General features: G+C 42.6%; 1 protein-coding gene and 1 pseudogene across 3 annotated transcripts; one reads left to right on the top strand and one right to left on the bottom strand.

The window, feature by feature from the left end:
* Positions 1-12071: 12071 nt before the first annotated feature.
* On the bottom strand, positions 12072-12334 carry LOC143686182 (mitochondrial import inner membrane translocase subunit TIM14 pseudogene; annotated as a pseudogene).
* Positions 12335-19659: 7325 nt separating this feature from the next.
* Positions 19660-48328, top strand: ZNF623 (zinc finger protein 623). Of its 3 annotated transcripts, none has more exons than XR_013178114.1 (2): positions 19660-19770; positions 22201-23963. XR_013178114.1 is itself a non-coding variant. In XM_077166612.1 (2 exons), exon 2 carries the CDS (start codon positions 36142-36144, stop codon positions 37492-37494), a length of 1353 nt encoding a protein of 450 aa, XP_077022727.1. In that variant the 5' UTR covers positions 19666-19770; positions 36069-36141; the 3' UTR covers positions 37495-48328. The 3 variants fall into 3 exon arrangements, 1 of the variants encoding a protein (XP_077022727.1); XM_077166612.1 differs by lacking the exon at positions 22201-23963 and adding an exon at positions 36069-48328 and having other exon boundaries at positions 19666-19770; XR_013178113.1 differs by lacking the exon at positions 19660-19770 and adding an exon at positions 19783-19971.
* The last annotated feature ends 21817 nt before the right edge of the window (positions 48329-70145 follow it).

The raw sequence follows: 70145 nt of genomic DNA, 5'->3' as shown, positions 1-70145 counted from the left end.
ATCCTTCCCTCTCATTGACCGCTAGTATTTCAAACTACTCAATTTATTTTAACCTTTGTCCCCCCTGTTATTTGTCTATTTTTTATCCATATTTTTTCTCATCTCTCCATACCTTGGATAAAAGGAGCATCAGACACAAGGTTTTCACAATCACACAGTCACACTGTAAAAGCTGTATCATTAGACAATCATCTTCAAGAGACATGGCTACTGGAACACAGGTCTGCATTTCAGGTACTTCCCTCCAGCCATGCCAATACACCATAAACTAAAAAGGGATATCTATATAATATGTAAGAATAACCTCCAAGATAACCTTTCGACCCTGTTTGAAATCTCTCAGCCACAGACACTTTATTCTGTCTCATTTCTTTCTTCCCCCTCTTGGTCGAGAAGGTTTTCTCAATCCCCTGATGCTGAGTACTGGCTCATCTCAGGATTTTTGTTCCATGTTGCCAGGGAAATTTACACCCCTGGGAGTTAAGTCCCACTTAGGGGGGAAGGCAGTGAGTTCACTTGCCATGTCGACTTAGACAGAGAGAAGCCACATCTGAGCAACAAAGGATGTTCTCTGGGGGTGACTCTTGGTCCTAATTTTAAGTAGGTTTAGCCTGTCCTTTGCAGAGATAAGTTTCATAGGGGCAAACCCCAAGATCAAGGGCTCGGCCTATTGATATAATTGTCCCCACTGCTTGTGAGAATATCAGAAATTCTTCAAATGAGGAAGTTGAATATTTCCCACTTTCTCCCCATTCTCCTAAGGGGACTTTGCAAATACTTCTTTTTTTCTTTCTTTCTTTTAAAAATTTATTTATTAATTAAAAAAATAAACAAAGTAAAACAACATACATAATCAGTAATTCACAATATCATCACTTAGTTGCATATTCATCATTTCTTAGAACATTTGCATTAATTCAGAAAAAGAAATAAAAAGAAATAAAACGAACATAGGAAAGAAAAAGAAAAGATTATACCTACCATATCCCTTACCCCTTGCTTTCATTGATCACTAGCATTTAAACTAAATTTATTTTAGCATTTGTTCCCCCTATTATTTATTTTTATTCCATATGTTCTACTCCTTTGTTGACAAGGTAGATAAAAGGAGCATCAGACGCAAGGTTTTCACAATCACACAGTCACATTGTGACAGTTGTATCATTATTCAATCATCCGCAAGAAACATGGCTACTGGAACACAGCTCTATATTTTCAGGCAGTTCCCTCCAGCCTCTCCATTACGTCTTGAATAACAAGATGATATCTACTCGATGCATAAGAATAACCTCCAGGATAACCTCTCAACTCTGTTTGGAATCTCTCAGCCATTAACACTGTCTCATTTCCCTCTTCCCCCTTTTGGTCGAGAAGGTTTTCTCAATCCCTTGATGCTAAATCTCAGCTCATTCTAGGGTTTTTCTCAATCCCTTGATGCTGAGTCTCCATTCATTGCAAGATCTCTGTCCCACGTTGCCAGGAAGGTCCACACCCCTGGGAGTCATGTCCCACATAGAGAGGGGTAGGGTGGTGAGACTGCTCATTGTGTTGGCTGGAGAGAGGGGCCACATCTGAGCAACAAAAGAGGCTCTCTTGGGGTACAAATACTTCTTTATTCACTGCCCAAATCACTCTGGGATTTATTGGGGCATCATGCTAACCTGGGCAAACCAGCAAAATCTCATGCCCTATTCAAGAGTCCATGTACTTATCCTGTTCAATTAAACTGACCATACAAATTAAATTAGGAAATGCACTAGCCAACATATAAATTTTGTACCAAATAAACATTTCTCCCTTTAGTCTCGCTCAGGAGTTGAAGTTTTAAAATATGGATGATATCCTTTACCTAGTCTTCTGATATCCCTTGGTCCTGTCCAGATCAGCTTCATTCAAATCTCTGCTCTATATTTGACCACTTTTTTAGCTTTGTAAACAGCTCCTGTATGGGGTACTGCTGACTTTTATAGCTTCAGAGCTCTAACTCTGAGTCTTAAGTGTCACATAAATACCCAAGGTTTCTGGGAAAGACCATGTAATATACAAATATCTGAGTATCTTAAGAATTTAGAAATAACAATTACACCTCCTGAATATATGTGACTGCTGTAAGAGTTTACAATCTGGGACCCTTTACAATATGCCTCAACCTGATATCCCATGCTCTCAACTTTAGTTCACCGAATTTTTATATTATAGTTAGTCCATATGATTGAGGCATGATAATATTTATCTTTTTGTTCCTGACATTTCATTCAACATATAGCTCTTAAGGTTCATTCATCTAGTTGCATGCCTCACAACTTGATTCCTTCTTCCTGAAGCTCTGTAGTCCATTGTATATACCATAGTTCCCCCTTGCATTCCTCATTCATTGTACCCTCAGGCCACCTCCACTCATTGTGGATCAGGAACACTGCTACCAGAGACACCAGTATACAAATGTCCATTCATGTCCCCACACTCAGTTCCTCCAGGTATACACTGAACCGCAGGGTTTCAGGATCATATGGCAACCCACCCCTAGCCTCCTGTGGAACAGCCACACTGCCCTCCAAGGGGCTGCACCTCTCATTTCCCTACTGACAATGAATAGGTACATCTCTTCACATTTTCTCTAGCACTTGTGTTCTAGTTTGCTAGCTGCTGGAATGCAATACACCAGAAACAGAATGGCTTTTAAAAAGGGGAGTTTAATCAGATGCTAGTTAACAGTTTCAAGGCTGAGAAAATGTCCCGATTAAAACAAGTCTATAGAAATGTCCAATCTAAGGCATCCAGGGAAAGATACCTTGGTTCAAGAAGGCTGATGAAGTTCAGGGTTTCTCTCTCAGGTACAAAGGCACATGGTGAACACAATCAGGGTTTCTCTCTCAGCTGGAAGGGCACATGGCGAACATGGCATCATCTGCTAGCTTTCTCTCCTAGCTTCCTGTTTCATGAAGCTCCCTGGGAGGCGTTTTCCTTCTTCATCTCCAAAGGTTACTGACTCGTGGATTGTCTGCTTCGTGGTGCTGCAGCATTCTCTGCTCTCTCCGTATCTCCTTCATTCTCCAGAATGTTTCCTCTTGTATAGAACTCCAGAAACTTATCAAGACCCACCCAAATGGGTGGAGACATGTCATCACCTAATCCAGTTTAACAACCACTCATCTCCAGGGTGATTATCTAATTACAGATTCAAACATACAGTATTGAATAGGGATTATTCTGCCATTACGGAATGGAATTTTGATTAAAACATGGCTTTTCTAGGGTCCATACATCCTTTCAAACCAGCACAACTTGTTTCTCTCTGTTCATTTTTTTGTTTGTTTTTCTTAAAAAATATATTTTCATTGAGACATCTTCACGCATATACAGTCCATCCAAAGTTTGCAATCAGTGGCTCACCATATCATCACATAGTTGTGCATTCATCACCATGATCATTTGTAAACATGTGCATCATTCCCGAAAAAGAAATAAAAAGAAAAAGTAAAATAACACATTCATCTCATACCTCTTACCCCTCCCTCTCATTGACCACTAGTATTTCAATCTACCCAATTTCAAAGACTTTCTTTAAAAGAATTGAACGTGCCTTCTTTTGACCATCTTTCCCACTGAAGGTGGAAGTAGATGAAGAACTCCTCCTGGATTCAGAGATGAAACTGCACAGCCGAAAATGGCAGGACCAACCTGTGGGCCCTGGACTGCCTCCTTCTGGACCATTATGAGAGATAGGAATAAACTTTTATCTTGGTTACGCTACAATTACTTGGGGGACCCTTAGTAACAGCAGTTTAGTTTATGCCCTTACTTAAAACAGGTTCTTTTTATTCACTAGACTGGGGACTAACATAACATAGCTTCTCATGGAAGTACATGGCTCGGTTTCAAGACAGAAGAAAGATCTCTCACTCTTAGTCCAAATCTTGCCACCAACCAGTTTACAGAGACCTACATGAAAAGCATACATGCTCCTGGCAAGTTTTAAATGTTCAAGGAACTAAGAAGGACCAGTGTGCCTAAAGCTTAGAATTCAAGGTGAGAAGTTTACAATTTTGCTGGAGAAGTAGTCATGGGCAGATCTTGTAGGATCTTTGAAAGCCAGATATCCAGGTGTAGGAGTTAGATTCAGTTGTCACCTTGGCCAGGTGAAGGCACCTAGTTCTGTGGCTGTGGACATGAGCCAATGGTATGTTAACCTCATCTGTTGCTCATTACGTCTGCAGTCAGCTAGGAGGCGTGCCTGCTGTAATGAATGGTGTTTGATTTAACTGGCTGGTGCTTAAATGAGAAAGCTCAATGTAGCACAGCCCAAGCAGCTCAGCATACCTCATCTCAGCATTCGCAGCTCAGCCCAAGCCTTTGGAGAATCACCCCAGGGAAAGTTGTTGGAACCCAGAGAGAAGGCCAGCAGAGATCACCCTGTAAGAAAGAACCTCAGTTGAAAGTTAGGTGCCTTTCCTCTGAAGAACTAACGAAATAAATTCCCTTTTATTAAAAGCCAGTCCATCTCTGGTGTGTTGCATTCTAGAAGCTAGCAAACTAGAACACCAAGTATGGACAACTGTCAGAATTGGGAGTAGATTTAGGTAGTTTCATTAGATAATCCAGGATCCACTGCCTCAGATATTCCTCCATTCCATGCTTGACTCTGTCACCCTTGATTTGCTAACCCCAACAAATTCTCACACTACTTAATAGAAGCAAACACTGAGTATTTGAAAAGCAATATATATATATATATATTTTAACATGGGCAGGCACCGGGAATCGAACCCAGGTCCTCTGGCATGGCAGGCAAGCATTCTTGCCTGCTGAGCCACCGTGGCCCACCCAAAAGCAATATTTTTTTGTCTCCCTTCTGCTCTGGGGTGTCTTTTCTGATTTCTGGTTGGAGAAGGCTCAGGTGAGATGAAAGGTTGGGGAATGACAGATACTGCTTTGGAGGATCTTTTCAAATTAAGACATCATACATAGAATCTCAGAGTTAAGGAATATTAATATTGCATTATTCAATGGCTCATGAATGATTCCAAAAGAATACAATTATTTTATGTGTACTGCAGAAATGTTCTCTGCTTACCATGTGTAGTAGTTAGGGTTCTCTAGAGAAACAGAATCAACAGGAAATATCCATAGATATAAAACTTATAAAAGTGTCTCACGTGACTGAGGGAAGGCAGAGTCCAAAATCCGCAGGGCAGGCTGTGAATCCAACGATTCTGATGGATGGTCTGGATGAACTACACAGAAGAGGCTCACCAGCTGAAGCAGGAAGAGAGCCTGTCTCTTCTGAATCCTCCTTAAAAGGCTTCCAGTGATTAGATTGAGCATCACTCATTTCAGAAGACATTCCCCTTGGCTGATTACAAATGGAATCAGCTGTGGATGTAACTGACGTGATCATGATTTAATTCTATGAAATGTCCTCATTGCAAAAGACAGGCCAGCACTTGCCCAACCAAACAGGTACCACCACTTGGCCAAGTTGACACATAAACCTGACCAGGACACCATGGAATCTCCTAAATTGTTTCAGGATTACCATTGGGTTCATTAATGACATTTATACTTATTCCAAGGAGGCACCTGAGGCACCTCAAGGACTTTTGAGGATAATTCTTCAATTGGTCCAACATTTCTACATGATTTATTTGGGAATTTAATTTTAGGATTTTAGTCTCAGTAGATAGAGGCTATATGAGGTTTCAGAAGGAACAGGAGGAGCTGGAAAAGAGAAAAGCAAGGAGCAGGGATTTGGAGGTTTCTTTGACAACGGGGCATCTTCCTCCCTGGGAACTCTGGCCCAGCATGTCCAGATCTCCAATGTCTGGTTTGGGAAAAGTCTTCATCAGACTGCTCTTGGAGGTGTACTGAGGGAGGGAATATGGGAGCCCATCAGTGACCTTCCAAAGTTCTAGGATCACAAGTGCCAGCTCCCTGTTTCTGCACTGGTCAGCAATTTGGGTAAGGTAGGACACCGAACCCAGATGGTAGCCAGCACAGCTTGAGGTCCGGCCCCCAGGCCCCTGGGGACATGTTACAAACTCCAAAGTCCATGCCAGGCTGAGCACAAGCACAAGAAGGAGAACCAGACGGACCCACAGAGCCAGAGGAGGGCGGGCCTGGCACCGGGAGCCATGGAAAACTGCAGAGGGAGGGTGGGGCATGTGCTCCAGTAGAGCTGGCAGCTTCTGGCAGCACCTCTGGGTTCTCTGTTCATTTTTAAATAGTTTTAGTCATACATCATTCAATCCAGCCCAAGTGTATAGGCGTGCCTTTGCCACCATACTCTTTCTGAAGACATTTCTTTTTCTTCCACAAAGAATCCATACCCCTTTCCCAATCTCCCCACCTGTTGACATTTAGTTTTGGCATAATGCCTTTGTTACATTCAGTGGAAGCATTTTACAGTGATACTGTTGACTGTAGACCCTAGCTTGCATTGATTGTACTTTTTCCCATTTACCATCTATTTTCAGCATCCTGACATTCCTTTGTTCTTCCTCATGTAAAAACATTTTTAAATTTCTACATTTAATCACCATCATTGTACACTCTAGGCATTCATAAATTATACCATTTCAGTCTTTATCTTCCATATTTCCTTCTGGTTTCATACGTGCCCCCAGCCCTTCTCCTCTATCATATGCACATTCAGCTTCATTCAGGGTACTGACATTATTGTGCTACAATCAGGTAGTATTGTGCTATCCATGTCTGAATTTTTACAGTCAGTCCTGTTGCACAATATGCATTCCTTCAGCACTGTCATGGTCAGGTTCATGTGTCTACTTGGCCAGGTGTTGGTACCTGTTTGTCTGGTTGGGCAAGTGCTGGCCTGTCTGTTGTGATGAGGACATTTCATAGAATTAGATCATGATCATGTCAGCTGCATCCACAGCTGATTCCATTTGTAATCAGCCAAGGGGAGTGTGTTCTGCAATGAGTGATGCTTAATCTAATCACCAGAAGCCTTTTAAGGAGGATTCAGAAGAGACAGGCTCTCTTCCTGCTTTGGCCAGTGAGTCTCTCCTGTGGTGTTCGTCCAAACTCTCCATCGGAATCGTCGGCTTTACTCTGGGATATATTGGGGCATCACACTAACCTGGACAAACCAACAAAATCTCATGCCCTATTCAAGATTCCATGTACTTAACAGTGTTCAACTAAACTGACCATACAAGTTAACTTAGGAAATGTACTACTCAAAATATAAACTTTGCACCAAAAAAAATCTCTCCCTTTGGCCTCACACAGAAGTTGAAGTTTTAAAATATGGACAGTATCACCTTTACCCTGTATTCTGATTTACCATAGTCCTAGCCACATCAGCTTCAATCATATCTCTACTTGAAGTCTAATCCCTTTTTCAACTTTTTAAATAGTTCTTTTATGAGGTACTGCTGACTTTCATAGCTTCAGAGCTCTGACTCTGAGTCTCAGATTCACATAAATACCCAAAGGTTCTGGGAATGACCAGGTTATAAATAACAGCTCAGTATCTCAGAATTTAGAAATAATAGTTACACCTCCTGAATATATGTGGCTGCTGTAAGAGCTTGCAATCTAGGACCCTTTACAATGGGCCCCAACCTGATAACCCATCTTCTCAACTTCGTTCACCAAGTTTTTGTTGTTGTGGTTATTTGGTTTTTACCTTTGCAGTAGTTCATGAAAGAACTTTTTTTTTCATGCAAGAACTTATTTATATTTGCAGTGTTAGTTGATGGGACACATGAATCTGTACAACCCCTTTCAATCATGTTCACCTTCAATATGGTAATATTACTTATAGACCCACTAATGAACTGCCTTCACTTCTGTCTGTTCACTTACAATTAAGTTCAGCCTCATTAGCAAACTGTTCACCCATCTCAAGCTTCTGTGTATCTCTAGGTCCCCTATATTCTGTATTATAAGCCTCCAATTTTACCTCACCATGATCATAAAAGTGGAATCATACAGTACCTGTCCTTTTGTGTCTGGCTTATTTCACTCAGCATTATGTCCTCAAGGCTTATCCATCTTCTCATGTGTTTGAGAAGGTCATTTTGTTTTACTGCTGCATAATATTCCATTGTATGTATATACCACATTTTGTTAATCCACTTGTCTGCTGATGGGCACTTGGATTGTTTCCATCTTTTAGCTATGAGCATAAAATCCCTGTTTGCATCACTGCTTTCAGCTCTTCTGGGTATATCTGAGTAATGGTATTGTCGGGTCATAGGGCAAGTTGATATTTAATGTTCTGAGGAACTGCCAGACTGCCTTCCATAGCGTCTGCACCATTATTCATTCCCACCAGCAGTGCATAGGTATCCCAGTTTCTTCACATCTTCTCCAACATTTGTAGTTTGTTGTTTGTTTAATAGCAGCCATTCTTAAAGGTGTGAGGTGGTATCTCATTGTAGTATTGATCTGCATTTCCCTTATGGCTAATGAGAATGAGTGTCTCTTCATGTGCTTTTGAGCCATTTCTATTTGCTCTTCAGAAAAAATGTCTATTCATATTTTTAGCCCACTTTCTAATTGGGTTGCTTGTTCTTTTGCTGTTGAGTTGTATGATTTCTTTATGTTTACAGGATATCAAACCTTTATCCAATGTGTGATTTCCAAATATTTTCTCCCATTGAGTTGGCTGCCTCTTCACCTTTTTAACAAAGTCTTTTGAGGCAAAAACACATTTGATTTTGAGGAGTTCCCATTTATCTATTTTTTTTTTTCCTTTCATTGCTTGTGCTTTGGGTGTAAAGTTTAGGAAGCTACCGTCTATTACTAGGTCTTGAAGATGTTTCTCTACATTTTTTTCTAGCTCTATGGTACTGGTTCTTATGTTTAGGTGCTTGATCCAAGTTGAGCTAATTTTTGTATAGGGTGTAAGGTAAGGGTCCGCTTTCATTCTTTTGGCTATTGATATCCAGTTCTCTCATGCCCATTTACTGAAAAGACTGTTTTGTTCCAGTTCAGTGGTGTGGTAGTTAGGTTCATGTGTCAGCTTGACCAGGGGAAGCACCTAGTGCTATTGCTGTGGACATGAGCCAATGGCATGTGAACCTCATCTGTCGCTGATTACATCTACAGTCGGCTAGGAGGTGTGCCTGCTACAATGAATGATGTTTGATTTAATTGGCTGGAAGCTTAAATGAGAGAGCTCAACGCAGTACAGCCCAAGCAGCTCAGCATACCTCATCTCAGCACTCACAGCTCAGCCCAGGCCTTTGGAGATGCAGAAAGGAATCACCCCAGGGAAAGTTGTTGGAACCCAGAGGCCTGGAGAGAAGACCAGCAGAGATCACTCTGTGCCTTCCCGTGTAAGAAAGAACCTCAGTTGAAAGTTAGCTACCTTTCCTCTGAAGAGCTACACGTTTTTAACAAAATAAATCCCCTTTTATTAAAAGCCAGTCCATGTCTGGTGTGTTGCATTCCAGCAGCTAGCAAACTAGAACAAGTGGATTTGGGGGCCTTGTCAAAAATCAGTTGACCATCGATTTGGTGGTCTATTTCTGCACTCTCGATTTGATTCCATTGGTCAATACTTATATCTTTGTGCCAGTACCATGCTGTTTTGACCACTGTGGTTTTATAATAAGTTTTAAAATCAGGAAGTGTTAATCCTCCCACTTCATTCTTCTTCTTCTTCTTTTTAAGGATGCTTTTAGTTATCCGGGGCCTCTTTCACTTCCAGATGAATTTGGTAACTAGCTTTTCCAAGACTTCAAAGTAGGGTTGTTGGAATTTTGATCGGTACTGCATTGAATCTGCAGATCAGTTTGGGTAGAACTGACATCTTAACTGTATTTAAACTTCCTATTCATGGGCAGGAATGTCTTTCCCTCTACTTAGATCTTCTTTGATTTCCTTTCTCTTCAACATTTGACAGTCTGCCTTGGAGTAGGCCTATTTGGATTTATTCTATTTGGGGTTCATTGGGATCTTCTGATTACATATTTATGTCTTTTATAATACTTGGGAAGTTGTCCCCTATTATGTTTTCAACTAACCTTCCCAGTCCTTTAGTCTTCTTTTCTCCTTCTGGGATACCAGTTATTCTTATATTTGTGCTCTTTGTGTTGTCCATGATTTCCCTGAGATCCAGTTCCATTTTTTTCCAGCTTTCTTGCCATTTGTTCTTTTGTGTGTTGTAGTTCAATTATCCTGTCTTCTAGCTCACTTATTCTTTCTTCTGCCTCATCATATCTGCTGTTGTGTGTTTTAGTATATTTTTAATTTGGTCTACAGTATCTTTAATCTCTGTGAGAGCTGCTATTTTTCTATTTATTCTTTTAAATTCTTCTTTATGCACCTCCAATGTCTTCTCGTCATCCTTTATGCCCTCATGAACATCCTTGATTAGTTCCAAATTCCGTTGTACTCTCCCGTGTTTTAATTTGGTCGTTTGGCTGGGCCATATCTGCCTGATTTTCTGTTGTGTTTGGGGAATTTGATTATCTTGTTAAGGTTGTTTGGAAGTTGTTTCCTCCACTGTTCTAAGGTGTTGTCTTTGCTTGGGTTTGCGTTGAAGGTTCCCTTTTGTGCTTGCTTCATCCAGAATTCCCCACTAAACTGGGGCCCAGATCTCGTGGAGGGGCTTGAGGCTGTACTTGAGGCTTCTCAGCAGATGGCGCCCTTGGGCCTCCTCTGGCCGCCTCTCCCCATCTGCGGCAGCTGGATGGAGACCTGGTGCAATTCCAGCCAAGTCCGCGGGTCTCAGTACGCACTGAGTGCCGCCAGCCCCGGGGCTGGGGGGTGAGAAGTATGCATCTCGGCAGAGAATCCACCTGTGGGCCCAATGGGTCTGGTTGTCCCAGGCTTCCATTGGGATAACCTGTAGGACTTGGTAGTCAGCTGCCCTGCTGCTGCCAGCGTGGGAATGCCTGCTGACTAGTCCCAGTGCACAGTGGGACAGCTGGTGGCAGCACCCTGGGGGGCAGCTGGTCCTGGTTGGCAGCTGGGTGCACTTCTGGGTTCCCCACGGGAGCTCCAGGCCGTGGAGCTGAGAGGAAAGGTATCCCTAGCTACCTGTGGGGCAGGCTGGGGTGGAGGGGTGCCCTGTGCCTTCGGGACTCGCACTTCCCCACGCGCGCTGCCACCTGCCCCCAGTGGGGTCACGCCCGAGCTCACTCACTCCACTCCCTGCAACCCAAATCCTCCGTGTTTTTTTTTTTTTTTTTTTTTTTTTTTTATCCAGGCTTTCCCTATATATGTAGAAGACCCTCTCTGGTCACTTGCACACTGGAACGGCTGTCCCGGCTGTTTTTCTGTCCCTTCTATCATTGTTCCCCTGGAGCAGGGGTGAGCTCAGCCTCTCCTGTTCTGCCATCTTCTCGCTCAAGTCTGCCCCCGAGGCTCCCGGGCTCGGCTGCTCCCCACCACCACCATCCGTGCCCCAGGACCAACGTGCTCCAGGGGTCTCGATGCCCATCAAGCTAGGCCTGGGTGTCAAGGCGGCACCACGGACGCCTTTGCTTTTTTTTTTTTTTTTTGCATGGCAGGCACCGGGAATGGAACCCAGGTCTTGGACGTGGCAGGCTAGAACTCTGCCTGCTGAGCCACTGTGGCCCACCCACGCCTTTGCTTTTTCAGTGTGGTTCTCTGTCCCCTGAACAACCTCTTCTCCAAGGAGATATGTGTCCCCACTATGTAACAATTTGTACTAATTCCACCGGAGCATCGCTGTATTTGGTCACCTTTTTATCAGTTGCCCAGTGCACACAGACCTCCTTGAGTGTTGGGACTGTCTTGTTTTCCTTGCTTTGAGAAGTGCCTGGCACTATTATAGGTACCAAACTGCCAGCTAAATGAGTAATGAATAATATTGCTACCATAATGGTGTAAGTACATTTATCCATAATTAATAATTAACCTTAAAAATTAGGAAAAGGAAAGAAATAACTAACCTCCAACTACCCTCAAATAGTCTATAATCTGATTAAAAATTCTTAAATTTAAAATGATAACAAAAGCTTTGTGCTAAGTCATTTCTTAAAATTACAGCTTTGAGCCATTTCATTACAAAAGTTGGTAATCATATACATAAACGAACATGAACTTAGAATTTTCATCATGCATCTACTTCATTTTTTAGCTTGACTGACTGAATCTTTAGCTTCATTTTTTTTGGCGGCCAAGTAAGGCGATCCTCTCTGGTCTTGGTGATTTAAGAGCATAGTTCGTCGGTGAGCATCTCTTATTTTTCCTTGATTGGCAGTTGGGCTTACACCTAGTATCAGTGCTGCTTCCCGCTTTGTCACTTTGGGCTCAAACCCACCACTGTCGTAGCCACCAGTGAAGGCAGATTTTGGAAAGCTTGTTTTACTTGACGCTCCATGTGCTTCATGGCTTGCAAAACATAGCAGCCAGCACGTGCTGCAGCTGCAGTGTTCAGTCCAACTGCAGCCACCGTACTGGCCCTGGCTCCAGCCCAGGCCCCTGCCTGCAGAGGCCCAGAGGCCGCGATCACCACCCCATAGCTGCAGCAGCTATATATCACCCAGGTGTCTTGTGTTTTTAACAGCTTTATCAAGGTAGAATTTAGGCACAAATCCAACCATTTTATGCACACAGTTTGAAGAGTTTTGGCAAATGTATGCAGTCATCTAACACCACTGCAAGCAAGATATAGAACATTTCCATCACCTCCTGAAGCTCCGTGTTGCCAGGCTGCAGTCCTGTCTGCCCCTCGCCAGCCCCAGGCCAACACTGGAGCGCTTCCTGTTCTTACAGATTCGTGTTGCCTGTCCTAGAACTTCACATAAATGGAGCAGTATGGTTTGCACTCTTTAGTGCTTGACTCTTTTCTGCAGCATTCTAATTGTTCTTTTTTTTTCCTTTTGGTGTACAACTTCATGAATTTTAACAAATGTGTAGACTTATGTAACCACCAACACAGAGCTATTTACTTTTGGATGTACTTTTGTAAAGATGAGAAGTGACCTTCTTACAGGCCCCTCCCACCACGACCAGCACCTCTACCCACCCCTCTGCTCCCCTCTCTCACCTGAGCTAAGCACCAGCCCTTATTAGCCACTCACCCAACCCATCCTAGGCCACTGTCCAGCAACATCCCCTTTCCTTCACGCATCATTAATTCATCTCCTCTGCTGAGCCAGTCACATGAGATGCTCACAAACAATTATTTGACCCATCTTTTCTTGGCCCCACATCTGTCTTCAGTTACCACCCACATTTTTATTGAGGTGGTACAGTGGAGGTGCACCATGGAGGGGAATGGTGAATTTCATGTGTCAATGTGGCTGGGCCATCGCACCCACTGTTTGCTCAAACACTAGCCTGAGAAGGTATTTTGCAGATATGATGTCACCCGCAATCAGTGGACTGTGAGTAAAGGAGACAACCCTCCTGACGTGGGTGGGCTTCATTTCATCAGTGGAAGGCTTCAGGAGCAAAACCAGATTTCCCTGAGAAGCAAAAAACTTCTGCCTCAAAGACTGTAGCCTAGAAATCCTGTCTGAATTCTCAGTCTGCCTGTCCACCCCACAGAATGTGGACTTGGCAGCCCTGACAACGCAGGAGCCAGTTCCTTAAAGTCACTCATCGTTCCAGTTTGCTAGCTGCCGGAATGTGATACACCAGAAATGGAATGGCTTTTAAAAAGGGGAATTTACAAGTTGCTGGTTTTCAGTTCTAAGACTGTGAAAATGTCCACATTAAGGCAAGGCTATAGAAATGTCCAATCTAAGGCATCCAGGGAGAGATACCTTGGGACAAAAAGGCCAATGACGCCAAAACCAGGTAAAGATATTACAAAAAAAGAAAACTACAGACCAATCTCTCTAATGAATATAGATGCAAAAATCCTCAACAAAATTCTAGCAAATCGAATTCAACAACACATTAAAAGAATTATACATCATGACCAAGTAGGATTCATCCCAGGTATGCAAGGATGGTTCAACATAAGAAAATCAATTAATGTAATACACCATATCAACAAATCAAAGCAGAAAAATCACATGATCATCTGAATTGATGCAGAGAAGGCATTTGACAAGATTCAACATCCTTTCCTGTTGAAAACACTTCAAAAGATAGGAATACAAGGGAACTTCCTTAAAATGATAGAGGGAATATATGAAAAACCCACAGCTAATATCCTCAATGGAGAAAAATTGAAAACTTTCCCCCTAAGATCAGGAACAAGACAAGGATGTCCATTATCACCACTATTATTCAACATCGTGTTGGAGGTTCTAGCCAGAGCAATTAGACAAGAAAAAGAAATACAAGGCATCAAAATTGGAAAGGAAGAAGTAAAACTATCACTGTTTGCAGACGATATGATATTATACGTCGAAAACCCGGAAAAATCCACAACAAAACTACTAGAGCTAATAAATGAGTACAGCAAAGTAGCAGGTTACAAGATCAACATTCAAAAATCTGTAGCATTTCTGTACACTAGCAATGAATAAGCTGAGGGGGAAATCAAGAAACGAATCCCATTTACAATTGCAACTAAAAGAATAAAATACCTAGGAATAAATTTAACTAAAGAGACAAAAAAACCTATACAAAGAAAACTACAAAAAACTGTTAAAAGAAATCACAGAAGACCTAAATAGATGGAAGGGCATACCGTGTTCATGGATTGGAAGACTAAATATAGTTAAGATGTCAGTCCTACCTAAATTGATTTACAGATTCAATGCAATACCAATAAAAATCCCAACAACTTATTTTTCAGAAATAGAAAAACCAATAAGCAAATTTATCTGGAAGGGCAGGGTGCCCCGAATTGCTAAAAATATCTTGAGGAAAAAAAACGAAGCTGGAGGTCTCACGCTGCCGGACTTTAAGGCATATTATGAAGCCACAGTGGTCAAAACAGCATGGTATTGGCATAAAGATAGATATATCGACCAATGGAATCGAATAGAGTGCTCAGATATAGACCCTCTCATCTATGGACATTTGATCTTTGATAAGGCAGTCAAGCCAACTCACCTGGGACAGAACAGTCTCTTCAATAAATGGTGCCTAGAGAACTGGATATCCATATGCAAAACAATGAAAGAGGACCCGTATCTCACACCCTATACAAAAGTTAACTCAAAATGGATCAAAGATCTAAACATTAGGTCTAAGACCATAAAACAGTTAGAGGAAAATGTTGGGAGATATCTTATGAAACTTACAATTGGAGGCAGTTTTATGGACCTTAAACCTAAAGCAAGAGCACTGAAGAAGGAAATAAATAAATGGGAGCTCCTCAAAATTAAACACTTTTGTGCATCAAAGAACTTCATCAAGAAAGTAGAAAGACAGCCTACACAATGGGAGACAATATTTGGAAACGACATATCAGATAAAGGTCTAGTATCCAGAATTTATAAAGAGATTGTTCAACTCAACAACAAAAAGACAGCCAACCCAATTACAAAATGGGAAAAAGACTTGAACAGACACCTCTCAGAAGAGGAAATACAAATGGCCAAAAGGCTCAATGTCCCTGGCCATTAGAGAAATGCAAATCAAAACCACAATGAGATATCATCTCACACCCACCAGAATGGCCATTATCAACAAAACAGAAAATGACAAGTGCTGGAGAGGATGCGGAGAAAGAGGCACACTTATTCACTGTTGGTGGGAATGTCAAATGGTGCAACCACTGTGGAAGGCAGTTTGGCGATTCCTCAAAAAGCTGAATATAGAATTGCCATACGACCCAGCAATACCATTGCTGGGAATCTACTCAAAGGAATTAAGGGCAAAAACTCAAACGGACATTTGCACACCAATGTTTATAGCAGCGTTATTTACAATTGCAAAGAGATGGAAACAGCCAAAATCTCCATCAACAGACGAGTGGCTAAACAAACTGTGTTATATACATACGATGGAATATTATGCAGCTTTAAGGCAGGATAAACTTATGAAGCATGTAATAACATGGATGGACCTAGAGAACATTATGCTGAGTGAGTCTAGCCAAAAACTAAGGGACAAATACTGTATGGTCCCACTGATGTGAACCGACATTCGAGAATAAACTTGGAATATGTCATTGGTAACAGAGTTCAGCAGGAGTTAGAAACAGGGTAAGATAATGGGTAATTGGAGCTGATGGGATACAGACTGTGCAATAGGACTAGATACAAAAACTAAAAAATGGACAGCACAACAATACCTAATTGTAAAGTAATCATGTTAAAACACTGAATGAAGCTGCATCCGAACTATAGGTTTTTGTTTTGTTTTGTTTTGTTCTTACTATTATTACTTTTATTTTTTTTCTCTATATTAACATTCTATATCTTTTTCGGTTGTATTGCTAGTTCCTCTAAACCGATGCAAATGTACTAAGAAACGATGATCATGCATGTATGTGATGATGTTAAGAATTACTGATTGCATATGTAGAATGGTATGATTTCTAAAAAAAAAAAAAAAAAAAGGACAGCACAATACTACCTAATTGTAATGTAATTATGTTAAAACACTGAATGAAGCTGCATCTGAGCTATAGTTTTTTTTTATATATTTTTGTATTTTTTATTTTTATTTTTTTCTCTATATTATCATTTTATTTCTTTTTCTGTTGTCTTGCTATTTCTTTTTCTAAATCGATGCATATGTACTAAGAAATGATGATCATACATCTATGTGATGATATTAAGAATTACTGATTGCATATGTAGAATGGAATGATTTCTAAATGTTGTGTTAGTTAATTTTTTTTAATTAATAAAAAAATGTAAAAAAAAAAAAAGACAGTATGGTATTGGAGTAAAAATTGATGGAATAAAATAGAGTCCGAAAATGAAAAAATAAATAAATAAATAAAAGACACAAATGGACATTTGCACACCAATGTTTATAGCAGCATTATTTACAATTACAAAGAGATGGAAACAGCCAAAATGTCCATCAACAGACGAGTGGCTAAACAAACTGTGGTATATACATACGATGGAATATTATGCAGCTTTAAGACAGGATAAACTTATGAAGCATGTAATAACATGGATGGACCTAGAGAACATTATGCTGAGTGAGTCTAGCCAAAAACTAAGGGACAAATACTGTATGGTCCCACTGATGTGAACCGACATTCGAGAATAAACTTGGAATATGTCATTGGTAACAGAGACCAGCAGGAGTTAGAAACAGGGTAAGATAATGGGTAATTGGAGTTGAAGGGATACAGACTGTGCAATAGGACTAGATACAAAAACTCAAAAATGGACAGCACAATAATACCTAATTGTAATGTAATATGTTAAAACACTGAATGAAGCTGCATCTGAGCTATAGTTTTTTTTTGTTTGTATGTTTGTTTGTTTGTGCCTTTTTTTATTTTTATCTTTTTCTCTATATTAACATTCTATATCTTTTTCTCTTGTTTTGCTAGTTCTTTTCCTAAATCGATGCAAATGTACTAAGAAATGATGATCATGCATCTGTGTGATGATGTTAAGAATTACTGTTGCATATGTAGAATGGAATGATTTCTAAATGTGTTAATTTCTTTTTTTTCTTTAATTAATAAAAAAAAAAAAGGCCAATGACGTTCAGGGTTTCTCTCTCAACTGAAAAGGCATATGGTGAACATGGAGACATCTGCTAGCTTTCTCTCCAGCTTCTTATTTCATGAAGTTTCCCCAGGGGCATTTTCCTTCTTTATCTCCAAAGGTCTCTGGCTGTATGGGCCCTCACAGTTCTTGTGGTTCTCTCCTCTCTTGTGGCTCTGTCTCTCTCTCCAAAATGTTTCCTCTTTTAAAGGATTCCAATAAACTAATCAAGACCTACCTGGAATGGGTGGAGTCACATCTCTCTCTAATGAAAGGTTAATATCCACAATTGGATGTGTCACGTCTTCATGGAGATAACCTAATCAAGTTTCCAACCTACAGTACTGAATAGGGATTAAAAGAAACAGCTGCCTCCACAAGATGGAATCAGGATTAAAACATGGCTTTTCTACGGTATATAGTCCTTTCAAATCCGCACATGCATATTCATCCGTTTATATTTACATCCAGTAGTTTCTGTTTCTCTGGAGACCCCTGCCTTCTACTAAGCATGACATCTGGGCTGAGACAACCTTCTCGAGGTGGTGCCCTCAGCTCCCTGGCCTGGGCAGGGAGGACCTGGGGGTGAAGAGGCCTACTCTCTCCTCAAGAGCTGAGCCTCCGTAGTAATGTGGGAATAGAACCACAGAGAGGCTGTGTCCTCTAGCCCTGGATTAACATTCTGGCTCCTCCTCAGCAGTGACTGTCAACATTCTCATGGAACAGAGGAAGCCTTTCCGTGAGTGCACAGAGGCGGATGGGGGTTCAACTGTAGAATGCCACATGCTCTTTCCTCACACTGCCAAGCAGGCCTCTGTGGTTAAAGATGTGTCCAGCGTGTTCTTGTGTGCCACCCTCTGCTTCGCTCCCTTCTCCCACTTTACCTCTCCTTTAGTTTACTCTGGTCCCTTGCCCTGGGGTTGGGCCACCCTGGTATGGAGGCTTACTGCACAGGGACAATTCTGAACTCAGGGGTGGAGAGGCTGGTTTCGAGTAAGTGAATGAAGACTGGGAAAGATCTGTAGTTGTAGATCTAATCAGGTGATTCCTAATTCTTTGCTTCCATCAAAATTAGGAAAGGACCCAATCAAGTGGTAACTGATAGAGCATGAAGTATGTTTGATGATAAATTGCTAAGTGATTTTGGGGGGGCATATAACACATAAGCTAGAAAAATTGAGTGACACTGCTGTAACAAAATTCCTCCCAATTCCATCTATTATGTGAACAATCTTCCCAGTGCTTACATATAAACAGAAAAAAACCTCCACAAACAGGATTATAATTATCCTGAACCTTGACTCATTCTAGTGATAACAAAATTCATCAGGGAAATACGGCCCTATTTGGTAAAAACAGCTCATCTATTTCATTATAAGGTAAAAATTTTGCACTTTATGTTTCATAATCATTTGTTAAACTTACAACTTATAAAATCGTGCAATATACTCATAGTGCTGTGTTTCTAGCAACAACTGTAATAACTCAATCCGGGAGAAAGTTTTTAACAGAGGCCTGTGTTACAGAAATAGATTTTTTTTTTAAGTAAATTATATTTTATAACATTTTTGTTGCAGAGAACTATGATAGGGCAAGCAGTACAAGACATTTAAGCATATATAAATATTACATTAGGGTGAAATGTAAGGAAAATGAGCTCAAAAAGAGGTAAAGGACATATATATCTAATTTTCCGACTGTTAACGAAGGGCCTAGTCTTATATTTGTAAAGTCATATATTTCAGAGCTATCAAGTCATTATATTGGGTACACTTAAAAGAGCAATGCAATGGTGTTGCTTTGAAATGAACTCTTTTGCAACTATTTAAACCTTAAGTCTGAGCAGGCGAGAAGGGGGACCGTTTTTCAGGGCTCTTTCAGAAGTGCAGGAGGGGCGAAGTCTGGAGACCGACGAAACGCCTCATTTCTCCTGCGCCCCTGCGCCTGGCCTCTGTCGCGCCGGGACCGGGAGTGTCCAACTCCCCTCCCCTGCCGCCGTGCTCCGCGTCCCCGCGCGCCTCTTTCCTGCGGGACCACGAGCGGCCGCGCCACCGGAAGTCCGCACCACAGAGAGCAGGGCCTGCCTCTGGCACGCCTAGAGTGGCACCGGAAGTTCCCCGGGCGGGGCCTCCGGGAAAAGGGCCCGGGTGCGGGTCTTTGTCGGCGCGGCCTGCTGCACCGCGAGGCCATCTCGTCCGGCCGCTCCGGCGCGGGGGGCGCCGTCCTCTCGCGGCGCCGGGTGAGTGGCTCGTTCCGGGCCCGGGACGGGGTAGCCTCGGGGCCTGCTTGCCGTTCGGGCGCTGCGCCTCCGAGCCGCCGTGGAGGGGTCTCCATGACGGCGCCCGGCCCCCCCGCGAAGCTTCGGCCCCGGCCCGCGGCGCCTCTGCAGCGAGCCCCTGTGGGCCCGAGCCAGGAATCCTCTCCCTGAGGTCTTCGTGGGGTAAACTTCTGCTCCTTTCTCTCGGGGACTCTCCCGTTGTCCCTGGCCCTCTTGCTGAATCCCGCACACCCCAGACTTACCCCCCCAGGCCTACTGGCTTTTGTTTGTTTTGGGGTGGGGGTGTGTGAATGGATGGTGTATATGTGGGAACTCCCCAAATGATAGTGGGGAAAGCGCCTAGGGGCCTAGAGGGAGCTTCCCGTTGGAGGAGCTGCCGAGCTGGCACCTTCTGTCGGGTTGGGGTGGAGAGGGAGCAGTCCTGTTTGGAAATTGGTAAGCAGAATTAACTCCAAAACATGTAAGACTTGGACCTGAGGGAGTATTCCCAAACGGGCAGAAATGGTTTGGAGACTGTCGTAGCGCTTTCCTGAAGATTCCTTTTCCCTAGAGGTATTTTGTCAATCCCCGCGGCTTCTTTGCCCATGTCAGGGACTCTTTACCCCCTTTCAACACTCCGGCTCCAGCGTGGTTATGGGATCACCGGGACCCGAGTATCATGCCTGAGGTTTCCGGTAATGTTAAATGGAGACAGACCTGGAGTTCTGGCCGCTCGTCTCTGGAGCCCGTGCTCATATCAGCTCACAGGACTGTGAACATCTTTCCCCCGAGGTCCTGACCCATTAAAAGAGACATATCTTTGTCCACCTAGCATCTGAGAGAAGCCCATCCTTCTGTATTCTCTAGCTCCCTCCCAATAGAGATGGAACTTCTGGCCCTATTATAGGTATGGCAGTGTAGCAGCATTTCAAAACAGTTCAGTCAATAACCCCAGCACCCCTCTTATGGGAGATTGAGAGAGAAATTGAGGGAGAAGGGTGCTCTATTTTTTTCACAGGGCTGCATCATTGGCTCCAGCTTCTTGGAGTTAGATAATGAGCTCCTGATTCAGCTTTAAAGATCTTGGAGATGCTTAGGGGAGAGGGCAAAGCTCAGAAGGCCCAGACTCCATTTATTCTACTGATACAGCCTACTCCTGTGTGCCCAGGAACAAGGCAGACCCAGGTTTGGGCCTTGTGTCACTTGTGGCCTGTTGCATGGGTGCTTTGCACGACTGTTCCAAGGCACCATTTGTGAATCAGGCTCATGAGTCACAGTGAGCTTTATCCTAATTGTGTTTATTTAGCTTCGTGGGACACAAAGCAGGAGACAGCAGGTTAAGGATCTTCGTTTCATTGGGAGGCCCAGCAGCTACCCCAGTACACAATTTCTTCCTCCTTATCCCAAGGAGTATCTAAGGCTGTCACAGATGAGAGCTGTGGTGTGTGTGGACCATTGTCACATAGAAGCTGCAGCTCCTTTCTCATCTCACACTGCTCTAGTCATAAATTCAAGACCTGGGTGTTAACCTACAGCTCCACCATCCCAGATGCAGTTCCGCACAGCAAACAAGGCATTTACCATGGCGGCTGAGGCCGTTCTTAGTCACTGGGCTTGTCAGGACAAGGAGAAGTTCAGTGGTCTCCTTGGGCTGGTCCCAAAAGCAGTGTGCAGGAGTGGAAGCCAAATAGCCCCGGGAGGGAGACTGAATGACTGGCTGCGTGCTGTCTGTTTGACTTGAGTGGGTCGCCTCCCTAGCCTTGTGGACTATTGTGGGGCGTCAGTAAGAACGAGGGTAGCACATTGCATAGCATCTGGCACCTGCTGGGCATCTGTCCTCTCAGAGCTGGAAGGCACTAACCCAGAGTTGTGACAGAAGCACCTTGTACAGATGCTGAAATCCAGGTCTCCATGTAGCTATCAGCTGTGTGGCATTTGGGTGCTCTGTTGCTCATCCTTTCTTTTGGTTCCCACAAGTGCAGCTCAGCAAGCCTCCCTGCTTCCTTCCTTTAGGCTATCAGCAGCAGATGGGACTTGGGCTAACCTGAGAGTCCAAGCAGATGGGACTTGGGCTAACCTGAGAGTCCAAGGCCATACTGCTTTACCCCTGCTGCTGTTACTCTGATCTTCTGGTGCCTGTATTGGGTCTACCCCTTCACCAACCCCAGCCACTCTTGCCTGCTCACAAGGTTCCCACCCGGAGGCTCCACTCCTAGTTCAATTCCAGCATCTAGGATTTCCCCTTCTCAAGATTAGCTAGGTTTATGTTAACCTTCTCAAGGTTTATGTTAAGTTTTAACCAGCAGATTCTAAGTGTTTATAACAGGAGCATGGCCTCTGTTAGCCTTGCCCTGTATGTTGTGGAACCAAAAGTCTGGCAGATTTTTACTTTCTTTTGTTCATTTCATTCAGGTTTCTTTAAATGAAAACATACCAGTTAATTTTACTTGAATTCACCAAAGGAAAAGAAGCTGAGCAGAAATTGACGGATTGCTGATTTTCAGAGAAATGTTCTTCAAAGCAAGATATATTCAATTTAAAAAACTTCCTCTAAAGCTAAAGAAATTAGGAAAACCATTGAGAGGTCGGAGTTAATATAAGCACACATTTTTAAGCTATATTCTTGTGATTGGACATAAGCTTATTTCCAAGGCTATAATAGTCATTTTTAAAATAAAAATCAGAAGATATCACTGGTTTCCAAAACAAAACAAAAAACTCGGACATCCTACTCTTCCTTTTTTTTAATTAAGAAAACAAAAGAGCAATTTAAAATACAGCTTTTTACAATCATGGTCCCAGCTGCTGTCTAAGCAAAATATACTGTGAAAGTGACAGGTCCTGCTGAGGAAAGGAAGGAAGTCTCACGTGGGCCCACGGTGCTTTCTTCCCACAGACTGCAGGTCTCTGGCTGGCAGCGTGACCTTGGATAACTTGCTTTTTCCTTTAGATGCAATTTCTGCATATGTAAAATAAATAAAAATAACACCACCCCATGGGGTGATTTGCCAGATTGAGATAATGCGAGTCTTAAGCATTGTGCCTGGTTGAAGTTCAAAGGGCCCCCTCTTTGCCTGAGTTCTGAACCACTTGTGTCAGAGGAATAAGGTGTGTGGAACCCAAAGTGTCACCTTATTACCGATAAAGGCAGATGTACCTGCCTGGTCACAGGCGGCTCTGGAGGGCTGCAGCCCCTCCTCGGGGCATCTGGAAAGCAGGGCAAGAAACACCAAGAAGAGCTGGCTCTTGGAGCGAGGGAAGGAGTCAGGTTGTGCAAACCTCACTACTCTCCCAAATGCCTATTCTGCTAACTCCTTCCACCTCTTCAGGGAGGAAAAATGGAGTGCAAGAGGCCAGACGCCATAGGGAAAATCACCACTCCTAGAAACCAGAAGCACAGGGCAAATGTTCCCTCCAGCAGCTGATTTCCAGTAGGCACTCTCTCAGGAGATGTTAGCCCTGGCAGCAGTACCATTCCACACACCAGGTAGATCTGTGTGGAGGGAGCTTGAAGAATGCCCAGGGTTTATAGTAATAAATGGGGAAAATGTGGCAGTAAATCGATATGACCCTGCTTTGATTTTGAAAATCTCGCGTACATAAAAATATACATGCAACTGATTTGTTTAAGAAAAGGTTCAGATGAGTGCATATAAGCTAAACAGGTAATGATTATCTGTTGAATTGCCAAGGATTTTCATATTCTATGTTTTACATTTCTTTATCATTTGAAATATTTTTATGATGTGTATCTTATATTTCTAATCACTAAGAACTAAAAAGGTATAAAAGCAAAGCAGGATACAAAATTGGATAAGTATGATTTTGATTTCATAAAATGTTGATGCAAAAAAACAAAAAAACTAGAAAGAAAAATATTAGTTGGCAATCTGATTGGTGGGATTAAAGTAATTCTGTTATTCTTTAAAAATTTTTCTCATTTGTCTCGTTTTTCTCAATTAGCATAATGTATTTTTTAAAAAGCTTTTTATTTTGAAATACTTTCAAATTTACTAGACAAAAATAATACAAACCCTACACAGAGAACTCCAGCATACTCCTACCCCCTCTATACCCAGATCTACCAGTTTTAACATTTTGCAGATTTGCTGTATCATTCTGTCTGTCCGTCTGTGTATCTCTGTATATCGTCCATTTTCTGAATATGTCTGAATACCTCCCTCCCTTCTTCCTCCCTTCCTCCCTCCCTCCCTTCCCTTCCCTCCCCTCCCCTCCCCTCCCCTTCTTCCCATGTACAACATACACTTTCCCATACTAATCCCTCCCAAGCACAGCCTTCAGTGGGATTAGTCACATTCACAATATTGTAGTACCCTCACCACTTCCCATTACTAAAATTCCCGTCTCCCGAAACAGCAACATCCATTATGCATTAGCTCCCCATCTCCCTGTCACCCCAGCCCTGGAAACCTGGATTCTAATTTGTTTCTGTGAGCTTTCATATACCATGGGACTTAAAGTTAACATCCTAAATCGGTAATAACCTTATTTGCTTTGGTACTGAGTTAATTTCAAAAGGACACACATTCTATGATTTGGTACCCCTCCGTCCCCCAGTTGATGTCGCTCTTGTCACAAATGACATGTTTATACATTATGAAATGGTTTTTTTTTAAGGGGAGGGGTGCATGGTCCAGTATACATTATGAATTGGAAACCACTGATCCATCATTACGTTTTTTGCATTTTTCCATATAGATCCTATAGGAAATAAAAGTGGAGTTACAACTCAAAAATACATTGGCCTTTATATTACCCATGTCGTTATATCTTCATGCAGCTTCAATCTGTTGTCTATTGTCCTTTCCTTTCAACCTGCAGAACTTTCTGTTATGTTTCTTATAGGGCTGACCTACTTATAACAGACTCCGTTAGCTTTTGCTTATCAGCAAATGTTTTAATCTCTCGTTTTTGAAAGATTAAATCAAAACTGTCTCATTGAGGCTCCTTGTACGTAAACATTGCTTCTCTGTTGTAGATTTCAAAATTCTCACTTATCCTTGGCATTGGACAGTTTGATTATATGCTGCTGTGTGAATCTATTTGGGCTGTACCCTGTTTGGAATTTATTGAGCATCTTAGATGTATATAGTCATATCTTTCACTATTTGAGGAGTTTTTGGCTATTATTTCTTTGAATATTTTCTCTGCCTCTTTCTTTCCTTTCCTGGGACTCCCACAATGTGTATATTGAAATGTTTGATGGTGTCCCCGGTTCCTCAGGCTCTGCTCACTTGTTCATCTTTCTACGTCTCAGACTAGGGGGTTTCAATTGTTTTGCCTTCCAGTTTGCTGATTCTTTCTTCTGCCAGCTCCAGTCTGCTGTTGAAGCCCTCTAGGGAATTTTTAATTTTGTTACTGTGGACTTCAGCTGTTTCATTTCTTTTTCATAATTTCCATTTCTCTGTTGATATTCTCTTTTTGTTTGTCTTTTGTTTTCCTGGTATCCTTTGTCCATATTTTCCTTTAGCTGTATGTTTCAGGTCATGTCCTCCTCACTGATGGTTTCTAGTGCTTTAATGGTCTCCTTCACTGGCTGTCACAACTGTGGATGGGGTACTCCCAGATCTGGGTTTGTCGTTCAGCCGACCAATGAAAGTCACATCAGGTGCTAAGGAGGAAAAAAAGTTTATTTACGCTGGCAAGAGAACAGGAATTTTCTCAAATCTGTCTCCCCAGAGTGATTTTTTAATTGGCTTTTATGCGGGTCAGAGACCAAGAGAGATAACCATCTTAGTAAACAAATAACAGAGGTCTGGAGAACTTCAGTAATTTATCTCGGGTATTTCCTGCTTCCTTCAGGATTGACATCCTCTGTGACACCCGAGAAAGGTTTCCCCAAGCTAGGAAGATAGATGAAAAACTATTCAAATTTGGAGGTCTGGGGGCCATAGAAGAAAGCTAATTCAGGTCTGGGTGTAGACTTCACGTTTTCATATTGTTCCTATGTGAGACTAAGAGCTCTCATTCACAGCTTGCTTACAGTACTATTAACAGTTTCAGCTTGCTTTCAGTTTTAAGATTACATTTTAAAAGTTACTATTATGCTTCCTCTTTCTTTGTATGTTTTGTAATCTTTTGCTGAAACCTGGGCATTTTGATATTTTAATGTGTTATTGTATCCAGCTAGTGTTATAACAGAGCAATCTTTGAATGCCAGAAACTACAAAGAAGGAAAGAAAGAAAACCCCTTTCCCCTCTTTCCAGGTTGGCCTGTGGGAGTGCTCGTCAGAGTTTATCCATACAGTGAATTTGGGTAGTAGCTGCAGACCAAAGCTTGGGCGCCTTCCTGATCCTTTCTACACATGCCTCATATTTTGGGAGTTCTCTGTTACAGGGTTCTGAATGTCCCCTCTTGCCTAGGAAATGGTTTCTTCAGGGTCCTAGTCACTGCACTCCATGTGCTGCAGTCAGCAGTCCCTTGCCCCAGGGAGCACAACTTGCCTGCTTTCCCACAGCATTCAGCAGGAGATCTCTGTGAGCCGCCTTCTACCAGCAGGGCCCAGACTGATTGGGCCAGACATACACGCTCCTAGTGTATGCTTGAGGGTAACTCTACCCCACTCCAGACCCAGGACCAGGGACCTGCACAAGGAACAGGAGGGGGAGGGGCCAGGGTACCAGAGACCCTCCCACTTCAGTGGCCTTTGTCTTAATTTAGCATTTGGCCTGTTACTGTAGTTCTTGAACTGTTTTCTGGAGTTTTGAGAAAGATGTTTCTGCCAGTTCTTGCTAGTTGTTCCAAGCTTCTCTAGGGGGCTGAGCTCTGAAGCATATCTGCCATCTTGATTGGGGAAGGACTATAATTTACTTTTTTTGGTTTTTTAAATATCTTTTATTATGAAATATAACATATACACAAAAAAAGCAGTAAATTTCCAAGTACATTTTAACAAGTAGCTATAGAATAGATTTCAAAGTTTGGTATGGGTTATAGTTCCATAATTTCAGCATAACTTGAGCTGCTCCAAGACATTGGAGACTAAAAGAAACATCAATATATTGATTGAGCAGTCATACGCATTTGTTAAATTCTAACTTCTCTCTTATTAACTCTACTTTCTCCTTTGATCCTTTCCCCAGTCTTAAGGAGTATTTGGTCTATGCCTGTTCTAACTTTTTTATGTTGAAAAGAGGTGTCAACAATATAGGATACATAGTTGATGTTCTTGGAGGGGCTGGCCCCTTTTCATTTTCATGACTTATCTGGCCTAGGAACCCATTTGGAGGTTGTAAGTTTCTGGAAAGTAAACTTAGTGTTTGACTGTTAGTTTGTAGAATCTCAGATAGAGCCCTAGGTGTGCTTTAGGGTTTCATAGTTTACTTTTTTGGGGGGTAGGGAAGGGTGGGTGCATGGTCCAGAAATCGAACCCGGGTCTCCCACATAGAAGGTGAACATTCTACCACTGAACCAGCCGTGCACTCCATAATTTACTTCTTATCTGTTTTTTCTTTTTTTTCCCATAATTTATTTAAACCTGAAAAAAGTATTTAGTTAAAAATGATTATTATAAGTAGGAGAAAAAAATTTTAACCAAGTTATTGGGCACTTAGCTCGTAGAAATATTTTCAGTGAATGCCATCGAGGACTGATTATAAATGCTCTGTCACACCACCAGAGCATATATCACATCCAAAGTTGATACCAGTTTAGGAAGAAAGTATAATGCTAAACTTAATTTTGTAAGCACATATGGATATAAGTGCCTTATATAGATTTATATCCTGTTTATTTTCTCATTGTTATTGTCAGTTTACTGTTGTGCATCTGAACATTTAGATTATATGTTTGCATTAATTAAGGTATAGGTTAAAGCTGCTGTAACAGATACACAAACATACAGTGTTTCAGACTGGAAACTTCTCTTCTTAAAGCTCAGCGGTTGCGACCACCCTGCTCCTCAGGGTGCTGCCTGGCTGGCGTGGGCATGGGCTGCTCACTAGCAGCAGCAGGATGGGAGAGAGTGTGGGCGGTGGGGTCGGTGCGCACCTCACTTCTGTTCCCACATCATTTGGCTGGGTCTTAGTCACAACTGACTCCAGCAGACTGTAGGAAATGTCATTTGCTGGGTGGCCATGTGTCTGCTAAACCTTCTGTTACTGAAAGGAAGAAGGGATGCATGGATGCTGGGGTTTGTTTGTGTCTGCCAGTTACCAACTGGTCCCCCAGATGTCATATGGACCCTTTTTCCCACATGGCGTCACTAGTTTGTACCTCTGGCCCGGGGCCCAGGCTCTCAGGATGATGTTCCTCATCAGGCCCCAGTGTGGGTCACATGATCAGCACTCTAACCCAGACAGGTTCCTGGCTCCTCTTGTCCTGCCCAGTACCCGGCATCAGAACTGCAGGAGAGGGAAGAATGAGCATCACAGCAATTGTGGGCCTTAAGAACAAAGCGGTCAGGTCCCGCTGAGTGGGAGGCAGCCGAAATACCCTTTCCCAATAGCCCCTTTCCCGTTAGCATTCCTGTGACTCCTGACGCTGGGTGAACACCCAGCAAAAATGAGTATTTACATCTGCAAAGGACTAATTACAGGAGTGTTTTTAGCAGCTTTTTGTTTTGTTTTGTTTTTAATTTTTTAATTGCATAATATAATGTATATACAAAGCAAAGAAAGAAAATAGCAATAGTTTTCAAAGCACTCTTCAAATAGTTACAGGACAGATCCCCAATTTTTCCTTCTAGCAGCTCCAGAACATTGGAGGCTAGAAGGAATAAATTTTTTATTATTACAATTGACTTGTTTTTCTTTTTTGTGAAAAATAACATGTATACCAAAAAGCAATAAATTTCAGAGCACCACACCACAGTTAGTTGTAGAACATATTTCAGAGTTTGGTATGGGTTACAATTCCACAATTTTAGGTTTTTACTTCTAGCTGCTCTAAGATACTGGAGGCTAAAAGAAATGGCTTAATGATTCAGCAGTCATATTCATTTGTTAAACCCTACCTTTTTTGTATAACTCCACCATCACCTTTGATGCTTCCATCCCACTTTTTAGGGGTGTTTGGGCTATGGCCATTCTAACTTTTTCGTTTTAGCAGCTTCATAGTAGCTTTACAACAGAAGCAACCCAACTGTTCTTCAATAGAAGAAGGGAGAAATAAATTATATTCATACAGTACAATACTGCACGTCAGTGGAAAAGAATGAACTGCTGTTACCTGCTATTGCATGGACAGTTTTACCAGCATCACGTGGAGTGTCAGCAGATATCTTGCTGGGGTGATGAAGATGTTCTGGAATTAGATAGTATCGATGGTTGTACAATCTTGGGAATATACTAGAAACCCCAGAATTGTACATTTAAAATGGCGAATTTTATGTCACATGAATTATATTTCAATATAAAAATGGGTAATATCCAATAAAAAAACTAGACACAAAAGAATACTGTATTGTTCCATTCAAGTGAAATTCAGAAATAGGGAAAATTACCTTATAATAATAGATGGTTACCTTCAGAGGGGAGGTGTTGAGTGGGAGGTGATACAAGGGAAACTTTTTGGGTGGTAGAAATGTTCCATATTTGGGTGGTGGATACACAGGTGTAGACATGAAGAACTCACCCAGCTGTACAATTAAGATTTGTACCCTTTATGTACCATAGAGCTCATAAAGAAAGGGACATGGGTTTAAAGATGGCCTGCCATTACTGTGGAATAGGTGTCACTTGGTTAAAGGCTGGTTCTGCTATTCTCTCAGCCACTGTTCTCCACGGCTCTGGCTTTGTCTTCGGAGGGGTGCATTCTTATCCTTGGTGGCCACCTTGGAAATGGGCCATGGAATACATACCATGGAAAGTGCACAGCATTTGTAGCATACTTCCTTCTGTGCAGATTTGGGTCCTTCAAGTGGCTTTATGGCGTTGTCTTAGATTGAGGTCCCTGGAAATAGCACAGGGGGTGTGTCCAGAGGGTTTACTGGGAGAGCTATCTAGTAGTAGATAACTTCCTTCTCTAAGGAAGGGAGGAGTTGACCCACTATGGAGTGGTGTATGAACTGGATCCTGCTGATCCCTGTAGACCTCAGGTTGGGATGACTCTTCCAACTTGTCCTGAATTGAGGCCAGGGATGGGCCTTTGGGTTCCAGCAATCAACGAGTCATTGGCTGAGGGTGTGGTTGGCGGAATCCTAAGATGCCCTCCATCCCCCAGATTCCTGCCTCCTGGGATATATATACCCCTCATTCATTCAGACACTAATCTAGGTGCTGCAGTGGAGAGATTTTGTGTATGTGCTTGAGGACCCCACGGTCAGTGGGGCCTGACCTAACCACATGAGCCCTTTAAAAGCAGGGAATTTTCTCTGACTGGTTACTGCTTTGAAGATGGAGGAGGCCACATGATAAGGAACTCTAGCAGCCGAGACTGACTTCCAGTGACAACCAGCAAGGAAACAACCCCAGTCTTAAGAAGGAGCTGAATTCTGCCACCCAACTGAATGAGTGTGAAAATGAATCAACCGCCCCCGCAATCGAGCCTCCAGGTAGAACTCAACCTGGCTGACACCTTGTCTGCTGCTGCGTGGCCCTGAAACCCATTCCATCTGTACTGACTTCTGGTCTCCAGGACTGGGAGATAATAGTGTGTCCTGTTAAGCTGTCAGTCTGATCATTTGGCAGTGGATAAGTGGGCCTCATCCTGGGAGAAAATGTAACCTTAGGTGAGGCAGTTCATTCTGCCTGAAGGATTCCTGATCTGAAGAATGGGTACATTGCCCATGAGAGGGGATCTGAGTTACCATACAAGATTGAATAGCCACTTGATTCCCCCCCCCAAAAAAAAATCTTTTGGGGGTGAATATTTTGTTGAAATATATAATATGCATACAGTAAAGAGCTCAAGTCTTAAGCTTTGGCTCAATACATTTTTCCAAACTCAACACACCTCAGATAACGATGTGGAAAATCTCTCGAATCTCAAAAGATCCCTTGTACCCTCTATCAGTCATTTTCTTCCCCTTATAGGGACTATTTTGATTTTATCATTATAGATTGGTTTTGTCCCCTGTTGAAGTTTATATAAGTGGAATCATATAAGATGAATTCTTTTGTGCCTGACTTCTCTTGCTCAACATGACATCTGTGAGATTCTTCTATCTTTTGTGTGTGTATGTGTGTGGTGGTGATTGCTCCTCCTTCGTTGTTATATTCTCTTCTGTTGTATGGTATTCCTTAATTTGATAGACATTTTGGTTGTAATGAATAGTGTTGGTATAGATATTCTAACTACACACTTCTGGGGGCAGGCTAGTGATTTCATCAAACAATATAATTTCCTTAAAAATATAGAAGACATCTGGGCTGCTTACTCCCACGAGTTCCATGTGATAGGACCACATCTACAGCTCTAGTTTTGAAAACTTGCAGACTCTTCTATTTGTTTACTGCCTTCTGTGCAGGACTGCTTGCCCTCCTTGTATTGGATATCATCTTTAGGTATCTGAAACAGTGGAACTTGGTTGGAAAGATAATATCTATTACCTAGTCTCTGCAGCTGGGCAGGCTCCCTTTCTCTGGCAAGAACTCTTAATGAGAAGGCTCTTGAGAGAGAGTTGGTTTTTTAAAAAATCCCGTGAGGTCCTAGATTCATGGATTCTAACACTTTATACTGATAAAATACAAGTGCCTGTAGAAAAAGTTTCCCTTATTAGAGTCATGATTTATTTTATTTCTGCTTATACAAGGGTGCTTCTCCTAACACTTCTATTTTTCAGTACTTTGCTAGAAGCACCAAGGGCCAGCCAACACCAGCCAATGTTCTGACTTCCTGACCACTTTCCCTAGAGCCAAGAATAGGCTGAGTTGGTAGGCACATGATTTGCTTTTCAGTTTTATCAACTCCTTTGCCATGACATGCCAATACTAATTTCCTTGGTACCTGTTAACTAAGCTGGTGCCACATATTTTCGGTTTTGATTATGAAAATTCTCCAAGTTGTCAATTTTGTATTAAAATACAGTGGTACAAATTAGATGGCGTATTTTTTTTTTTACATAACATTCCAGTCAAGGGTGGGTCGTCCAAATGGGTACTGCTCTACCTTTCAAGAACATCTAGGAAACTAGTTTTCTTCTGTCTTGTTTGGTTTTCCATTGCCTAGATATCTTTCTCATTGGCATATTTTAGAGCTGGTTTGCCAACACCTCCTGCTGCATCCCTGTCCACACGAAGGGGTGTAACAGTAGATTGTGACCTGAAAGGTACCGATGTTCTACTGTCTAGAACTTAGTCACGTGGACATATGCAAGGGAGGCTGGGAAACAAGATGACTAAGTGGGAGGGCATGTCTAACTAGAAGGAAGAAGGGGAAATTGGATGCTGGAAGAATAGTGGCAGTCTCTGCCACAGCACTCCAGAAATTGCCTGACTTTCAATCAGCTCTAGCATGTATTGTTGGCAATATGTGGACTGAGGAGCTACCCTTACATAGGATCTGAATAATTATAAGTTACCATGTATTGAGTGTGTGTTATGTGTGAGTGTGACTGGGACATTCATTTATGCAATAAATATTTCTTAAATTTGTTACTCTAGGCTAAAAATTATTCAAGGTGTTGGGGACACAGACCAAAACAGCAAAATTCCTTCTCTCATGGAACATACGTTCTTGTGGGGAAGATAGACAAAAGCTACATTTGTTTATTGTCTGTCTCTCCTGTGTGTGTTTTGTGTGTGCACTTATCATATTTTGTTGATCCTAAAATGTATATTTTCCATGTTGTAATATCTCTGAAATTAAGTGTCCTCTTAGAATCAATGTCCTATTTTAGTTTAAGTTGGTAGTTTTTTTCCCCTCATAGTCCATAAACTGGTGCTATATGTTATAATTGAAGGCACCTTAGATTTGAAAAATTAGAATTTGTCATGTGGTAAGAACTTTGGTAAAAAAGGCAATCAGAAGGTAGGGGGTGCTGAGGGTTGAGGTTTATTGTTTATTTTATAGAGAGTGATATGGGGAGGGCTTTCTGGTAAATTGATGTTGATGCAAATGATAAAGGACATATGGGAATAAATCATGCAAATATATTGGGGAAGAATTTCAGGCAGAAAGACAAGAAGTGCAGAGGCCCTGAGCAGGCTTGTAGTATACGAGGAACAGCAAGAGGGTCCAGTGTGACCTTAGAAGGAGAGGAAGAGGGAAGAGTAGAAGGCAGTGGGATGAGGGGAGCAGCAGGGCCAGAGCCATGCAGGCCATTGTTGGATTTTTGACTTTGGCTTAGCAGGGTATGGGAATCTTTGGAAGTTTTTGAGTAGGAAAATGACATCTAATTTGTGCTTCAAAAGGATCATTCTGCCAGCCACGCGGAAATAGATGGGTGGGACAAGGGGGAAAGTAGAGAGACAAGTTAGGACGCCACTGCTGTGGTCCAGCTGAGAAACTGTGGTGGAGGTTGGTGGCATTGGAGATTGTGAGGCATAGTCAGATGCTGGATGCAGTTTGAAGGCCCCTCCTATAGGATCTGTTGATGGATGGTAGAATATAAACAAACGAGGAATCCAGGATTACTCCAATGTTTCTGGCCTAAACAAATGTGATAAGAGAGTTCTCATTTATTATGATGGAAAAAACTATAGAAGGAACTAATTTAAGAAGGAAAATCAAAGTTCTGTTTGATAGAGTTGAGAGGTTGTCCTGGATGTAATTCTTACACATTATATAGATATCCCCTTTTTATTTTATGATGTATTAGAGTGGCTAGTGGGAAGTACCTGAAATTGTAGAGCTGAGTTCAAGTAGCCATGTTTTTTAAAGATGATTGTATAATAATAGAGCTTTCGCAGTGTGACTGTGTGATTGTGAAAACCCTCTGTCTGATGCTTCTTTTATCTACGGTATGGACAGATGAATGAAAAATATGGATAAGAAATGCACAATAGGGGGAACAAAGATTAAAATGAATTGAGTAGATTGAAATGCTAGTGGGCAATGAGAGGAAAGGGTAAAGAGTATGGGATGTATGAGTTTTCCCTTTTTTCTTTCTTTTGCTGGAATGATGCAGATGTTGAAAAAAATGAGCATGGTGATGAATACACAACTATGTGATGATATTGTGAGCCATTAGTTGTACACCATGTATAGAATGTATGTCAAGAATGTATGTTTGTTGTATACAATAAAAATATTTTTTTCAAAAGTCCCATCTGGGATGTAAGTTTTAAAAACGTATGAGAACAGTCAAGTGAAGATATCAGGTGAACATAGTCAGGTGTGGAATCAGGGACGAAGGCTTGGCTGAAGATAGAAATTGAGTTGTCAGCAAATGATGGTATGTATATCCCAAACTGGATGAGCTCACCCAGGGAAAAAGTGGAAACAGAGAAGAATTTGAGGACTAAGACCTTGGACATGCCAGTTAGAGGTTGGGGAGGTGAGAAGTATCAGCAGAGGAGGCTGTGAAGGAACAATTAGTGAAAAAGGAAGAGAACTGAGAGAGACGTTCTCCCTGAGTCCAGGTGAGGACAGTGACGTAAGAGGAGTGAGTTACAAGCTGCGTCTGATGCTTTGCTTGATTGTGTTGGTGCAGGATCCTAGCTGGCCCTGGATTTGGGGAGATATGGCCACTGCTGCCCTTAATAAGAGCAGTGTTGATGAACTGTTGCAGGTGCAGCCTGACCGGAGTGGGTTCAAGGATGCTGGAGGGAGAGGGAATGGAGAAATTTCACATGGATAACTCTTGACTTTTGGTGGAGAAGAGCAGAATAATGGGATAGTAGTTGGAGGCGGGGAAAGAAGAGCAGTAAATTTCTTATTTTTTAAGGTGGGTGGACACAATAGTATTTTGGGATGCTGACAGGAATGATGGGTGGGACGGCAGAGGAGTTCATGATTGATGGGAGAAAGAGAGTTTGTACTTGAGTAGAGAGAAGGGTTGGGTTCTGGCACACAGATAGAGGTGCCAACCTTCATTTGGATCGAGAGCAATTTAACCCATGTAACAAGAGGCAGGATAGAATATGTGGGTACAGATACAGGTAAATTGCAGATATGGGGGAGAAAGTGGTATGTTCTCATTGCTTCTATTTTCTCAGTGAAATAAGTAGTTTCCAGTTGAGAGAGAGGAGGGGGAAGGGAGTGTTAGACAATTAAGAGAGGAAAAAGCAGGAGAGTGAGGAGTGACGGCATTAGGCCAGTAGAGCAGATGGCTCACAGCTTCCAGGGCCCTATGACGTGAGGGGTTATAAAGTAAAATAACTCAGTCAGCCAGGTTGCAGGCACAGAGCAGGAGATGAGTGGAATTTACTGGAGTTGAAGTTTTACTGTGAGGTCTCTTAGAAGGACAGGACAAGGCATCATAGGCAAGGGAAGGATTATAATATGTAACCAGACCATGGGCTTTAAGCTGGGAAGGAGAGAGAGAGACATAGAATAATGAGGGATGTGGAAAGGTGGTAGGATATGAATTTACATGTCTCTCTGGAAATACCTATCTTGATTTCTGAACAGAGTCCCCAGCCATGGTTTATTCACTGGTTTTGGAATTAGTTGGTGTTCCAGTTTGCTAGCTGCTGGAATGCAACACACCAGAGATGGATTGACTTTTAATAAAAGGGGATTTATTTAGTGAAAAGTGTATAGTTCTTCAGAGGAAAGGCAGTTAACTTTCAACGGAGGTTCTTTCTTACATGGGAAGGCACAGGGCGATTTCTGCTGGCCTTCTCTCCAGGCCTCTGGGTTCCAACAACTTTCCCCGGGCTGATTCTTTTCTGTATCTCCAAAGGCTTGGGCTGAGATGAGGTATGCTGAGCTGCTTGGGCTGTGCTAGGTTGAGCTCTCTTTTAAGCTTCCAGCCAATTAAATCAGACATCATTCATTGCAGCAGGCACACCTCCTAGCCGACTGCAGATGTAATCAGTGACAGATGAGGTTCACATGCCATTGGCTCATGTCCACAGCAATAGAACTAGGCACCTTCACCTGGCCAAGTTGACACCTGTACCTAACTACCACAGTAAGTATTAACTGGTACCTCTCTGGGATTCACTGAGGCTCAGAGGAGTTTCATACAGCAAAGGACAGTCTGTCCCCTGAAGTTGGATGTGTGAGGGGCTAAGCCTTCCAAATGGGAAGAGATGATGTGGGGAGAGATGAGAGCTGTGGCTAACAGTGCACTGGGTCAAGAGTGGGGCGTGGGAATCACTTTCTTCTCTTCTGAGTCTTGGATTTCTGTGTTATCCTTCATCTGCTTTAGCAGATTCCTTTCTGTTACAAAGGGAAAAGATGATTTTTTTTTCATTCTCTTTTGTTTCAGATTCCAAAATAGGAACTGGTGACGAGGAGGAAACTACAAATCCTGAATTTCTGAGGGAGCACATTTGCATAGGATGACATCAGAAAAACTCACAGTGATGGAGCCCTCGGTACTAGAGTCTGGAGAAGTCTGTGAACCCAGATTAGGGGGACTGTTGGGAAGCCCAGAAGGACAGAGTCTGAGACACTCGCCCTCTCAAGAGGGAGGTTTCAGGCAGGTGAGAGTTACTCATTGGAAAATCCAGACAGGAGAGCCAGCCCATATGTGTAATATATCAGGAAGAAACCCAATGCTGAACTCCAACCTCCTTATACTTCAGAGAGAGCTTATAAAAGGGGAAGCTATTCAGTGTGATACTTGTGGCAAGAGCTTCACATTTAATTCAGACCTAATTAGACATCAGATTTCTCATACTGGGGAGAAAGCTTATCAATGTGATCAGTGTGGGAAAGGATTCAGTCAGAGCTCTCACTTGACTGAGCACCAGAGAATTCACACTGGAGAAAGACTGTATGTGTGCAATGTGTGTGGGACAGACTTCATCCACTATTCCAGTCTTATTGACCATCAGAGAGTACATACAGATGAAAAGCCCTTCAAATGTGCTCAGTGTGAGAAAGCATTCTGCCACAGCTCAGACCTTATTCGACACCAGAGAGTTCATACTAGAGAGAGACCTTACGAATGCAAAGAATGTGGAAAAGGCTTCAGTCAGAGTTCATTACTTATTCGACATCAGAGAATTCACACGGGAGAAAGACCCTATGAATGTAATGAATGTGGGAAATCCTTCATTCGGAGCTCAAGCCTCATTCGGCATTATCAGATCCACACGGAAGTGAAACAGTATGAATGTAAAGAGTGCGGGAAGGCCTTCCGGCATCGCTCAGATCTTATTGAACATCAGAGAATTCACACTGGAGAGAGACCCTTCGAATGTAACGAATGTGGGAAAGCCTTTATTCGGAGTTCAAAACTTATTCAGCACCAGAGAATTCATACTGGAGAAAGACCTTATGTTTGTAATGAATGTGGGAGACGCTTCAGCCAGACATCAAACTTCACTCAGCACCAGAGAATTCACACTGGAGAGAAACTCTATGAATGTAATGAATGTGGGAAAGCATTCTTTCTGAGTTCTTACCTTATTCGACACCAGAAAATTCACACTGGAGAAAGAGTATATGAATGTAAAGAATGTGGAAAGGCCTTTCTCCAGAAGGCCCATCTTACTGAGCATCAGAAAATCCACACTGGGGAGAGACCTTTTGAATGTAAAGTCTGTGGGAAAGCTTTCATTCAAAGCTCAAAGCTTCTTCTCCATCAGATGATTCATACTGGAGAAAAGCCCTATGTATGTAGTCATTGTGGGAAAGGCTTTATTCAGAGGTCAAACTTCATTCAACACCAGAAAGTTCATGCTTAAGAGAAACTTTACATGAATGTAGACAGTAGGGGAAACATTTCATTTCAACCCTAAACTTTAAAGATAATCAAGGTGTTCAATGAGAGGAACTTGATTTAAATAAGGCCCCCAGACATTTGGGTGAAAAGTCTGTAGTCAGGGGGAACATTCAGATAATACATAAAACAATCTCCAGCTCAGTGAGTGATGTTTGGAAATAAGTGTTAATGAGCCATGATTCATATGGCTTATAAGATTTGAACAGCAGAATTTTCCCAAGCCATAGATGGGGCTGATTTTGGAGTGGGCCACCACCTGTTCCACTTGGCAGTGGTACGGAACTTGACGCCCCTTCCTCAGCTGTGAACGCTTGTCTTCAGGAGAGCCACATGACTTTGCAACTGACTTGGAGGTGGCACAGTGGGGGCTGGGGATTGGTCAAAAGAAAGGTTCTGTATTTAGATTTCACAATTACAATTCATCCTTGAGTTAAATCCCTTTTAGAGCAGGACTATGTACCTGATCTTATTACTTCAAAGAGTTGCCTAGCAAATTCTAGTCTAACAAAAAGGCAAGATGGAGAAGGATGCTTCTTAATCTAAAACACTAATTGGCCCCCTGTCAACCTTAGGCTGAAGCCCAAGTTCCCCGTCATGCAGCCTAGGGCCTTCTATTTTCTTGAGCCCCATCTGCCACCACTCAGTCTCCAAGCAGTTGACGTCCCAGCAACACTAACTAAATGCTTTCCCCATACACCGAGCTGTTTCCTACATCCATGCCTTTGTTTTTCTTTGAAGGGTCACTTCCTCTTCTCATCTGTTAACTCCTAATCATGTGAGACTCATGTCAGCCCTCATATCACAAAAATTTCCCTCAGGCTTGGCTGGGAACCCCCTTTCTGCTTCCATTTATCAGTGCTCACCTCTTATTGCAACTACTGCTATATATCAAAATTATGCTGTTATGTAACTGTTTCTTTAATTACACAGTTAAGTTTCTTGGGCCCCATGATCATGTCTGATTCATCTATTTGTCCCCAGTGCCTAGTGCAAGGCAATAAAAAAACGCACCCCAAAATCTATATATAATTGGTACCTCTCCAGCTCTGTCCTTTCTATACTGCTATTTTAAAATTTTCTGGATGTGATTTATTGTTGTTTTGTTTTGTATCAATATAATCTGTTCTACTGGAAGAGTCTTCTCTCTTAGCTCTGTTGTTGTCTTCTGCTCCTAATGAACTCAGAAGCTGCAGGCAGTAGCCAGTAGATTTAGGGCCCCGCATGTCTGTTCCTTTGGACTGTACCCATAACTTCACTTTCTTTGGGAAACATGGTCTTGACTTAGTTGTCATATCTTGCTGGTTCACTGAAGGGGCACATAATCCCTGTGAACTACATACATGACTTTCTTCTGTCCCCACATTTTTATCATTGAATTCACCTCTTCCTATCACTTTCTCTGCTCTCTGGCTCATTTTGTCATTTGTTTGAAAATGTATTGATAGCTGCAAGAGCCAGTGCCAGATATTAGGAAAACACAGATGAATAAGACACAGCCCACCCTCAAGGGATTCAGAATATAATGGGGATACAAAGATCACAGTCAAAGAAGTAAATGTTGAAAGAGTTATGTTTTAAGTTGTGTAGGAGCACAGATAAGGAATTAACTAATTTGTTGTGGAAGATCTGGGAAAACATCACAGAAGAGGTGATGTTTGAACTGCTCTAGAGAGATAAGTAGATATTTATCAGCTAAAGAAGAAAGAATGTGCTGGTGGAGGAAACCTGGGGCAGAGACAGAGATGGGACTTGTTCCTCTTTTGGTATAGCTGTGCGGAAGTAAACAATTTTTGTTGCACATTTATTAACTTCCCAGCAAAACTGTTAGTCTCTGCCTCTGAATTTCTCTCCTCTGAACATTAACCCAAACAACCAGTTTTGAAGTAATATAAAACAGTTTTATATTGTCCATTGAGTTCTTACCAAATTCCAGCCACTGTGTAAGGTTTGGGGCAAGTAATTTGAAAAGGACATACGGTACTCCATCTTCTGGTAAAGATTTCAAATGATACAGAACCAGATATCACCAGACCTTTAAATCAACTTTATTGAGGTCCAATTTCCATACAGTGAATCACCCATTTTAAGTGTACGGTTTGAGTTTTAACAAATGCCTACATCTGTATAACCACCCTCACATTCAGGATAAATAACATTTCCATCATTCAAAAAAAGCTCCTTTGTGCCCTTTCCCACTTAATCCTTCCCCCAGTCTCCAGTCCCAGGTAACCACTGATCTACTTTGTCACTGTAGTTTAGTTTTGCTTATTCTAACACTTCATATAAACAGAATCATATAGTATGTGCTCTTTTATTGTCTGGCTTCTTTAACTTTGCATGTTTTTGAGATTCATCCAAGTTGTTAATGTGGTTCTTTATTTTTGCTGAATAATATTCCATTGTGTGGATAAACCATCATTTTATTCACTCACTTATTGATGGATTTTTTGGGTTTCCAGATTTGGCTATTATGAATAAAATTGCTATGAGCATTTGTGTATAAGTATTTACTTGGCATATGTTTTATTTCTCTTGAAATCTTAATTGCTGGATAATAAATTAAATGTAGTTTGACTTTATTAGAATTTGCTAAACAGTTCTTCAGAGTGATTGTACCATCTTACAGTCCTACCATCAATATATGAGTTCCAATTGCTCTCCCTTCTTGTCAGCACTTGGTATTGTAAGTCTTTGAAAATTTTTGTTCATTCTGGAAGGTGTATAATTATGATTCTTCACACTTTTAATTTATAGTTCCCTGCTGAATAAGATGTTGTGCATTTTCATGTGCTTTTTGCCACTAATATGTCATCTTTTGTGATGTGCCTATTCACATATTTTGCCCAGTTTTAATTGGGTTGTGTGTCACCTTATTGACTTGTAAAAGTCCTCTCTGAATTCTAGATGAAAGTCATTTTCCGGATATATATTTATTGTGATTATATTCTGAGTCCGTGGCTTACCTTTTCATTTTCCTAATGGTGTTTTTTGATGACTATAAGTTTTTTATTTTGATGAAGTCAGATTTATCAAAAACATTTTGATGCTTTTTGAAGTATGCTAAAATATTTGCTTACCGAAAGGACATGAAGATTTCCTCTCTCTTTTTTTTTTTTTGGAAGTTTTACAGCCGTTGTTCTTAATGTTTAGGTCTGTGATCCCTATGGACCTCAGGTTTGTGTATGGTGTGCTGTAAGGGTCAAGGTTCATGTATTATACAGCTTGATAGTTTGATTGTTTCGGTGCTCTTTGCTGAAAGACTATACTTTTCCTGTTGGATCAATCACCATATCTTTGTCAAAAATTAATTGACCATGTGTGGGGTGGCCTATTCTGAACTCTGTTCTGTTCCTGTCTTTGATATGTCAGTGGTCTTTCTTCACCCCAATACAACGCTATCTTGACTCCTGTAGCTCTATAGTAAGTATTGCAGTCAAGGAACGTAAGTGTTTCACTTTTGTCCTTTTCCAAAATTGTTTTGGCTATTCTAGGCCCTTACCGTTTTCATAGAAATTTTAGAATTTTCCTGTCAATTTTCACAAGAAGAAAGCCTTAGAGCAAAACGGACAGGACTGATATTTTATCAATTTTTAGTCTTCTAATGCATGGTATACCTCTTCATTTACATAGTACTACTCTCATTTTTCTCAGTCTTTGGGTCTTGCACAAGTTTTGTTAAATTTATCTATTTCATATTTATGAATGCTATGGAAAATTTAAAAAAGAAAACCTTTCCAATGGTATTGCTCAGATATAGGATACATTTGACTTTTGTATATTGACCTTGTATTCTGCAACCTAGATAAATTATTAGTAGCTTTTTTGTAGATTATTTAGCATTTTCTATGTAGACGATAGGGATTGTAAATAAGGGATTTTACTTCTTCCTTTCCAGTCTATATGGATCTGGTTCTCTTTTCCTGCCTTATTGCACTGAGTAGGCATCTTGTACGATTTTTAGTAGAAGTGGTAAGAGGACATCCTTGCCTTGTTTTTGATCTTGGAGCATGTTCTTCAGTCTGCCATCAAGTTGGATGTTCATACTCGGTTTTTTGAAAATGCCCATTATCAAGTTGAGGTCATTTGTTTCTGTTACTAGTGGGCTGATGGGTTTTATCCTGAGTGGGTACTTAGTTTTGTCAAATGCTTTTTCCACATTCATGGAGATGATCATAGGGACTTTCTTTATTCTTCAAGTATGTTGAATGGCATTGATTTTCAAGTGTTTAACCCTGTGTACCTGGAAGCAATTCCACTTTGTGATGAAACATTATATGCTGTTCAATTCAATTTGCTAATATTTTAATAGGATTTTTGCATGTATTTTTTAGGGATATTGGCCCTTCATGAGCATGGTTTTCTTATAAAGTTTTTGTCTTGTTTGGTATTATGGTAATGTTGACCTCAAAAAACACAATGAGTTGTGACGTATTCTATCCATATCTATTTTCTGAAGTTGTTATGTATAATAATTATATTATTTCTTCCTTAAATGCTTGATAGATTTCACAGGTGAAACTTTGGGGATTTCTTTGTGGAAGATATTTTATTAAATTTCAATTTCTTTAATAGATATAATGCTATTTAGATTTTGTGCTTCTTCTGCCAATTTTGGCAATTTGTATCTTTCAGGGAATTATTCATTTCATCTAAGATATCAAGTAATTGGCATAAAGTTCAAAACATTCCATTATTACGTTTTAATGCATTCTAACTTAAATTTTTCATTGTTACTATTTTTTATTTATAAATATTATATATTCACATACCGTGTAATCATCCAAAGTGTACAGCCAGTGGTTCACAGTATCACTGTATAGCAGTACATTAATCATCACAATCGACTTTTTTCTTCTTTTTCGTGAAAAATAACACATATACAAAAAACTAAATATCAGAGCACATCACAACAATTTGTTATAGAACAGATTTCAGAGTTTGGTATGGTTTACAATTCTACAATCTTAGGTTTTTACTTCTAGCTGCTCTAAGATACTGGAGACTAAAAGAAATATCAATATAATAATTCAGCAATCATACCCGTTTGTCTAACTTACATTTAAAGTAATTATATTTAATTATATTTCAAATGATGTCTCCTCTTTTCTTCCTGACATTGGTAATTCTTCCTGTCAAAGGTAATCTCCTCTGTTTATTTCCCTTTCCATCTACTTACTTTAATCTTAATTTCCCCTAATTTTTCTAGCTTATTGAAGTGGCCCTTACTTCTTATCTGGTGTTTATAAGCATTTAAAGCCATACATTTCCCTATAAACACTGCTTCAGCTGCATTCTCTAAATTTTGATACGTTTTCATCATCATTCAGTTAAAAGTATTCTGTGGTTTCTTCTTTGACCCATGTCTTATTTAGGTGTCTGCTGTTTAATTTCCAAACATTTGGGGATTTTCTGATATATTTTTGGTATTTCTTTCTAATTTAATCCCATTATAATCTGAGAACGTATTTTGTTCAATATAATTATTTTAAATCTAGAACTTGTTTCGTGGTCCAGAGTATGGTTTATCTTGGCGAATGTTCTATGTGGACTTCAAAAGCATATGCATTCTGCCATTGTTTGAGAATTAGTGTTCTGTGAATGTCAGTTAGCTCATGTTGACTGGTAGGATTGTTCATGTTTCCTATACCTTTACTGATTTCCTTTCTGTGTGTTTTTCAGTTACTGATAGGAGTGTTGAATTTGCCAACTGTATTTGTGGATTTGTAGGTTTGTCCTTTTGTTTTGTCAGTCTTTATTTATTTTGCAGGTCTGTATTTAGGTGCATAAATGTTTAGCATCTTTATGTTCTTGATGACTCTTATCATTTAAAATATACCTCTGATATTTGCTTTGACTTCAAATCTTCTTTGTCTGATATTTTTATAGCCATCCCAGCTTATAATTTGTGTTTCATCATATATTTGTTCTATTTTTACTTTTAACCTACTTAACATCCGTATATTTAGAATGTTTCTTTGTGTATTTGGTTTTTAATATTTTAATCCTATCTCATAAACTGTCTTTTTAACTGGCGATTTTAGTTCATTTATATTCAATGTAAGTATTATATGGTTGACTTTAAATCTGTCATCTTGCTGTTTGTTTCCTTTTTGTCCCCTCTATGCTCTGTTCCTGTTTTCCTTTTTTCCCCCTGCCTTCTTTTGGGTTGAGAATTTTTTGGTGCTCCATCTTATCTCTTCTGTTTCCTTATTTGTGATACCCTATGTTTAATTCTTACAGTACACGTCTTTAAGTTATCACAGTCTACTTTCATACACAGTGTAAGGGTTTTATAGCACCTACTACTTTATAGCACCACCTACTAGACCTTTGTGCTCCTGTTCTCATACATTTTACTGCTATGTTCTCAGCTCTGCAATATGTTTGCTTTAAACAGTCAATTCTTTTTTGTTTTTAACCTTTTATTTAGAGATACCTTCAAACCTCCAGGACAGTTACAAAAATAATACAAAGCTCATACAGAGAACTGACAACCCAGATCCACTAGTTTTAATATTTTGCCACATTTTTGTTGTATCGTTCTAGCTGCTTATTTCTCCATCTTTCTATCTGTCTGTGTCTAGCTACTTATCAGTCCACTTTCTGAACTCTTAAGTGCAGGTTGTGTACATCATAATCCTTGAACATTTAATACTGCTGTGTGCATTTCTTAATACGAAGGATATTCATTCACATATGTAAGCCCCTTAAATGCAGTTAACAAGTTCAAGAAATTTTACATTGTTATAAAGCTTATAGTGTATATTCTTTTTTTTTTTTTCCTATTTCCTGATAATGTCCTTTTGAGCCTTTTCTCCTCTCTTGATAGATCCCATCCAGGAACACATATTGCATTTGATTGCCATTGTCTCTTTAGTTTCTTGCTGTTTTTTTTTTTCAAAATATTGTGAGAATATTTATCTACAGCATAAGCTTTCCCATTTCAACTCCTCCCAAGCACACCATTCAGAGTTTTTAATCACATTCACAGTAATGTGGTACCATCGCCACCTTCCATTACTAAAATTTTCCCATCTCCCCAAACAGAAACCCAATTATGCTTTAACTCCCTGTTACCAATCACCTCATCACTGGCAATCTGTACTCTTAACTTGTGTCCGTGTGAATAAATAAATAAGAATAAATTACATATTTTCTAATATTTTCTTTTTAGTTACCATGGGGCTTACATTTAACATTCTAAATCTATAACAATCTTGTTTGTTTGGATACCAACTTAACTTCAATAGTCTGCAGAAACTCTGCTCCTAATCTCCATCCCCCATCTTTTTGTAGTTCTTGTTAGCAAATTACATGTTTATACATTGAGTCCAAAACAACTGATATATCATTACATTTTATGTGCTTTTTAATATCCAAAGGAAGTAAAATGTAGAGTTACAAAACAAAAATACAGTAGCATATGTATTTATCTTTACCCTTATCATCATCTTTACCAGAGATCTTTATTTCCTCATGTGGCCTCAGGTTGTCAAGAGTCCTTTCCTTTCAACCCGCAGCAATCTTTTCAGCATATCTTGTGGTCTAGTCATGATGTAGACCCTCAGCTTTTGTTTATCTGGGAATGTCTTTGTGTCTCCCTCATTTTTATATGTCAGTTTTGCCCAATATAGAATTCTTGGTTGATAACTTTGTTTTCAGTATATGTCTTCCCATAGTTATCTTGCCTTCATGGTTTCTGCTAAGAAATCAGCAGTTAATCTTATTGAGGCACCTTGTTTGTGACACAGCTTCTTTCTGTGGCTTCCAGAATTCTCTCTTTATCTTTGGCATTTGACAGTTTGATTAGAATATGGTACAGGGTGGGTATATTTGTTGATTTTTTTTTTCTTCCTGTTTAGGGTTTAAGCATCTTGGTTGTGTATATCCATGTTTTTTCACTAAGTTTGGCAAGTTTTTAGTCATTTTTACTTTGAATATTCCCTCTGTTCCTTTCTTTCTTCTCCTCCCGGGACTCCCATGCTATATGTCCCACAGGTTCCTCAGGCTGTGCTCAGTTTTCTTTGTTCTTTCTGCTCTTCACACTGAATTATTTCAGTTGTCTTCAAGTTTACTGATTCTTCTATCAGTTCCAATCTGCTGTTGAACCCCTCCAGGGAATTTAAATTCCTCTTACTGTAGTCTTCAGCTCTGTTTGGTTCCTTCTCATAATTTCCACCTATTAATATTCTCCTTGTGTTCATCTATCATTTTCCTGATTTCCTTTAGTTCTTTGTCCATCCTTTCCTTTAACTCCTTAAGCATATATAAGAAAATATTTTTTCTTATGAAATATAACATATATTCAAAAAAGCTATATATTTCAAAGTACACTGTAACAAGTAGTCATAGAACAGATTTCAGAGTTTGGTATGTGTTCCACAATTTCAGGTTATTTCTTCTAGCTACTCCAAGACACTGGAAACTAAAAAGAAATATCAATATAGTGATTCAGCAGTCAAACTTGTGAAATCCTATCTTCTCTGTTATAACTCCTCCTCTTCTGATCCTTCTCCCAATCTTTAGGGGTATTTGGGCTATGCCTATTCTAACTTTTTCATGGTAGAAAGGGGTGTTGATAATATAGGATGGGGGGGTGGAACTGCCTGATGTTCTGGAGAGGTTGGCCCCTCTGGGTTTCAGGATATATCTGGCCTACAGACCCATCTGGAGGTTGTGGGTTTCTGGAAAGCAATCTTAGTCTGTGAAAGTTTTGAAAAATCTCAGATAAAGCTCTAGGTCTTCTTTAGGGTTAACAGAAATAGTTTTGGTTGGGGTTTGGTAAGCCATGGTAATTAGCAATACCAGGCTAAAGCTTACATTAGAGTAGCCTCCAGAATAGCTTCTTGACTCTATTTGAACTCTCTTAGTCATCCTTGAACATATTTTTAAGGCTTTGTCTGGTATGTCCCAGGTCTGGTCCTCCTCATTGATTGTTTCTAATGCTTTAATCTTCTTTTCCTGGGCCATAATTTCCTGTTTCTTAGAATATTTTCTAATATTTGTTGAAACTTGGACATATTGTAATATGACATTGCTGGAGTTTTGACCTTGATATATCTGTTCCTAAGGTTGTATCCTGCAAGTCTGATGACAGAGCTTTCTTGTCATAATGAAAAAGGGGTGGGGGTGGAGATTTTCTCAGTCTTTGCTGATCGACCCGTGCAAGTACTCTCCAGGGATTAGTCACTATGAAGTGAGTCTAGAGAGTAGCTCCAGGCCAAAGTACAGGACCTCCAGACCTCCTGTCTTAGATGTGCATGGGTTGTGGAGTGAGTCACGGGAACACAGGTTCAGGGCACAACACTTTCAACAAATGGTCCTTTAATTGCTTGCAAAGAATAGAGTCCAGAAAGGAGAAATAATCCCACTGTCATTCACACAGCACAGAGTCTGAAGGAGCAGGGGAAGAAGTCCCATTGCAGTCTGTCTCCCCCTGGCCAAAACCTGCTCCAAGTCAGGGTCCGTAGATGGCAGCTCTGCATACCACCATCCCCCTCACACTGGAGAGGAGAATCAAGTCTATGGTTTGAGTGTGGCTTTTAATCCACCAAAGGGAGGAGGGGACCTGCCACTGAGAATTCCTATTCTGATAAGCATCTAGGGCAGATTGTTCCTGCTTTCTGGGTTTGAGGTCTGGTCAGGCCTTTTCTTTAGACTTAACTTCTCTCCTAGGTTGTAGAATGGCACACAATAGAAAAGGAGATAGAGTTAGGCAGAAGGATGGACACTGCACACTTAGGATATGTTTGTGACTCCATCGGAGGAGGAGGTGGAGGCAGGTGAGGGCTGGGTAATGACTGCTTATGAGGAGTCTGTGATTTCCCTAACAGAGATGTTTCCTTAGGAAATCATTTCCTCACGGTCCAGGGCTTCAGGAGAGCTCCGTGAGCCACCTTTACCTTTTACATGCAGGACAGGTTCTGGGACAGCAACTCCCTCAGGTCATATCCGGACAGATTGGTCCAGACATACAAGCTGCAAGTATGCGCAGGAGGTCACTCTCCTCCTTCTGGAACAAGGCCCAGGGGCCTGCACTAGGAGTGTGGGCCTACTTTGCACCCAGCCGGCGAGGGCTGGGAGAGGGCCAGCCAGGGTACCAGACAGCCTACAGGTTTAAAGCAACCTTTTTCTAAATCCTGTGTTCTCCCTTTTACTGCCATCCTTTAAACATTTTCTGAAGCTTTGAGAAAGATGCTTCACCAGTTCCTGCTGGTTGTTCAAAGCTTCTGTGGGGGACAGAGCCCTTGAAGCCTCTCACTGGACCATCTTGGACAGTACAGACCACTCAATTACTTTTAATGAAAATTAAAATTTAGAAGAGGGTGGGCCACAGTGACTCAGCAGGCAGAATTCCCACCTGCCATGCCTGAGACCCGGGTTCGATTCCCGGTGCCTGCCCATGCAAAAAAAAAAAAAAAAAAAAATTAGAAGAAACGCCCTGCTGTATTTACCCACATATTTACCATATCTGGCCTAAGTTCATTTCTTTTATCCTTCAGCCTGATCAACATCCTTTGTCATTTATTTTATAGATTTTATGAATGTGCCAGGGACAAATTCTCTCAGCTTTGATTTTTCTGAAAATATCTGTACATTGCCTTCATATTTGAAGGATATATAGAATTTTAGATTGACTTTTTTTTTTTTCCTCTGTTACCTTGAAGGTGTCATTCCATTGTCTTTTGGCTTTCATTGTTCCTGGTAAGAAATTGACAGTCTCTTTTTTTTGTTCCCCCATATATAATACTTCCTTTATTTTTTTTTTTTAAATCTGGTTGGGTTTTTTTTTTTTTTTTTTGAGACTTTATCACTGATTTCTGTCCTTTAATTATAATGTGCTTAGTTGTACTTTTCTTTGTATTTATTCTGCTTTGGGTTTATTGATCTTGGATCTGTGAGTTTCTCATTTTCATCAAAGTTGTAAACTTATGAATCATTGTTTTTAAAAATATTTTTTACCCTTCCTTTGGTAGTCATCCCCTTATATACCATGGTCTGCTTTGTATTGCTCCACAGGATGCTGAGGCTTCATTCATTTTTCCCAGCCCCTTTGTGCTGCAGTTTGAATATTTACTATTGTTATATTTTCAGGTTCATAGATCTGTTCTTCTGGTGTTAAGTCCATGCATTGAATTTTTCATTTTAGAAATTATATTTTTGAGCTGTAGAAGTTGTTTGACTCTTTTTTCTATCTTCCATTATTTTCCTCAATGGTACACATTTTTCTATAAACCTGTGAATATATTCATAGTACCTTTTAAAAGTTCTTATTTGCTAACTTTATCATCTTTATCACTTCTGGGTCTGTTCCAATTGATGGATTTTTGGGGGGTTACAGGTTACATGTCTTGCTTTTTCACATGTTTAGTAATTTTTGTTTGAAGACAGGATATTGAGAATGTTACACTGTCAAGTGTTTGGATTTTGTTGTCTTTCTTTAAAAAGTGTTGAAACTTGTTTTGGCAGCAATTAATTACTTGCAGATGAGCCTGATCCTTTTAAGACTTGTTTTTAAGCTTCCTTAGATATGTCCGCAGCAGCCTTTACTCTAATTAGGGCAGTTTTAAGGCTTGGCTGCCCCAGGCCTCTGTTGAGTGCCTCTGTCGTTCAGCAAGACCTTGCCTCCCTGTCCTGCTGGAGTTTGAACATTTTTGGCCCTGTGCCATCTGTGCTTCAGGTTCCCAGAAGTAGGCTGTTTTTATTTTGCATGGTCTCATAGTTTTCTACTGGCTTGTACAGCTTAGTATTAGTTTCAGAGGCTCTGGGGGAACCCCTAAGCAAATGTCTGGAGTTTTTCTCTGCATAGTTCCATCTTCTTTCTGGAACTGTACCTCATAAATTCCAACCTCCTTGTCCTTCCTGAATTAAAATCTCAGTGTCCAAAACTTAGGGAGATCTTTGTGCCATGCTTGAGTTGATCTCCCTGTGCTGCAGTCTGAAAATGTCTCTAGGAAGAAAGTTGGTGTGATGGGAAGGCTCACCTCATTTGTTTCTGTCCTTGCAGGTGTCATAGTTTTGCAATGCCCACTGTTATATGTGTGTCCATTTTTCTAGTTTATGGAGGGAGAGCAAGTCCAATGCCAGTTACTGTATCATGGCTGGAAGGGGATGGCACCATACTATTTATGATAGAACCAGTAAAGGTGAACTGGTAAGGTGCTGGCAATCCTTAAAAACTTGGAGTTGGCTATTGTGACTTTCAGTCTTATTCTCTCTCTCCCACCACCTTGCCTGTGTGCTTGACAGTCTTTTGGAAAATTGGCTGTAAACAGTCATGCTTAATCCTGGAGTGATGAATTTTGCCTGTACTTCATGCTGTTCTATAATTAAGAAAAAGCCAAAATGCTTTATTGCAGTGCATGGTTTTTAGGCTTTGAAATTACAGTGCTAGTATGTTGGCTTTTGATATTCTTGGTATATTTAGATTTAGACCTAGATTCTCAATATTTGCTATTTTGTACTTGATTTCAGCTAGTTTGCTTGAATAAATAAAATGCATTTTGAATTATTAAAGCCCTGATGGTTTTGCCACATGTGATGTGAATTTCATTTTCTAAAGTTTCCAAGTATCACCATTTAATTCCCAACTTCAGAATTTCCATAGCTTTCCCATACTATTGTGGCAGGCTACCATTTGGATCCAGCCACAGTTATGAAAAGTAGGGCACCATTGAATGAAATCCCAAATATGGTTTTATTGCTCTCGGCAACAAAGCACCAAAGCTAGCCTTTTTTTTTTCTTTTTTAATGGAAACAATAGGTTATTTCAGAATTACTGGATTGGAACAACTCAAAATCCAGAAGATTAAAGTGGGAGAGATGATGTGTGGCTTTAAAAATCAGCTAGGATCCCTTTCACCTCACCCATCTCAGAAACATGGAGAAAGGGGTGAGCAGAGAGGTTTGGAGGCACACAGCTTCATAGGTTGTTTCATTTTTTTGCAGAATAATGGACCTTAGGAATTCATGGCTGCCTTTTCCCAAACACTTACCTAGTGCCAACTGTCACAAATAATATAACCAGTACAAATGTATTCAACAAATGTTTAGTGCCTTTTAAGCCCCCAAATGTGTTAGGCCAGTTGTTTAATATCCAAGTACTTGGTGGGGTTTTCATATGTTTTTGTTACTGATTTTAATGTAATTCCATGGTAATCTGAGAACATATTCTGTATAATATCAGTTCTGGAATTACAGCTGGAAACAACATCAATTCTGGGACTACATCTGAAAACAAAGTATTGCTCCACCCTTAAAGAAGTGCTTACAGATGAGATGTAGGGAAAAGGGAGGAGTCGGGGTTAATATTTAAGATTTGCTCTTAGACTAGGCAGAGGCCCCTTTTATTTTGAGATAGGGCACTCCAAACAGGGTCCACATGTGGTTGGGGCAAAGTACAGGAATTCTATTTGGATCTTGCCTATGTGAGGTGACTCTGCACCAACATGGAAAATGTCCAGTGAAGACTGGTGGAGCTAGTCCATGTAAAAACCCTGTGGGGTCTTCAGTGTTAGACTGAAAAGGGGTCCTGAGACCAAAATGTCTGAGAACAATTGTCCTAGCCCAGGAGTTTGCAATATGCGGCCCACCGACCTGGCCAGCCTGCCATCTGTCTTTGTAAATAAAACTTTACGGGAGCACAGCCATGTCATTTGCTTACGTTTGTTTAGTACCAAGCAGTCTAGGCTGCTTGGTACTAAACAGCAGTGTCAAGTAGCGGCAGAGACTGCTTAACCCTCAAAGCCTAAAATATTGACCAGCTTACCCCTTACATGGAAGCATGCCCCCTGCTGCCCTAGATGGTTGTTTCTCAAAGTATCCGAGGTGAAGGACCATTTCTTCTGGGAACAGTGTCTTCTGCACAGGATTGGACACAGCTTGCACCAGCTATGTGTGTGTGACAATCCCTGGACTGGCCTAGTTGTGTGCTTGGGTATCACAGCAATCACTATTTACCCCAGTGTTTGCACATGTCTCATCACGGACCTGTTAACAGTCGGCAGGCCAGGGCTCGCTGGCAGACCATGTCTGAGCAACACTGCCCGAACCTGGCCTTACCAAAATGATGTCCTTGCCTTGGGCCAAGTTGGGGCATCACACACTGTGCCCACCACTGCCTAACCTTCCAGTTCATTGTCTCTCATTCGCTGACTTAGTTCAAGTTCTCTAGAAGCACAGCCAGAGATGGGGATTCATGTTCACCCGAATTATTCATAGCATGCTTTCAAGAGAGAGGGAAGCTGAGGGTGGCGGTCATTGTAGATGCAGCCAAGCACCAGGGGACCTGGACAACTTGCCCCACTCACACTCATCCCTCACAGTAAGTTCACTCCATCTGCTGGTTTACTCAGGATTCTGGTTTGTCACAATTTCTGAAGACATGAGAAGAGGACTATTGAGACAAGCTATAGCCCTGACTGCCACAGCTGTTCCCAAGACCTCAATACTCACCATCTCTTTCCTCTATCACCTCCTCAAGATCCATCCCCACCCCCACCCCCAACCTTCAGCCAGCTCTTCCTTTCTCTAGATGGCTTACCTGGTGGGGTGACCCCAAACACATCCCTGGAGGGTCTGAGCCCCTGGCCCCCTTACCAAGCTGTTCTTAGGCTCTAGTAGCCATATTTGCCCATTTCTTATTAAAGTTGGACATGAAAGTAGCAAGAATCATCACGGTGATCATCCTGTCCCCATGATATACCATTTACTTTACATACTTGTGCTGGTTGGGGTCAATTGCCTTTGCAATCTGGAAGCTCCTTCCTTAACCTACTGGTGACCCTGGCATAGGGTGCTCACCATGACCGGGCAGCAGCCACAGCTTTAAATTTAGTGGGACTCTCCCTGTACCCCCTGGGGAGGCATGTCCTTCTGAGAACAAGAACCTTTGTATTTAGAGAACCTAAACTCGTGGATACAAGAAACCCACATTTTCCAAGTAGGTTGCTGGAAATGATGAGCAGGAGGGGTGCTCCAACTTTCACCCCTGGGATCCCAAACTCAATACTCTATGTATTGGGGATTGACTCATGTCCCCCACAGAAGGCACGTTCAGGTCCCAATCCCTGGTCCTGTGGGTGTGAACGCACTTGTAAGTAGGACCTTTGAAAATGTTATTCATTAAGGTTTGCCCACACTGAAGGTGGGTGGGCCTTAACCCAATATGGCTGAAGTTCTTATAAGCAAAGGGAATTGAACCCAGAAAGACAAGCCACTGGAGCAGCCAGAAGCTGGAAATCAAGGGGACCCAGAAGAGAAAGAAAATGCCACCATGGGCATCGTCATATGACAGAAAAACCAGAGAACCCTGGAGATTGTTAGCCAGCTAGAAGATACCAACCCTAAGGAGAAGCAAGCCTTCTAGCTCTAAAACCATGAACCCATACATTCCTGTTTTAAACCCAACCTATCGTATGGTACTTGCTTTAGCAGCTGGGAAATTTAAACAGGACCATAAGAAGGCTTGAGGCACACATGGTATTGGTTTAAGGTTTGTATCGCATCCCAAGGACAGTTTTCTACCTCGCAGTTTTCACCTCCATCAGGCCAGCAGCTTCTGAAGAGTGGTAGGTTCAGCAGATCCCCTTGTCACATGTCCAGCACCACACCTCCTTTGCCATAAAGCAGGGACCCTATTCCTGACGTTGACACCAGTCACCTGTGAGCGTGCAGGTGTGGAAGGTGCTGAGGCCTCCAGGCAGGAAAGGCAACCCAGCCTAGTAAGCATGTCCAGCCTGGTTGGGACCAAACGGAAGGAGTCAGGTGTGATTGACTTGTCATCAAGTTATCAGCTGGGCCTCGTTGAGTGCTCAGCCTTGGTCTCCTACTGACAGGCTGGACACTCAGCAGCAGCAGCTGGAACAGCCTCGGTGAGAGGAAGGTTATGCCGACCCCACAGTAACCCTGCTCACAGGCCTGTGGGTCAAACATGGGTGGCCAAGAGGAGGCTGGCCGGCCCCTGGTGTTCATTTACCTCTTCTATGGTGGCCACTCTCAGGTGGTGTCACATGTTATGTGATAATCCCCACACTTGGAGCTGCTCCTGTAGACCCATCCACGTGTCTCCTCCCAGACCTCTTGTCTCGGATCTTTCAGTTGTGCAGCTTCTGGATACTGCTCCTAAGTATGTGCATGTCCTGACCTCGGGCTACTTTGGTCTCCACACATGGTGAACAAGCAGGAGCTCTGCTGAATCCCTGCTAACTGGGGAGATTTCCCCATACTGGAGCTCTCAGGACTATCCTTGCATGGGCTCAATCACAGTGAGTCCATTTTCAGCTCATACCATCATTCCAAATTGACCTGTCCATAAACCAGACTCAAGATGTTCTCCTCCTCCATCAGCAGGTCATAGGGAGCTCCCATGAAGCCCTAGGATGAGCTGAGGGAGGCACTGGTGGAAAGTGGTGGCCCTGGGCCATGTGTTTGTGCAGCTTACCAGGGGCCTACTTGAGTCCAATCTTGGATGTTCCACGACCATCTTATTTGAATTGCTGCTGATTCCCTCTGACCTCTGACTTGGTGGCGTGGACAGCTCTCAGCTGATGACAGGCATCACTGGCCACACAAGCACCTTGAGGTCTCATGGTCAGAGGCTCACTGTTGCATGCCAGAACTGCTTCGTGAATGGCAGTGGGCTCTTTTCTGCCCATCCTTAAGGCCTTGCTCCAGAGCCCAAAGAGTCTGTGTTGTGGCCCTTTTATTGAGATGTGCTGAGGACGTCATATAGGGTCTTTCATCATGGGTCTCTTAGTGCCATGGGGTCTTCTGGGTTGAATGGCACAAGTGGCAGAGCTGCTTGCAGTGCAGGCTGGCCCTGCTTCAAAACTCTTTCTTGCCCTCAGAGCATCCTAAAGCTTGCTGGCTGGCATATCACCTGATGGTTGGTTAGAGCAGTGTTACCAAGTGAGGACGTGCTGCCTTCAAGACCCAGTGGCATGCCACAGTAGGAGGTGGATGAAGTAAATAACTGGTCCCTTATCTTGGAGGGAACACCATTCTAAAAGCTTTGCTCATGGGGCAGGCCTCCACATTTTCATAGGTCTCTCCACAGCATCCAGAGCACTGGCTACTTTTTGCCCATTGGGTCAGTGAAAATGCAGCCATCAATAGAGTAGACCAGTGTGATGTTCTGTGGAGTGACCTCATGGTCCATTCCCTCGGTCCGCATTGTGACAGAGAGATTTAGCTTAGTTCTGGGACTGGACTGTAATTGCATACTGTTGCTTGTCCTGTGTGCATTTGAATGGCTTCTGATTCTCTTTCCTGATCATTACTGAAAAGAATGCATTTGCCAGGTCAATAACTGCAAGTCACATACGAGGGATCATGTGAATCGATTCTAATGAAGATGACATATGGCACAACAGTTGCAATTGGGATACTTTTGGTTAAATTTGCTATCTGCCACGATGCATCCAGTATTCACAGTGGTTGGATTGGCAAATTCAGGAGGGTTTTGTAGGGCCCACCACCCCTCAGCCTGTGAATCTTTTCAGGTGTCACAAATGCCTACCATTCACTCCAGAGGTAGGACACAGCTCGGAGAGCTTCTGCTTGGATGTTCCTGCTACGAGAGCTCTCACTTTACTGATCGAGAAACCCATGGGAGCAGTATTCCAGTGCTGAGAGTATCCAATCTGATTATCCATTCGGGGGCAGTCTAGAGGGTAGGACTGTGGCTCTGCTGAGAGCAGCCTGGACCTGAACTCCCTTTATTACCTGACCTCCACACCAGGCCCCACCTAATAAGGGGCCATGATGGTGCTGTGGGTCCCCAGCTACCAGTTTCATCTGAAACCCTGGATCCAGCAGTTCTTGGGAGGGCTGGGCATTCCCCATGCCCGTCTCCACTGGTGCCCTGGGTCCTGGCATCACTCAATGTGTTGGTTCGAAACCGTTATACACCCCCAGAAAAGCCGGGTTCTTTTAATCTTGTGGGGGCAGACCTGTTGTTGGGTGGGACCTTTTGATTAGGTTGTTCCCCTGAAGATGTGAACCCACCCATTCTAGGTGGGTCTTAATTAGCTTCCTGGAGTCCTTTAAAGGAGAGACATTTTGCAGAGAGCTCAGAGCCAAGAGAAACTAAGACAGAAAGAAAATGCCCCAGGAGAATCCATAAGGACCCACAGGAGCTGAGAGAGACATTTTGAAACCAACCCAGGAGAGAAGGGCCAGAGAACAGAAGATGTCGCCATGTAACAGAGGAACCCCCAGATGCCATCAGCCTTTCCTCAGTGAAGATATCCTCCTGTTGATGCCTTAATTTGGACATTTTCGTGGCCTTAGAATTGTAACTTGTAACCTAATAAATCTCCTTTGAAAAAGCCATCCCGTTCCTGGTATATGAATTCCAGCCACTTTAACAAACCGAAATACTCATCACCTGAACTGCTTCTCCAGCAATCCCCCCCACCGCCGTCATCAGTTTTCCCCTCTCCTCGAGTCATGCTTTCCAGCACAAAGACTACCCCTCACATCCTAAAACACACGTGTTAAGTTTCCAGGGGATGGGTGGGGGAAGGGGGGGTTTTACTTGATGGGTCCAGAGTGTTTGTAATTAAAAATTAATTTTTATAAAAGACAAAAGAAGGTGTGTGTCCCCCATTTTGAAGGAGGTTTCCTGGAAGCCCACATCTGCCTAGGTCTCTCTGCCTATAACCGAGTCCCAGGGACTGCCTAGTAGGGACAGGGGACAGGAAATACCACCTCCAAGTGGCTAGTTCCTGCAGGCAGCAGTGCTTTGGCTGCCAGGGAAAAGGAAAGCGCAGATTTGGCATACCTCCCTGATCTCATGCAAATGCTCTTAGAAGGCATGTTTTTGTTTCTGCTGTGGAATGAAGCTCACAGGTGGGTCCTGACGAAACCAGATGCTCAGGCCCTGATTTGGGACACTGGCCAGGGGAGGGGGACTGCAGCAGCTAAGGGATAACGTGAGGGGACAACATCTGACATCACATGGACACATCAGATTTATTTTTAAAAGGGACGAGCTATGACCCTGACCCTCACTGAAGCCCTGGGCTTCTCCAGTTTTGAGCATACTGCAGTCAAGGAGGAAGCCTGGCTTATACAACAGGCAAGAAGAAATGATTAGGTTATTGCTGTCATCAAATAGCAATGGAACATTCCAGGAAATTCTTTGGGAATAAAGAAATGAATCGAATAGATATCATCTCCAAAAAATTAAAATTTTGGAGAGTGTGTTAGTTTGCTGGGAATGTGATATACTAGAAATGGAATGGCTTTTTTAAAGGGGAAGTTAAGGGTAGGTGTGCTGGTTTAAAAGGATGTATGAACCCTAGAAAAGCCATGTTTTAATCCTAATCCCATTTTGTAAAGGCAGCCGTTTCTTCTAATCCCTATTCCATATTGTATCTTTGAAACTGCAATTAGATAATCTCCCTGGAGATGTGATTTAATCAAGAGTGGTTGTTAGACTGGATTAGGTAGAGGCGTGTCTCCACTCATTTGGGTCGGTCTTAATTAGTTTCTGACGTCCTATAAAAGAGGAAACATTTTGGAGAATAGGAGATTCAGAGAGAGCAGAGAATGCTGCAGCACCACGAAGCAGAGAGTCCACAGCCAGTGACCTTTGGAGATGGAGAAGAAAAATGCCTCCCAGAGAGCTTCATGAAACAGGAAGCCAGGAGAAGAAGCTAGCAGATAATTCCATGTTCGCCATGTGCCCTTCCACTTGAGAGAGAGAGACCCTGAACTTCATCGGCCTTCTTGAACCAAGCTATCTTCCCCTGGATGCCTTAAATTGGACATTCTATAGACTTGTCTTAATTGGGACATTTTCTCGGCCTTAGAACTATAAACTACCATCTTATTAAATTCCCCTCATTAAAAGCCATTCCGTTTCTGGTATATTGCATTCTGGCAGCTAGCAAACTAGAATAGTGGGCCATGGTGGCTCAGCAGGCAGAGTTCTCGCCTGCCATGCTGGAGACCTGGGTTTGCTTCCCGGTGCCTGCCCATGTTAAAAAAAGAAAGGTGGGGAGGGGATTTAATAAGTTACAAGTTTACATTTCTAACCCTATAAAAATGTTCAGACTAAGGCATCCGGGAAAGATTCCTTAAATCAAGGAAGGTTGATGGCTCAAGAACACCTCTGCCAGCTGGGTAGTCATGTGGCTGACATCTGCTGGTTCCTTGTTCCTGGGCACCATGCTCTCAGCCTCTGTTCCTATAGGGGTTCCTCACTTTGCTTCTCCAGGGCTGGCTTTCATCTCTTGGCTTCCCTTGGCTTTCTCCAGGTTCTGGCTTGCTTAACATCTCATGGTAACATCTGCTGGCCTCCAAGCATCTTCAAACATCCATGTCTCTGGTCTCCAAGTGTTGACATCTGTGTCAACTCTGTTTTGAAGTTTCTGACAGTTTTGTCATTCCTGACTTGCTCCAAAATGTTTCCTCTTTTAAATGATTCCAGTAATCTATTTAAGACCCACCTGGAATGGTTGGAATCACAGCTCCATCTAATATAAAGGTTAGATGGGTGTGCTACATCTTCTTGGAGATAATCTAAAAAGAATTCCAACCTACAGTACTGAATCAGGATTAAAAGAAATGGCTGCCTCCACAAGATTGAATCAGGATTAAAACATGATTTTTGTGGGGTACATAATACTTTCAAGCTGGCACATTCCACCCTCTGGACCCAAAAAAGACACTTTTTTCCCATATAAAAAATACATTCACTCCATTACAATATCACAAAGCCTTAAAACATTTAAGTAAAAATACAAATACAATGCAAAGTTAAAACCAGTACAAAATCTCATCAAAGTCTGTTAGAAGGCAAAACTTTTCCTCTGGCTCTGGACCTGTAAATCTCAGAACAATTTATCTGCTGCCAATATACAAAGAAGGGACAGTCATAGGATACATGTCTCCATTTCCATAGGGAAAAATTGGAAGGAACACAGGGTCACCAGACCCAAGCAGTTCTGAAAACCTGCAGGGCAAACACCATTAGATTTCAAAGTCTGAGAGTCATTTATCCTTGGGGCTTTAGAAAGCAGCATTCCCACCCTTTCCAAGAGCCTTTGCAGTGGCCTTGCTCTCTCTCCAAATGCTGGGGTGTGTTGCAATACTGAGGCTTGTTGGGGGGACGACCTTTTCCTCAGCTCCACCCTCTCCATACATCAGGGCAGCACCCAGGATCTCTGCCATCTCTGGGGCACACACTCAACCCCTCCAGAACAATGGGTGGCACGCAGGCTTCCCCAATCCCAGACAGAGGAATAAGGGCTATTTCCCAAGGGAGGTGGTTACAGGGCGAGCAAGCACTGAAGGGTTAATCTCATTAGATAGAAGTTGGATGGATGGCAGACTCCTCTGGGGAGACTGGGGGCAGGGAAGCTGTTTCCTCAAGGCAGGCTGGAGGTCGGATCTTTCCTCAGTGCGGTCCATTACAGGTCTATCTAACAAAGGCTCAGCAGATTCCAGGATCCTGTCTCCCCATCGCCATCATTATCAAGCCATATATCATTTACATCGCTGGCGAGCCAAGTGACAGAAAGCATTAGCATTTATTCCCCAAGCCTATCACACAGGTCCCTCCCCTGTTTCTCCACTGACTGGATACACCACGTTTCAGGATCCCATTCTTTTCCAATCAAAGCCTTTACTTCAACAGCAGACACCCTGCATGGTTGAGATTTTAGCTTGTGTTGTAAATCTGCTACTTGCACAATGAATCTCTGTATCTGGTTTTCAGAGAACTCAAGTCTGTGACCACAGGAAATAAGATTTTTTTTCAGGGAACACATGGAAACTTTTACATCATTCATATGGTGCTTAAGGTGCAAATTTGAAGCCTTCAGTTCATCCCTTTCCCTCATCACTGTATCCAGCGTATCTGACAACAACCAGCCAACATCGCTATACCTCTTAATTCCACAAAACTCCATAAAGGTGTCGAAAACATTTTCACCCACAGCCTTGCCTCGTATAAGTGTACAATTAGCAGAATCTAATGGTGATATTTTGAATATCTCTTTTGCCAACTCACCCCATGGACTGTCAGTGCAATTTCGATTATTGGAAACAGAGTCATTAGTGAGTCTTGTTGGAAAGAAAGCCATACCTGAAAGAGAATAAATGCTCACCCGATTTTGGGGAAGAAAAGAATTTATTCATGATCTTGCAAGAACGGGCGCACAACCGAAATGTGGTGGCTGGTGTGCCGAGCGACAGAAAGCATTAGCATTTATTCCCTAAACCTGGCACACAGGTCCCTCTCCTGTTTTTCCACTGATTGGGTACTCCAGAGGTTACAGCTTATCCGAGCAGTCTAATTAACCGACAGTTCCCACTTTTAATTATGTTTTACATCCCAGTGACCCTGGTCATTGTTAGTTTAGACTAGTTTTTACCCAGATAAGGATTTGATGCCAATTCTGGGCTTATGAGAGGCCCTCTCCTTCTGTCCGTGTGACTGACCTGAGTTGATTTTGCAACCCTTTGTTTAGTTAATTTTGATTTCTCACTCCACATTATTTTGTGTGAAAGCTATAGTCAATTCTATTCTTACACTGAGTCGAGTCAAAGTAGAAAACCAATTGTAAAAACCTATTTTTTAGATTCTGTTTCCCAAGAACCACCCCACTCTCAGTACTGAGCTGTGTTAGTCAGGGTTCTTTAGAGAAACAGAACCAATGGGAGAGATTTGTAAATATCAGATTTATAAAGTTGCATCACCATGGGAACAGAAAAGTCCAAAATCCATAGAGCAGACTATGAAGCTGGCAGCTCCAATGAAGGGTCTGGATGAACTCCACAGGAGAGGCTCACTGGCTGAAGAAGCAGTGAAAGAGTTTCTCTTTTTCCTTAAAAGTCTCCAATTGATTGAATTACCTCACTGTGGGAGACGTGCCTTAGTTGAGCACAGATGTAATCAGCCACAGATGCAATCAATTGACTGATAATTTAATACACCAGCCTTCGGTTTACCAACCCGCCATGAAATCTCCTTGCAGTAATGACCAGGCCAGTGCTTGCCTGACCAGACAACTGGACATTGTCACTTGGCCAAGTGGACACTAGAAGCTCACCATCACGCAGAGGAAATAAAAGTGGTTCACAAAACTCATAACAGCCCAGCACGTGATATAGTTGCCCCAGTAGATGAGAATAAAATGCTACCGCTTGAACCACACACAAACTTCCTGTGATCCCACCGCCCTCTCCAGCTAGCACCCCCATTCTTTGCCCCCTCTTTCAGCTAAATTCCTTGAAAGAAAAGACATCCTTGCTTACTTCATTTGCTTGCTGCCCCCCACCGAGCAGGCTTTCAGGCTCCCCCACCTCCCAGGAGGCCACCGCCCACCTGGCCTTGGAGAACCTCAAACCCGGAGGCAATTCCCCGTCCACTCGGTCCTTCAAAGGCGTTTCATACACTTCATTGCCCCTTGTATTTTCTCGAAATATTTTTGTTTCTTGGCTTCTTGGTTTTCTCTTCCCTTCCTCCCATTCTGATCTCAAACCTTGCCAGGAGGTGCTGGTTTGGCTGCTTGGTGCGCCTACTCCCCTGACACTGTGCTTAGGTACCCTGCACCCCACTTCCCTGTGTCTGAGCTCTGAGCTTCAGAAATCGTCTATATATACCCACTCGGGGCTTTTCGTGGGCAGGCCCCAGCCCCCCAGTCTCAGCCCACAGCCCCTACTCTTCTTTCTCTGTGCCCTGAGTGGTCTGTCCTTCCTCCCCTCAGGGCTGAAATGCCACCTATAGGCTGAGGACATCTCAAGTCAGATTCCCAGCCCGGGAGGTTCCAGCTCTGCAGACTGACATGTAATCACCACTGACACAGCCACGTGGGTATCCACAGGGCAGCTCAAAGTCACTGAGGCCAAACGCGCCACCCCCACCCTGCATGTCCCGGCGAATGGCATCCTTACTCCAGGGCTTGGCCCCAGGTGTCGTGTATGCTTTCCTTCAGGGTGGGGGAGTGTCTGGTTTGTATGTGGGTGTGGGGGCAGAAAAGACACTAAAACTGTGTATGTGTGTGTGTGTGTGTGTGTAGGTAGAGTAGCAATTGGTGTACAAGCAAAATTAAGTAATAGACACACCCCCCACCCCGACATGCTATTGCTTAAATAAAAGAGTGTCTTGGTTTGCTAAAGCTGCCAGATTGCAATATACTAGAAATGGAACGGCTTTTATAAAGGGGATTTATTAATTTACAAGTCTACAATTCTAAGGCCATAAAAATGTCCAAACTAAGGCATTCAGAGAAAGATCCCTTGACTCAAGGAAGGCCGATGTCTGTCATATGAGAAGACATGTGGCTGGTGTCTGCTGGTCCTTGTTCCCGGTTTCATTGCCTCCAGCTTCTGATGCCAGTGGTTTCCTCTCTAAGCATCTGTGGGCCTTCACTTAGCTCCTCTGGGACACAACTCTGGGTTCTCTCTTGCTTGACATCTCATAGGAAGGCACACAGTGGCATCTGCTGGGCTCTACATCTCCTTTTGTGTCTAGGCATCTGCTCTCTCTGTCGGCATCCAAACCTCTCCAAATGTCTGCGTCCCTGTCGGCTCTAACGTCTTTCCCTTTCTGTGAGCGCTCTTAAAGGCTCAGTAACTAATTAAGACCCACCTTGAATGGGCTGAGTCACGTCTCCATCTAATCAAAGGTTACACCCTAAAAGATTGAATCAGGGTTAAGATTAACAGTTTCAAACTGGCATAGAGATAAACCGGCATTTATTTCTCCCGTGTAAGTTACGATGTGAGTATGCAGTGTGGGCAGGGTCAGAGGTCCTTGCCCATGGCGTCCATGGATAGCCCAGGTGCATGCCAGGGGTCACCACTTCCTGACCTGTTGGTAGGCAGGAAAAGGAAATGGAAAGCAAGCAGCTTTATTTTGAGAATATAACCCAGAGGCTGCACACTTCTCATGCCCCACGGGATAAAATGTAGTCAGGTGGCCACAGCTAGCCACAAAGAAGGATGAAAAATATGGTCTCTAGTGGGGCAAGCACGTTCCCTGCTAAACTCAAGGAAGGAGAAAATGGGAGTGTGGTGCTGAGGGACCATCAGCCGTGTTTGCACAGACGGTGGAGAATGCTGTGGAGTGACTAGACTGTCAGGTGTGTGAGGCTCGCCAGACTGCGTGCTGTGTGGGACAGATGTTTGTCTGCAACTCAAATTTGACTGGGCGTCCCATACTTTTATTTGCTAAATATGGTGCCATAGGTGGGGGTGCCACTCTCAGGGGGAGATCCAGAGTAGGGGAAAGACTAAGGCGCAGAGAAATCTACGAGAAGAGGAAGCTCAAAACCCAGGAGGCAGGGGTGTCCCTGCTGGGCTCGAAGGGAGGCAGGACCTGGAGGATGGCAGGGGAGGAGGTGACGAGGGAGAGGGGTGCCACGTCTAGAGTAAACAAGGCACCCCATCCTGTCACCCCAACATGCAACAGTTCCCGGCGCCCCTCCAGGTAAGCAGGAGCTGCAGGCTCCTCCAGGGAGCACTGGGTCCCTCGTGGCAGGATGGCCCATGTCAGGTCAGCCCTGGCTGCTCTCGCAGGTCACTGGGAGGCCTGAAACAGGGGTACCAGACCGCTGTGGCTGTGGATGGCAATGTGGCGGTTCCTCAAAAAGCTGAATATAGAATTGCCATATGACCCGGCAATACCATTGCTAGGTATCTACTCAAAGGACATGAGGGCAAGGACACAAACAGACATTTGCACACCGATGTTTATAGCAGCATTATTTACAATTGCCAAGAGATGGAAACAGCCAAAATGTCCATCAACAGATGAATGGCTAAACAAACTGTGGTATATACATATGATGGAATATTATGCAGCTGTAAGAGAGAATAAAGTTATGAAGTATGTAACAACATGGATGGACCTTAAGGACACTATGCTGAGTGAGATTAGCCAAAAACAAAAGGACAAATACTGTATGGTCTCACTAATATGAATTGACATTAGTGAATAAACTTGGACTATTTCATTGGTAACAGAGACCATCAGGAGATAGAAATAGGGTAAGATATTGGGTAATTGGAGCTGAAGGGATACAGATTGTACAACAGGACTGAATATAAAAACTCAGAAATGGACAGCACAATACTACCTAACTGTAATACAATTATGTTAAAACACTGAATGAAGCTGAATGTGAGAATGATAGAGGGAGGAGGGCTGGGGCATAAATGAAATCAGAAAGAAAGATAGACGTTAAAGATTGAGATGGTAAAATCTAGGAATGCCTAGAGTGTATAATGATAGTGACTAAATGTACAAATTTTAAAAATGCTTTTGCATGAGGAAGAACAAAGGAATGTCATTACTGCAGGGTGCTGAAAATAGATGGTAATTAATATTTTAAAATTTCAACTTACGTGTGAGAATAAAGCAAAAAATGTTTATTTGGTACAAAATTTATATTTTGACTAGTGCATCTCCTAATATAACTTATGTAGATAGTTTGATTGAACACCATAAGTACTTGGAACCTTGAGTAGGACATGAGATTTTGTTGGTTTGTCCAGAGTGATGCCCCGATGAATCCCAGAGTGATTTGATCAGTGAGTGGAAAAGTATTTGCAAAGTCCCCTTCGGGGAATGGTGAGAACGGGGAGAAATTCAACTTCTCCAAGTTGAATTCTTGATATTTTCACAAGCAGTGTGGACAACCAAAGCTATAGGCTGAGCCCCCAATCTTGGGGTTTGTTCATATGAAATTTAACCCCCAAAGGATAGGTCAAGCCTACTTAAGATTAGGCCTAAGAGTCACCTCCAAGAGAGCCTCTTTTGTTGCTCAGATATGGCCTCTCTCTCCAGCCAACACAACAAGCAAACTCACCGCCCTCCCCCTGTCTACGTGGGACATGACTCCCAGGGGTGTGGACCTTCCTGGCAACGTGGGACAGAAATCCTAGAATGAGCTGAGACTCGGCATCAAGGGATTGAGAAAAACCCTAGAATGAGCTGAGACTCAGCATCAAGGGATTGAGAAAACCTTCTCGTCCAAAAGGGGGAAGAGTGAAATGAGACAAAATAAAGTGTCAATGGCTGAGAGATTCCAAACAGAGTTGAGAGATTATTCTGGAGGTTATTCTTATGCATTAAGTAGATATCACCTTGTTATTCAAGACGTAATGGAGAGGCTGGAGGAAACTGCCTGAAAATGTAGAGCTGTGTTCCAGTAGTCATGTTTCTTGATGATGATTGTATAATGATATAGCTTTCACAATGTGACTGTGTGATTGTGAAAACCTTGTGTCTGATGCTCCTTTTATCTACCTTGTCAACAGACGAGTAGAACATATGGAATAAAAATAAATAATAGGGGGAACGAATGTTAAAATAAATTTAGTTTGAAATGCTAGTGATCAATGAAAGGGAGGGGTAAGGGGTATGGTATGTATAAATTTTTTTTTCTGTTGTCTTTTTATTTCTTTTTCTGAATAGATGCAAATGTTCCAAGAAATAATTATGATGATGAATATGCAACTATGTGATGATATTGCGAATTAGTGATTTGATTATATATGTAGAACGGAATGATCAAAATAGGAATGTTTGCATTTTCTTTGTGTTTTTTTGGTATTTAAAAAAATTTTTTAATTAAAAAAAAAAACAGGGGCACCAGACCGCACCCCAAGCCCTGGGGCCCAACTGAGGGTGCTGCAAATAGCTACTGGGTGACTGCCACCTATTCATGGCCTCTCAGCTTCAAATCCACCCTCCACTGCCAACTCCTCAAAAGCAGAGTGGCCTGCTTTGCAGGTGGCCTGGTGGTCAGCTTTGTCAAGGAGGGCGCTGCTGGCCATGCAGGCCGAAGAAGGAGCTCCCCTCCCGCCTGCTGTTTCATTTGCTGCTCCGCCCTCCTGTAGTGTCAGCAGCACAGGTGGGGGGCGCGCTGCACTGGGGGGCTCCAAATCCAGCCCCCCCGGCCCCAGGTGCAGTCCTTTTGAGGATTGTGGGTGCCTCACTGTTTGGTGTCCAGCCTCGGCTTGCCACAACCCAGATGGACTGCCAGTCTTCGTGGGCTGCCCTGCCCACTGCCTTGGGTCCCACGGCCCCCGGAGGTGTTTCGTGCTGGCCTTTGGACTGCAGCCCAGCCGTGGGAGGCAGCCCAGCAAGCTGCACCTTCTCTGAGCTCTGAGTACCTGCCTTGGGGTACTCTCCATCTCTGCCCTCGGAGCACCTGCTGCACTCTCTTTAACCCTTCACAGACAATTCCATCAGAGTTGTAAATTCCTTATATTAAACTTTCTCCAGTCAAATTGCTGTGCAGTTTGTCTGATTGGACCCTGAAACAGAGACCATGAATTTGTACCACTTGGTGCCTTTGGGGGAGATAAACTGGATTTTCTGCTGGCTCCTTGTCTCTTTCCAGGCTGCCTGGAGGTAAGCTAGCTGACACTGGTGGTAACAGGCAAGGAAACTGAGCCACAGAGAAGTTAAGTAACTTGCTGAGTGTCACACAGCTACACAGCCGAGACTGCGCCTGGACAGCTACCTTCCAAGTGTAAATCCAGTTATGTCGCTTCCACTTCGGACTTTGCATTGGCTTTTTCCTATTCACTGAGAATCAAAGCAGAATTCTTTAGGCTGACTGACTTACAACGCCTTCTCTGCCCAGTGTATCATCTGTCTCTGCCTCACCTGCCCCCTCACCACCTGCTCCTTTGGATAGCCCAGTGTGGTTATGGAAAGCTGTCCTCGTTCCCCTCGCCACTCCTCTGCCTCTGATGCTTGTCCCCAGATCTTGGCAGAGATGACACCATCTCGTCATCCAAAAGGACAGTAAAATCATGAACTATGGATTCACTTTCCAAATAGTTATTGCATGCCACTGCATATCATGTGCTGAGCTATTTTGCACACAGCTTCCAACTTATTATTATTATTTTTTTGTATTCACCCTCATCCAATTGTAGAGAAGAAAATTATTTATTTATAGTTTTGCTGGAGTGGACATCTAGACCAACACAAAGCTATTGCTGACACACCAAACAGTAGAATGCCACAATGGTTATACCTACTCCTAGCTGACAGACCCTCCCCTGTTTCTTCACTGATTGGATACTCCAGAGGTTACAGCCTGTTAATCTAACTAATTTGAACTTCTTGCCAAAGCGTCCCCCTTTGATTATGCTTTACATTTTTTAAAAATTTATTAATTAAAAAAAATTTAACAACAAACTAACAAAAACAGTCTTAACATATGATCATTCTGTTCTACATATATAATCAGTAATTCACAATATCATCACATAGTTGTATATTCTCAGTACTCGCAGCTCAGCCCAGGCCTTTGGAGACGCAGAAAGGAATCACTCCAGGGAAAGGTGTTGGAACCCAGAGGCCTGGAGAGAAGGTCAGTAGAGACCACCCTGTGCCTTCCCACGTAAGAAAGAATTTAAGTTGAAAGTTAGCTGCCTTTCCTCTGAAGAACTAACAAAATAAATTCCCTTTTATTAAAACCCAATCCATCTCTGGTGTTTTGCATTCCAGCAGCTAGCAAACTGGAACACCAACCCGAACAGGTGCTTCTCTACAGCCCGTTTGCACATCCCCTGCCCAGCGGCCCTCTCTGACTGGCCAGTGGCGCTGGGCCTCCTGCTCACTCCTCCTCATCAAGCTCCTCCAGGGCGCAGGCCGCTTGTCCTCCTGCCCGACTCCCGCATTCAGCCCATGCCACATCCCCTGTGTGCCACTAGGACCACAAGCTCCAGCATTGTGAGATGCCTGGCTCCTGTTCCTAGTCACGCTTCAGCAATCTGTTTGCCAGTCATTCAGATATAATGGACACTTTCACTCTACAATCCATTTGGTCTGTGCGGCTGAACATTCTTCAGGAGGCGGTTTTCCTGTCTGCATTTCCTTCCAGTTAAATCATTCCAGTTCCGTACAGACATCCCCCCTCGCATCCTCATGCATATATATTCACCTACAGACGCCCCATCCGGAACCAGAGGTCACATCTCCACTCTGTGACATGCATATAATTTCATACAATTTATTTAGTAATGTTTGATCATTTCACCATATAATTTAGGAAGTACTATTTTAGTCATCCCATTCGTCGTCTCATTCCATTATCTTACTCATAGGTCCTCGGTTTTTGATTTTGTTCTTTTGGGCTGGTACAGGGTCTGGGAATTAAACCTGGGTCTCACACGGCAGGTGAGAATTCTACCACTGAACTACCCTTGCACTGCCTTGTTGTTGCTGTTTTTTTCAATCTGTGAATTGCTGCTGCCCCAAAATGAAATATGAAGACAAAAAGAGTATTAGGATATAGGGTTAACAGATTTTAAATGGCTAATCTCACACATTAGTGGTAGACAAAATCACTGTTGCCCTAAAAAGTTAGGCAACTTTTAGATGTTTAAGTTTTTACATAAGCAGACCGTTACTATTTTGCACACAGCTTCCAACTTTTATTTTTAAAGCTTTATTTATTTATTTATTAACTTATGATCATTCCATTCTACATATATAATCAGTAATTCACAATATCATCACATAGTTGCATATTCATCATGATCATTTCTTAGAACATTTGCATCAATTCAGAAAAAGAAATAAAAAGACAACAGAAAAAATTCATACATACCATACCCCTGACCCCTCCCTTTCATTGATCACTAGCATTTCAATCTAAATTTATTTTAACATTTGTTCCTCCTATTATTTATTTTTAATTTATATGTTTTACTCGTCTGTTTATAAGGTAGATAAAAGGAGCATCAGACACAAGGTTCTCATAATCACACAGTCACATTGTGAAACCTATATCATTATACAATCATCTTCAAGAAACATGGCTACTGGAACACAGCTCTACATTTTCAGGCAGTTCCCTCCAGCCTCTCCATTACATCTTGACTAACAAGGTGATGTCTATTTAATGCGTAAGAATAACCTCCAGGATAATCTCTCAACTCTGTTTGGAATCTCTCAGCCATTGACACTTTATCTCGTCTCATTTCACTCTTCCCCCTTTTGGTCGAGAAGGTTTTCTCAATCCCTTGATGCTGAGTCTCAGCTCATTCTAGGATTTCTGTCCCACGTTGCCAGGAAGGTCCACACCCCTGGGAGTCATGTCCCACGTAGACAGGGGGAGGGCAGTGAGTTTGCTTGTTGTGTTGGCTGGAGAGAGAGACCACATCTGAGCAACAGAAGAGGTTCTGTTGGGGGTAACTCTTAGGCCTAATTTTAAGTAGGCTTGACCTATTCTTTGTGGGATTAAGTTTCATATGAACAAACCCCAAGATTGGGGGCTCAGCCTATAGCTTTGGTTGTCCCCACTGCTTGTGAGAATATCAAGAATCCTCCACTTGGGGAAGTTGAATTTTCCCCCTTTCTCACCATTCCCCCAAGGAGATTTTGCAAATACTTTTTTACTCACTCTTCTAGGCTGTCCACAGCTCTGAGCTCCTCCTGCAGCAAGCCAGCAAGCCCCCGGACCCTGGCCACCCCATGGAACCTATGGGGAGCTACATGGAAGGCTAAGATGCGTTTCCAGGTGTTGCTGCAGAGGGGCCTTGTGTCCCTGCAAACACACCTCATCCTGGTGCAGCTGGCAGCACCCTTACTGTGCTCCACCAGGCTCCCCAGCTCTCCAGGATGACCCAGCTGTCCAGCTCCTGCCCACCCGGTCCAGTCCCATGTGCCTATACAAAGCGGGAAGTATTTGTTAAGCAGCTACTGCGTGCCCAGCATGGAGTGAGTGTGAAGCGGGAGTCACTGGAGGTGGGCACAGGGCTCCAGTTAGGGGCTGGGAGGGGCGGCTCAGGGGCCCCTTAATGGCAGCGCAACGCCTGTTGACCTGTGTGGCGGGGCTGGTGGCCGGGACCTTGGCAGGGGTGCCGGTGAGGGTGCAGGCCCATTGACACGTGCTGGGCCAGGAGCCAGGGTGACTCCCACCCATCGCACGGCAGGGTCCTGGGGTCTCCCCCTCGGGATGGCCCTCCCGTCCCTGACCCGTCCTCACGGTGGGCCTGGCAGGTCCCGGCGGAGGGGGTGGGGTGCGAGGCTGCCCTACAGCTCATGCCATGCGTCACCTTGTCTCCGGCAGTCAGCGAGGGCAGGATGGCATGCACGCTGCACTTTTGAACCTCAACTTTTTATTTCGAGCCCATTGCGGTTCTGAGCAATGCACATGCAGTTCTGAGCGACAGCACTGAGGAGCCCCTCTACTTGTCCCCCACGTCGCCCCTGCAAGACTGGCACAAACCCCCAAGGCTGCACCACCGCCGCAGGGGTGGGGGGTGGAGGGAGGGCTGCTGTCACCCCACCCTCCCGAAGGCATGGCCACTGCTCGTCTGTCTTCCGTGTCTGCATTGCTGTCTTTTCGTGAATGCTATTCAGTGTTGTCACACAGCATGGGGTTTTTTTGTGAATGGGCTTTTTTTCATTCAGTTCAATTCTCTGGAGACTCCTTCGGATGGTTGTGACTCCATCGTGTATTCCCTTGTATTGCTGACTGCTGTTCCGTGTATGGACACAGAAGAATTTGTTTAGCCATCTCTTATGCCCCGCTGAGCTCCAAAAGAAAAAATAGAGGGAGACCCAGCTGGGAGTGCCCCAAACCAGTCCTCGGGCTGGTTGAGATGCCAAAGAGAGTCACTACATGC

The sequence above is a fragment of the Tamandua tetradactyla genome, chromosome 6 (assembly GCF_023851605.1).
Source record: "Tamandua tetradactyla isolate mTamTet1 chromosome 6, mTamTet1.pri, whole genome shotgun sequence".
Taxonomy (NCBI): domain Eukaryota; kingdom Metazoa; phylum Chordata; class Mammalia; order Pilosa; family Myrmecophagidae; genus Tamandua; species Tamandua tetradactyla.
Note: the sequence above shows the minus strand (reverse complement) of the source record. Positions and strands in the feature narration are given on the sequence as shown.

Bases quoted from the DNA above. Each gene is read 5' to 3' on its own strand.
- ZNF623 (XM_077166612.1), top strand. From the start codon at position 36,142: ATGACATCAGAAAAACTCACAGTGATGGAGCCCTCGGTACTAGAGTCT.